At 46.6% G+C, this 55,000-nt stretch overlaps 2 protein-coding genes across 4 annotated transcripts in view; one reads left to right on the top strand and one right to left on the bottom strand.

The window, feature by feature from the left end:
* The first annotated feature begins 6,838 nt into the window (after positions 1-6,838).
* LOC118210523 (protein phosphatase 1 regulatory subunit 1A-like) lies at positions 6,839-35,131 on the top strand. 2 transcript variants are annotated; one of them, XM_035386761.1, is made up of 7 exons: positions 6,839-7,352; positions 17,369-17,429; positions 27,647-27,684; positions 27,863-27,926; positions 30,191-30,403; positions 32,585-32,719; positions 34,507-35,131. In XM_035386761.1, the coding sequence occupies exons 1-7, from the start codon at positions 7,272-7,274 to the stop codon at positions 34,575-34,577; spliced, it is 663 nt and encodes a 220-aa protein (XP_035242652.1). In that variant the 5' UTR covers positions 6,839-7,271; the 3' UTR covers positions 34,578-35,131. The 2 variants fall into 2 exon arrangements, with proteins under 2 accessions (XP_035242652.1, XP_035242651.1); XM_035386760.1 differs by having other exon boundaries at positions 6,840-7,352; positions 34,504-35,131.
* Positions 35,132-43,183: 8,052 nt separating this feature from the next.
* The window catches only part of LOC118211950 (calcium/calmodulin-dependent 3',5'-cyclic nucleotide phosphodiesterase 1B-like), a 33,803-nt gene continuing 21,986 nt past the window's right edge, over positions 43,184-55,000 (bottom strand). For both annotated transcript variants that reach the window (XM_035389539.1, XM_035389540.1), the window contains exons 8-14: positions 52,251-52,376; positions 49,701-49,802; positions 48,497-48,617; positions 47,753-47,834; positions 46,912-47,029; positions 46,336-46,472; positions 43,184-43,341 (exon numbers count right to left, since the gene is read on the bottom strand). In XM_035389539.1, the coding sequence (XP_035245430.1) occupies positions 43,238-43,341; positions 46,336-46,472; positions 46,912-47,029; positions 47,753-47,834; positions 48,497-48,617; positions 49,701-49,802; positions 52,251-52,376 (790 nt within the window). In that variant the 3' untranslated portion in view covers positions 43,184-43,237. The remainder of the gene's footprint in view (positions 43,342-46,335; positions 46,473-46,911; positions 47,030-47,752; positions 47,835-48,496; positions 48,618-49,700; positions 49,803-52,250; positions 52,377-55,000) is intronic.

Genomic DNA, 55,000 nt, shown 5'->3' with positions numbered 1-55,000 from the left:
TGGATACATTTATTTTGGAGGTCTTTCTGACTTAGCGACGAAACGTTGTAAAGTGTTTTCGTCCATCACCGTAAACGATATGATTTATGCTTCTCGGGCCCTATCAGGCCAGATGGTTTGCTTCGTCCACCGGCTCGGTGAACTCTGACCCCCGCCCTCAAAGAGCATCCGTCCCTGGAAAACGCGTTCTGACCCGGAGGGTGGAAACTGGAGCTGAGTGTAGCCTGGGAGGTACTGTGCTTACCTCACTCTAAACCCCAGGGGGCAGGGGGGGAGAAGGAGAGGGAGAGGGGGGGGGGGAGGGAGGGCTACTATCGGAATCTAATTCACACACAGTCAGGATCATTTCCCATATTTCCTGCTCCCTGTAAATGATCCAGTTCAATTTACAAGCAGTCAGCTTTAATTAGCGCTCGCGAGGGGGGTTGTGAACTCTCCGAAGAGCCCGCTGTGTGCGCCAGATGGGGACAGCGCGCTAAAGTTGGGTACGTGTTAGGATTCAGTTTGTCTTTGTCTCTAGCCGTTTTTTGTGTGATATAACTGACTGCCGTTCTCTAGGGTTCTCCTCATTCGCGGTCCTGGAGGATTGCAGCCGGCCAAACGTCAGGTCTCGCTGATACGCTGTGAATCAGGAGCCGATCGTGACCTTTGACACGGACGCTCCACTGCAGGCTGGTCCGTCTCTGATGAATTATAGATTAACACATTTCTGCCCTTCTCCGCGTGCGGGCAGAGCTCGCTCCTGCAGTAACAGTTTGGCCGTTTCACAGGGTTAGCGGAAGCTCTGTCCTGAGCCAGGTGCACCGCCAACGGGCCTTACCCTCCCAAGACCTGGTAATTCATTTTTGTCCCCTGTAGGGGACATGATCCTCTGGTCTTAACCTCAAGAGCCATACATTCCACTATCTTAAAAATTTTTTGGGATTCAAGACACTTGTACTTGCACTTGTATGTCAAAAAATAAACCTTTCTGCTTCTGCTGGGACTCAGGAGTATATATATACATACACCAGAAGATCTCACTGGGGCAATTTGGATTAAGCGTCTTGGTGCAAAGGTGCAGTGCTATGTCTCTCCTGGGATTTGAACCTGCAACCTCTGAGTTACGCTACACTGCCACCCTTTGAACACCCATTAGGCAATGGCCACAAAACAACAAGAGCAACACATTCTTTGAAGGTAACATTGAAAAATGATTGAATTATAGGTACTTAACCGGAAAAATGTCCTGACATCAACTTCATAAGGTACAAAGGGGGCAGGACACTCTAATGGAACGAGAAACTCACCCCACGCCAAGCCCAACAATAGCAAATAAGAGTAACAGCATGCTGAAAATGCAGCGTATTACAAAGCAGCAAAGCCAGCATTCTGCTGATCTGCCTGTGTGTGTGTGTGTGGGGGGGGGGAAACAAAGCAGAGAGTCTGCTGTGGGTAATAGCAGCTCCTAAATAAATACACTCAGGAGCAGGACAGGACAACGGCCCCACAAACGACAGTCCCACAGACAACAGTCCCACTGACGACAGTCCCACAGACAACAGTCCCACTGACGACAGTCCCACAGACAACAGTCCCACTGACGACAGTCCCACAGATAACAGTCCCACTGATGACAGTCCCACAGACAACAGTCCCACTGACTACAGTCCCACAGACAACAGTCCCACAGACAACAGTCCCACTGAGGACAGTCCCACAGACAACAGTCCCACTGACGACAGGTAATTATGGCATTCGGTCAGTTTTAGTTAATTGCTTTTGCCTGGAACCCGTGAGGGGGAAGGGTGAAGATTGTGTTTGTTTTATTTTGTGTGTGTGTGGGTGCGCTCTCTCTCTCCATAAAACAGACAACACTGCCGCATCTCCCTCCCAGGGGTGTCACACTGGCATGTGACAGCAAGGCTCGCAGACACGCAGAGCTGGCTCCTGGCACAAATGCACTATGCAGTTATTTTAAGTACAACATTTTAACTGCTTTACATTTTTTTGAAAGGCATTTTGATTGTGCAGCATTCCGAAGGCGCCTATAGGGTTGTTATTACTATTGTTTCCACCCACCACACCCCCACCACCACCGCTCGTGATCCGTTGCCCCCGGTTACTCCTTCTTTTTTAGGGCCACCAAAATCCTAGAGCTGGCTCTGTGGACACGTTCCTGTCTTGCCAAGTGGGAAAAAAATAGCGCCACCTAAGGGTCATCAAACTGCAGACTGACCTTCGCCAAATGTGCTGGAGGCAAAAAGTGCTGTGGACTCTTAATCCAGACTAAAGATTTAGGTTCTCAGCCTCTCATTGAACACCTTTCCCCTATAATCCAAATGTCCTACTTGATCTGTTCTGTTCTGCAGTCGAAAGCTTGTTTGTGCCGAACGAGAAATTAGCTTCTGTTCCTTCGACGGCCAGAGACGTTGTCATGGAGAGGGGAAAGCACAGCTCACACACTCCTGACCTCCTCACGAAGGGAACCACAGCGTGTAGGTCACCGTGCTCTCTTCACACAACACACGTGTAATCACCCAATACACAACTGGGAGGGACGGGAGGTGGGGTGGGGTGGGATGGTGGGGGGGCACCTTGGATAAAATGAGAGCCTGCTGAACAGGTTGCCTCGATACTCTTTCTTGCTGGAATGTTCTAGAAGGGAGCTAAATCTTTTTACCTTAGTCCTAGTGGGCACCCATTCAGATGCCAGCACCGAAGATCACCTGACTAGTGTTGAGACCCTGCACATTTGAGAGTTTCACATGCCTTTACGGTGTTGTAATGAGCTGGTTGTTTCCTTTTCCTCACACTTGTCTGGTTTTCTGTCTCTTTCTCTTCCTTCCCCATTTTTGCTTTCTCCATTTCTCAGACCTTTTTCAGAGCTAAAGCACAACCACCCTCATACAAGGACACTCTTCCCTTATTTATATTGACTTTCTCAATCCTGCCGCCTAATCACCCCCCAGTTTAATTGGCTGAAATGGTCCTCTCCGTCTCCACCTCAGCCGATGTGTGGCCACTGTTCTGGCACAAAATGGCTGCCGTGCGTCACCCAGGAGGGTGCTACACACTGCTGTTGGCTGAGGAGTTTCCCCCTTCATCACTGCAAAGAGATCTGAGTTTGAGAAAAAGTGCTATATAAACGCATGCCATTTTTATTTTTATTTCTATTTATGAAAAATGTCTTCTGGGTGATAGTGGGGTATAATGGGTGGGAACTGGCCTTGTGACCTGGATTTTTCAGGATTGATTCCCAGGTAGGACACTGCCACTGCACCCCAGAGCAATGTGCTGAACCTGAATAGTTTCAGTAAATATCCTGCTGTATGGATGGATACAAAGTTGCGTAAGTCACTCTGGATAAAAGCAACTGTTAAGTACCTTGTAACGGTACGGGTAGAGGGGACCCAAACGCAGAGGGGAAAAAAAAAAAAAACACGAACTCAAAAGGGAAAATTAACAAAGATTTTACTCACAAAAAGGGCAAACAACCAGGGAACAGACAAGGGCACGAAGGCCAAAACAAACTCAAAAAATATCGAAATAAAACAGAAAACAAGTCGAACTCACAAACACGGGCAGGGCAGAACACAGACAGGGCAGAACACGGGAAGGCAGAGCACAAGAAAAGGTCAAACAAAACACAGGCAGGTAGATATGGTGAAACAAACAGATGTCGGGAACAAACACAAACAATATCTAATGAAACAACAGGAACTCAAACACAGGCAGGACAGAGTACAAGTAAGTGGAACAAACACAAACAGGTCACAAACACAGGCAGGTACAAAGGGTCTAAAACATACGCAAGTTGGGAACAAACACAAGCAGGCAGGTACATGTACGTCAGGTAACAAACACAGGCAGGTACATACGGTTTTCAAACAGATTTCAGGAACAAACACAAGAAGGCAGGTACATGAAAGTCAGGAGACAAACACAAGGAACCAGCACCCGAGTCAAGGGAACAGAGAACTTAAATAGACAGGGGTAACAAGACACAGGTGAACTCAAAAAACAATCAAACCAGAAGGAGGGGATAAGACAGGTGGGAACAATGATGGGATAACGAGACAATGAAACAATCATACAATTAACAGGGGGGGAGCAGGACACAAAACAGAAGTGCCGCCATCTGGCGGCCCAACAGGGGAAACACAGACAGGAAAACAGGACCATGACATACCTGCAATGTAAGCTAACGCAAAGTAACGTAATGTAGCTGCTCTGTGTTAAAGCACAGTGAACTGCAGCATTGGCAGAAAGGACAGTGATGGTGCAGAAAGCTGTGATTAGCTTTTCCAGCATATGAATGCGTAATATTTCAACTAATAACGTTCCGTTATGACTACATGACATTTCGCACGGTCTTTCATCCGTCAGTTTTATTGATGGTTTTACCCACAAGTCACAGCGTGAATGATATTGGCCATTTCAAAAGAGGCTGGTGCACGCTGCCGCAGAGCCGCAAAGGGCATGAACGAGGCTCCGCTATCGTCATGGAGATGGCGGGTCCTGAGACACAACGCCAGCAATTCAGCCTGGAATATTTAGGAATACAAAAAAAGCTATTTTCGCTTCGAATGGGAAGTTTGCGTAAAATTGTAGTATTTGCGTGAAAAGAGAGAGTTGTAGTGAGGAAACTGTGAGCGAATGGAATAAATGGACCAATAGGTTCATGAATACAGTGATTTAATGTTTAACATTTACGATACTTTTGGATTATATACAATGCTTTTCAAAAAAAGAACACGTGAGTAGGGAACATCAATACCTCTCAGTGACACGAAAAGTCTTTTTGGAAACAGAAATGGAATTGAATGTGTTTTCTGTTACAAAACATAAAACGTAACATAGAAAAATCCTGTCTATGAACTACAATGCAATACAATACTGCAGGTGACACTGTGTGAAGAAAGTAGAAGCCAAAGCACATTACATATGAAAGCCATTCCAAACTGGAGACAAGCCTGTCCAAAAACAAGACTCTGAGATCATTTATATCCTTCTAATTTGTTCTTGTACTTCCTGTAGCACTTCTGTTACATGTACCTCCATCCAGCACTTATATTACATTACATTACATTACATTACAGGCATTTGGCAGACGCTCTTATCCAGAGCAACGTACAACAAAGTGTATAACCATAACCAGGAACAAGTATGACGAAACCCCTAGAGAGAAGTACCGGTCCAAGTACAGGGAACAACCGCATAGTTCAACTTGGACCCTGATGGTTAAACTGATTAACACTAACAACGAGAACGGCAACAACGCAATCTATGGAAAAATAAAAATCAATAAAAATACAAGTAGTCGTTAAGACAGTTGATGCGCCCAAGTCACCTATGAAACAGCTGCCTAGTTACAACCCTAAGTTTAGTCATTTACAGGGGGGAAGGGAGGGATGGGGAGAGGTGCAGCCTGAAGAGGTGGGTCTTCAGTCGTCGTTTGAAATGGGTCACAGTCTCAGCTGTTCTGACCTCCACAGGGAGGTCATTCCACCATCATGGGGCCAGAACAGACAGGAGACGTGTTCTGGAATATATTGCACTTATTGTATTGTTATCTTGAAGTTGTAGATTGTCGTCATGCCTGCTAGTTTTACTTAGCATAGCTTTCTGACCGAGCCTATGCTTACTATGTGCACTGGACTTAATGTGTTCGTGGCTATGGATAACTGTTACTTAATGAGTATTGTACCTTATCAGACCTGTGTTTTGTAGTTGCTCCAATGACCTTCAGTATGCACTTATTGTACGTTGCTTTGGGTAAAAGCATCTGCCAATTAAATGTAATGTCTAGCGGAAATAATTTATCGTTCAACTCATGTGCAAATAGTGCTCAAATAAATGAGTGAAAAAGAGCAGCCAAGCCAGAGGCAAATCTTTCAGCCTCCAGTTCCCCTCACTGCCATCTCCACAACAGCAGAAATGCACAATCCTGCAGTCTCCTTTGTGAAATCAGTGACAGTGAATAGATAAATAGCAGCATACTCCTCTAGTACATAATTAATGCAAGCATTAGCATTAGCTTGCGGTAATTACTCGATTCTATGCAGATGATAATCTCCCCTGTCTTGTCTTCTGTTCACACAGGAGGCAGTCCTTCGCTGCTAGCCACTGTGGCTAAAAGGGCCTTTCCGGACCGAGCTGTTCGGGCTGGCAGCTCCCTCTTTAAACACACTGACTGGCTGTAAGAATTGTGCTGTTTTTCTCTGTTGGTTTTTTTTTTTTGTATGTTGTGAACTATAATGAACAGAAAGTGTTAAATGGAGTTAAACTAATTTCTCACACCTCATTTCGCACCAAAGAAAAACACGAGAAGGATGTATAAAATTACCAGCTGACCTTAAACTAGGGCTCAAGGCATCAGGTAGCTAAGCAGCAGTATACTTAAGAAATCATGTAATAAAAATAGAAAATTAGATTTTTAATTTGAAGCTTTTAAATTAAACCATTCAAATAATTAAACCACCTCACTTTCTTAGATTTTTTTCAGCATACGTGTTCTAATTTTCTATTAGCTTTAGCAGTGCAGCAGCTGTGTGAATAGTTTAGAATCATAATTTATAAGCATCTGTATTTTGTTATATAGCCAGTAAGCAGTCTCTCAATATCACACGCAGGTTTTTGATAAAGATTATTCTCCAGCCCGGCGTGTGTGCTTGTGCTACCGCTTCACTTGAATCTCATTACGTTGCGAATGCGTTGCGAATGCGTTGCGAATGCGTTTGTTTAAGAACGATCCGCGCTGCTGCCTTTAAGCTCACTGATATTCCTGCTCAGAGAGAGGCACTGGGGAGGGGGGGGGTGGAGAGAAGGGGGGGCGGGTGGGGAGAGAGAGCGAGAGAGAGAGAGAGAGAGAGGGAGGGAGGGAGAGAGAAACACGAGACAGAGAGAGAGGTGTTGAGAGCAAGAGTGTCCTTGCATCAAGCTGTGAGAGCAGACACAGGGACAGAGGAAAAGAGAGAGGGAATAAGAGAGAGAGAGAGAGAGAGAGAGACGGAGGACCAGAACAGAGGGCACGCGAGGGAGAGTGAGAAGGATACAGAAAGACAGAGAAACAGGCGGAGAAACCGAGAGGGAGAAGGAGAAAAGGCGACGTTGAGGAGACCGGAGGAGTAGAGGATTTTCAGGACGACTGTGACTGTGCTGTATTCCGACCCCCGCCCCCTACCTGCCCCACCCCCCCCTAAGAACACCCCTTCCTTAAACGGCCCCTCCGTCCATCTCCCCCCACACCCCCCTCTCTCTCCCGCGCTCTCATCCCCGGTGGCATCGTCATGGACACCGGCAGCCCCCGCAAGATCCAGTTCACTGTGCCGCTGTTGGACTCTCACCTGGATCCAGAGGCAGCAGAGCAGGTGAGCCATGGGATGGGGGGGATGGGGGGGGGGGGCAGGGGGCTGTTGTGAATGTAGCATCCCTACTAGAGTGCGGTACATCACCGCGTGAAATCCAGCTGTTGTGTGTTAGCCCCTGATACCGCACGCACTGTCATTTTCATTTACGCTGCTGTTGAATGTGACTGAAGAGGTGTCCGCTATCGGCAGCTGCTGAAGGATCCAAAAACATTCTCGTGATCATGTGCAGCCGGTATTGTTCGAGGAGTGTAGCTGCCTGGGGCTGGACCTATTTTGTTGTGAAGATGCTGAGAGATCCTGTACAAATTGAAGATTTCTCTAAAAATTTGCAAGTCGGATTTGGGTGTTATAGAAAATGAATAAGGACAAAGACATATCTGGCCGTTAAAGATGCGCAGTTTCAGTTATTCTGAGGTGATGCACAGTTGTATTGGGGCAGCACAGCCATTTAGGGCAGAAAAACCTCTTTTTTTATCTTCTCACTCATTCTCTCTTTCTCCCTTTGTCTGGTGGGAGAAACACTCACACAGAAACACACACATGCACAAACAGACTCACACGCACACACATACACAGACTCACACACACATGCACACACAGAAACACACACACGCACACACAGAAATACACGCACACAATCACACACAAACACACACACACACAGACTCACACATCTACACAAAAACACACACACAGAGACTCACACACACACATGCACGCACATGCATAGACACAAACACGCACGCACACACAGCACACACACACACACATGCGCACATACACACACACACGCACATACACACATGCACACACACACGCACACATGCACACACACGCACGCACAGATTCACACACACTCACACACACATGCACACACAGACTCACACACACACGCACATACACATGCACACACACTCACACACACACACACACACACACACATGCACATACACAAGCACACACACATGCACATGCACACACACATGCACACACAAACACACATAAGCACACACACGCGCACACACAGACTCACTCACACACACACACACACACATGCACACACACACGCACACACACACACGGAAATGCACACACACAGGCATGTACACACACACACACACACACATGCATGTACACACACACACACACACACACACACCTACACACACACACACACACTCTCAGGGCTTGGTTACCCTTAGTTAAGTTAGTCTCTCAGTGTAGAGATGTCCCTGGGGGACCAGGTGTTGTTACCGATATGCATCCGCAGGGCACTCACATCCAGAGCAGACTCTGAGGCTTTCTCTTACACCCAATGAAGGACGGGATGCTGGGATGGTACCTCTCACATCCTGATGGGATGATGGGACGGCATCTGTCACATCCTGACGAGATGCTGGGATTATAGAGACCACATCCTAACGGGATGCTGGGACAGTACCTCTCACATCCTGACGGGATGCTGGGACAGTAGCCCTCACATCCTGACGGGATGCTGGAGCAGTACCTCTCACATCCTAACGGGATGCTGGGACAGTAGCCCTCACATCCTGATGGGATGCTGGGACAGTAGCCCTCACATCCTGACGGGATGCTGGGACAGTACCTCTCACATCCTGACGGGATGCTGGGACAGTACCTCTCACATCCTGACGGGATGCTGGGACAGTACCTCTCACATCCAGAGCAGACTTTGAGGCTCTCTTAGACTCGACTACGGACGGGATGCTGGAACAGTACCTTTCACATCCTGACAGGATGCTGGAACAGTACCTCTCACATCCTGACAGGATGCTTGGACGGTTCGGTTCTATGAATTTATCTCAGGATCTAGATTAGGTGCAGCCACTGGTCGGAGAGAGAGGACACAGAAACATCCCGTTTTTCTGCATTTGATGGAACTGAAAGGACGAGGCACATTCATGATGGAGAATCGAGGGAGACGGGGGAAAGGGCTGTGATTTTAAGCTTTCTCGCTGTGGCCTGGATCCTTCTGTCATCTCCAAAATGTGTGATTTCAGCTCGCAACAGCAGTAGCGTGTTTTAAGGAAGTCATTAAGGAGCAGGTGTACATACAACTGCACAGAATTCTGAATTAATTAAAGCTAATTTCTGCACTGTCTATTTGCCATGATCAGAATTATTTGTTCTGAGGCACTCAAAAGCTATTGAACGCAGAAAGAGCTATCACTCACAGAAACACCTATCACACACACAGAAACACCTATCACACACACAGAAACACCTATCACACACACAGAAACAGCTAACACACACAGAAAGAGCTATCACTCACAGAAACAGCTATCACTCACAGAAACAGCTATCACACACAGAAACAGCTATCACTCACAGAAACAGCTATCACACACAGAAACAGCTATCACTCACAGAAACAGCTATCACTCACAGAAACAACTATCACTCACAGAGACAGCTATCACTCACAGAGACAGCTAACACACACAGAAACACCTATCACACACACAGAATGAGCTAACACACACAGAAACAGCTATCACTCACAGAAACAGCTATCACTCACAGAAACAGCTATCACACACAGAAACAGCTATCACTCACAGAAACAGCTATCACTCACAGAAGCAACTATCACTCACAGAGACAGCTATCACTCACAGAGACAGCTAACACACACAGAAACACCTATCACACACAGAAACTGCTATCACTCACAGAAACAGCTAACACACACAGAAACAGCTATCACTCACAGAAACAGCTATCACACACAGAAACAGCTATCACTCACAGAAACTGCTATCACTCACAGAAACAGCTAACACACACAGAAACAGCTATCACACACAGAAACAGCTATCACACACAGAAACAGCTATCACTCACAGAAACACCTATCACACACACAGAAACAGCTATCACTCACAGAAACAGCTCACTCACAGAAACAGCTATCACACACAGAAACAGCTATCACACACAGAGACAGCTATCACACACAGAGACAGCTATCACACACAGAAACAGCTATCACACACAGAAACAGCTATCACACACACAGAAACAGCTAACACACACAGAAACACCTATCACACACACAGAAACAGCTCACTCACAGAAACACCTATCACACACAGAAACAGCTATCACACACAGAAACACCTATCACACACAGAAACAGCTATCACACACACAGAAACAGCTAACACACACAGAAACACCTATCACACACACAGAAACAGCTCACTCACAGAAACACCTATCACACACACAGAAACAGCTATCACACACAGAAACAGCTAACACACACAGAAACAGCTATCACACACACAGAAACAGCTATCACACACACAGAAACAGCTATCACACACAGAACATTTTGCTGACACCAAACAGAGCTCTTCGACATCGTCCTCAGACCCCTGCCAGTATTTTGGTCAGAGCAGGTCCACAGCTCTGATTGGACCCCTGTGATTCTGACACCTACAGGGACAGGACAGAATTTGGGCTTGACAGATGTGAGCCGGGTGATGGGGGAGGGGGAGGGGCTATTTTAAGCCTAACGGGTGAATTAAATAGACCTGTAATGAGTCCAGCTTTCGGGTTTAATTAAGAAAGATTAATTAAGATATGAGGGCCTGTCTCATAGTGTGTGTGTGTGTGTGTGTGTATGTGTGTGTGTGCATGCGAGTGTGGGTGTGTTACAAGCTGTGCTTGTGCATGCATGTGTTTGTATGTTTGTGTATAAACCTTAGATCAGCTGATTGAATCTCTGACATTGGATGGGTCGACCAATCAGGCTGCTCCATTGTCTCGGTCCACCAATCAGGCTGCTCCATTGGCTCAGGCCACCAATCAGGATACTACATTGGCTGCCTCCACCAATCAGGCAGCTCCACTGGTTAGGTCCACCAATCAGGCTACTCCATTGTCAAGGTCCACCAATTAGACTGTTTGATGGATCTGTGAAGCCCCAGAGCGGCCAGCTCTTCTCTACTCTCTCTCTCTGAACGAATCCTGAGACGCATGTGACGACCTCCCCGTGTGGAGATACTGACCACCGCCCCGTGTGGAGGTACTGACCTCCGCCTTGTGTGGAGGTACTGACCACCACCCCGTGTGGAGGTACTGACCACCGCCCCGTGTGGAGGTACTGACCTCCGCCTTGTGTGGAGGTACTGACCACCACCCCGTGTGGAGGTACTGAAGTTATCCCCGTGTGGAGGTACTGACTATCGCCCCGTGTGGAGGTACTGACCATCGGCCCACGTGGAGGTACTGACCATCGCCCTGTGTGGAGGTACTGACGGCGAAACTGCGGTTCAGACTGCAGTGGAACCCGTCACAGGAGTGTCTTCCGTCACACTCAGGCAGGATCACCCCATGCTGTCCTTCAACTGTCACCACGTCTCTGGAGAGCTGAACTTTCACAAAATTACCTTCCCAGCATGCTCCTCGAACACAATCGCAAACATCGCCATGGAAATATCCGTCTCAATTATGCAAAATATCTGTGCAGGAGACCGAATTTTACATATGTAGGCAGCAATGTTGGGCTCAATTCATTTCAATTTAGCCTGTTCAGGAACTGAATTGATATTCAGTTCATTAACTGAAGACTTCTATGGGCAATATTCAGCGAGGGAACTGAATTTTAATTATTTTTTCTGGACTGGCTGAAGGGAAATGGATCTGACCTCCAGCTCTGCTAAGCTATATGCCTTCTAGTACTTGGAAATCTTGAAAGATATTCATCTTATCTGAGATTGCGGGGTCTACAGTCTTTGCCAGAACACAGGCAGTGACAAACACATCGCCTTGTGAAAGCAATCCTGCTCACGGTTTTTTTCCCCCGTATTGTGGATCTTTTTTTTTCTTTCTCTCTGGCTCCGATTAACAGCCAATGGCACGGGACCGCAGAAACGACCAGCTGTCAGAGCACGCTCGACAAGTCCTCCCACTCTCTTCATTACCACGCCCGGGCTATCTTCATGGACTAGAGAGCTAGGACTCCAGAACAAACAATTTTCTAATGGCTGAACAGATAACCCTGTCTGTCAAAAACACATTATATTCATTATACAGTATATAACAATTGTATTCATAGTTGCAAAGGAGAACAGGAAAAGAGCATTTTCACAGTCAGCACAGTTTGTACATCCTGTTCGGTGAAGGGCATCGTATTTTTTCCCTGCTTTCTCATCTTATTTTTTTTTTACCTGACACTGCGTCTCTGTCCTGCCGAATTCTGGTTTTCTGTTTCAAACGCACAACGGAGCAGGGCATGCTCACGCTCTGGAGCGCACGGGCCATTTGTGGAACGGACGAGGCGGTGCTGAAGCCTCTCCTTCGTCAGTTAAGACAGCCTCACGTTTCGGAGGGAAAATGAGAGGAAAGGGGGCGGAGCCTGTACCTCTGCCGGTGAAGCTCAAAGCTGATTCCTGTTCCACTGAAAACACGAGAAAAAAATGAATACATGCTTAAATACAGCATTGATTTTGTCTGCTGACCAAGGCCACAGCCCAAAGAGGAACCCTGAATAACCCCAAAACCCAACATTAATATGTCTGCATACAACTATGACATTTTTTTTTCATTTTAATGAAAAAAAGAAAAATACCCCTAAAGTTCCCCCTTGGAAAAAAATTAGTTATTCTTTTATATTTAACCTAGTGATGTGAATTTGTATTTTGGAAACTGAAGTATCAATGCACTTTATCAATTCAATATTTTAATAAAGCGCACAAACAGGCAAAGATGTTAAGGGGGGGAGGTCAGAGATTCAGGTTTGACCCCCCCCCCCCCCCCCCCAAAAAAAAAAAACTGTGATTGAATGACCTTTAATCGTACTGGCTGAGAGGTGTGAGTGAGAAGGGCATACGTGAATATCTGCATATCTGCGACATGCACGGTTACTTTAAAAACAGCTCATTTATTCCCCAGTTTTATAGGACAGGCTTGGGAGAAATGGGGATTAGCAGTGAGGGAACACAAATGTGGACGAGCCTAATCCTGATTATCATTACTGGCATTTAGCAGGCAGTCTTATCCGGAAGGACTTGCAGCAAACTTCTAGCATTTTTACACAGCATCCATTTATAGGGCTGCGTATGTACCAAAGCAACTAAGAGCAGCATACAAGCCCAGTTCCCTAACCGTTACGCTCCTCTGTGGTCCGAGAGCAGGTCAGGAGGTCTGATCACATGACTAAGAATGGATTTGCTGGTAGGGTTGCCAGATTTACAACCAGTCAAAACCAGACATCATCATCACGCACGCAGGAGCACGCTCGCTGTCAGAACCAATCGAGGACTGGGGGGTGGGAGGCTGACGGAACCGATCATGGACCAGGGGGTTTGGGGGGTTTGGGGGGTTTGGGGGGGGTTTGAGGGGTGAGGGCGGGGCTGTCAAGTGTGAGGACAGGGGGAGTAAAACTGTGGACACAGAAGAAATTCACAAACTAACGGTCAAATTCCAATCAATTATTCAGACTTGACATTTATCTAGTTGAGCACACAAACCAGACCTGTACAAATTATTTGGAAACTGGACATTCCAGTCCAAAGCCAAACATCTGGCAACCCTATTTAGAGGATTGTCACGGATCTGAACCATCACATATTCCCAGTTTCTGAGTGCTGATGGATTCAGAGGGATGTTTAAAGCGTTTTAAACCACAGATATCTCACCTTATCAGGTGTTTTTCAGTGGGAGGAGCTAAAGCTGGATCATATAAAGACCTGGGTCAGTTATATGTTTGAAATGCTTGTCACCCTCCTGCAAAACTCTGAACAAAAACAATATTCCAATAATATGAAAGAATCATATAGATATGTTTGCTTTAAAACAGTAAGTAATCCACAGGAATTTGGCCACTGCCTACAGGTCTAAATGATTTGACTCAGGTCTGTGTTGTGGTGCTCGTATGACTGCACTGCCTGGCATTGGTAGAGTGAGCCATTTAAAACGTCCCTGCGGTGTTTCTGTGAGAACACCAAACCCAGAGAGACCCCCCCAGCCCAGACAGACCGGCGCACCGTGCCGCGCATTTACAAATCGGCTTTTGGGGGCCGGCGTCCACTGTAATTATGCTCGTCACGGCACGCCCGGCTAAACATTCGCCCCTAGATTACTCTCCAAACACTTACTGGCGTTTTTTTTTTTCCACTTCAAGCTCACAAACAGATCTACACGGGGTATGAAAAGGCTCATTATCAGGGCACATTCCCTCAGCAAATCTGGACTTCGCTTAGCAACGCCACGTCCAAAATGACTTTCCCCTACGCTCATGGTTAAGGATGGGCAAAACAAACAAAAAAAAAAGTACTCCGAAAAGTACTTCGTTACAAAATTTAAGAATCCTCCCAGATGAACTATAAGGTAAAATCATGTGGTGGAGGTGCAGGTTGTTTGCAGGAGGTACAGCCTACAGCAGAGCCACGCTCAGGTAAACACACTTCACACTCAGGTATGCTGTGAGGAAGGTGAACACATAGATGCTCCTGTCCACCTCCGGATTGCTTGTGTGTATTATCCTGTATTGTATGTGTTCCTTTATATCGGACCCCAACTTTCTGGGTTTAACTCAATTAAAATGCAATTAAAAGGGATTAAAATATATTAATTTAAATGCTGTCTGACCTTGTTCTTGGGATTCTCCCATTTCTTACTGTGGAATATGCAGGGTCCAGAGGGTGGGTGGGGGTGTTGGTATAACAGTGCTGTGTATGTGTGTGTGTGTCTGTAAGAGAGAGAGAGAGAGAGAGAGAGTCCAGGGGCTTGGCTGGCGTTTATGAAATTATAATTACCCCTCTAAGCTGTTCCCATTGTCTTCATGACGGCTATGCCCCTGCCTCCCCTACCCCCCACCCCCACCCCACGGGCACTGTGGAAAATCTTGAAAGGATCTGAAACTCCTGTCCTTTGGGGGTATTTCATGAAACAGGATTACTGAGTTAGCTGGATGACTGCACTGAATAAAACCTGGAACAGCTCTTTTTACTTCAATTCATGTTCCTGATTTGGGAGGGTTGTGGGTTTTACTCAGAGCTGTTATCCAGCTAACTCAGTAACCCTGCTTTGTGATACCCTGAAGGGCCACATAATCTGCTGTGTATCAGCACTTAAGTGCTCAATTGAAGTCGCTGAAGCCACAAACCTGGTTTCCATCATCTAAATTAGCAGCTTAATGTAAAATAAACCTGCAGACACTGTGCCCCTCCAGGACTGGAGTTAAACCTGCAGGCACTGTGGCCCTCCAGGACTGGAGTTAAACCTGCAGACATTGTGGCCCTCTAGGACTGGAGTTAAACCAGCAGACACTGTGGCCCTCCAGGACTGGAGTTTAACCTGCAGGCACTGCAGCCCTGCAGGACTGGAGTTAAACCTGCAGACACAGCGCCCCCTCCAGGACTGGAGTTAAACCTGCAGACACAGCGCCCCCTTCAGGACTGGAGTTAAACCTGCAGACACAGCGCCCCCTCCAGGACTGGAGTTAAACCTGCAGACACAGCGCCCCCTCCAGGACTGGAGTTAAACCTGCAGACACAGCGCCCCCTTCAGGACTGGAGTTAAACCTGTAGACTTTACGGCCGCTCCAGGATTGGAGTTAAATTTTGAGACGTCTGCTGTATTGCTGAATGAGTGCAGTGCTGTTTTTCTCGCTCTGCTTGCTGCTCCTACTTCCTGTTTTTCTTGTACTTTTTAGAAGAAAAACAGCCAGCCTGTCACCCACCCTGGAGCAGTGTACTCCAGTACCCATAATGCATCTGATAAGAGCAAGCAGAGCTACTCACATGGAGACTGAAGCAGACTGTTTGAGATTCCCAGCCCCCGCTCTCCACAGTCATGATCTGGCAACAAATGAGACGCCCTTAACTCTGAATACTCAATTAGCCTCATTAAGGGGCCTATGTGAACGAATACCCACACAAACAGTGAGGTTCTCAGAGAGAGAGGGAAGGAGGGAGGGAGTGAAGGAGGGAGAGAAAGGGCAGAATTTGAATTAGAATAACAATTTGTTAAGTTCGTGCAGTCATTACTTTAGAACTGGAATTTTGTACAAGAATCACCCATATGATTTTATTAGCTCAATACATGCTCTCTATGGAGGAATGTGTGTGTGCGTGTGTGTATGTATGTTTGTGTGCATGAGATTGTGTGTGCACACATGTGTGCTTGTGTGTGTGTTTGTGTTGTTGTGTTAAATCTTTTACACTGCATGCTGTGTTTTATCTGTGTGTGTGTGTGTGTGTGTGTGTTGCTGTGTTAGATCTTTTAGACTGCATGCAGTGTTTTACGTGTGTGTGTGCATGTGTGTTGCTCTCTTAGATCTTTTAGACTGCATTCATGTGCAAGTGGGCACAGAACACAGGGTTGTTTGCAGTGAGTTAATGGCCATTCATGAAAAGACCCAGTGCAGTGATTCTCTCTATCGTATTTCCCAGGGAGAGAGAACGTTTCAATTGGCTATATTGTTGCCCAGAGTGAGAGTTATGATTGGCTAATGTGTTGCCCAGAGTGAGAGTTATGATTGGCTATTGTGACTGAAAGCACCTGACCTGCAGTTTGCTTTGCAGAAAAAAGCAGAGATGTAGCAAAGGGAGAAGGGTTTGTGGGCCCCCCTCCCCAAAATACTGGAGATGTATGTCAATTATGTAAAAGTGGTTGCAATGAACCTGAACCCCCCCCCGCCCCCCACCCAACTACACATATAAGATTACATTTCATTTGTTCCAGACCTTGTCAGTTTGGTATGAAATTTCAACCCCCTTCCCCACTCGTCCTGACATAACCCCCCCTGTCCCCCCACCCCGACCCTCACCCCACCCCACCCTACCCATACACCCCCACCGAAAGGAATTCTGGCTACACCACTGGTGGTCCGTTCACAGCTGATATTTAAAGAAACGGCAAGCAATGGATCCGCAGTCATGGCGGATTGCACATGGGATCCTTATGGAGTTCAGTATTAGTCATGTCGGTATTAGTCATCAGTCAGTGACGGAGCTGTTTCTGCGTTTCCTTCCCCGCAGATCAGAAGACGACGGCCCACTCCCGCCACGCTCGTGGCGTCCAGCGATCAGTCCTCACCAGGTACCTCTCACCTGTCTGTCCCTTTCTGTTCCACGCACCCTCGGGTTATGATTGGTTATGGTGAATGGTGCGTCTGAAAAAACAGAAATAACGCACTCGGTAGGGCACGTGCGTGTTGGATTTATGAACAGGAGTCATGCAAATTCGAAAAAGAACGCCGTCATTGTGAGGGAAACCGCCGTTTGGGGGCACGCACAGTGCGTGTCTCTCTTACGGCCTCCCTGGAATGTTCCAGAACCCTGCCCAGCAGGCAACCAATCATGCGGCAGCTTTTTATGTCACACGGTATTTAAAGCATCCATATGTGCGTGACTCACACGGATCCATAACCATAGTTTTCATTCAGCTTCCATGTGCCTCAGCAACTCTAGCGTTTAATTTTATTGAAAGTCTTCAGTATTATTATTATTATTATTATTATTATTATTATTATTATTATTATTATTATTATTATTATTATTATTAATAATTACATTTATATTGCACTTTTCCAAATGCTCAAAGTGCTTTACAGTGAAGGGGAACTCACCTCACCCACCACCAATGTGTAGCACCCACCTGGGTGATGCACGGCAGCCAATTTGCGCCAGAACGCTCACCACACATTAGCGAAGGTGGAGAGGGAGAGAACATTTATTTAGCCAATTAAGTCTGGGGATGATTTTAGTGGCAAGTTTGCGAGAGCCAGATCTGGGATTTGGCCAGGACACCGGGGAACCCCCTACTCTTAGCGACAAGTGTAGCGATGGGTAATTTCTGATTTCACATGAGAGTATATGACAATGAGAACAGACCACTCATTCCTTCTAGGCTCGTCATTTATCTTCAGACCCCTCTGTCTCGACTGCATGACCTGACAAAATATACCTTGGATTGACCTGGCAACCTGTAACGCACAAGTCATATTTGTGCACCATTTCCATTTAACCCATTTACACCTAAGCCGCATATTCTTTTTGCAGAAGTCAACCCTAAAAATCTTTTGTAGTTCATGTTGTAAATCTCTTTAATAAATGTAAAAGCCTTCCCTTTCTCAGCTTGAAGAGTGTCTAACTGTAGTAAGTCTTTCCTTGTGACTTGCTCATAGCAGGATTCAGTTTAGTTGCCCATCTTTGCACTTTTTCCAGTACAAAACTTTGCATCACTGATAAATACAAAAAAATGACAGAACGACTTTACAATAAGTGTTCCATTAACTAAAGTGAGTTTACACATTAACTTACCTGAAAAAAGAGTTGTTCCCTTTGGGTAATCACAAGTAATGTTTCATATACTGACAGCGAATACTGAAGGAAGTAATCCCTAACATGGCCTAATTGTTAACACACTAAGGATTAACACACTGTAAGGCGTCATTCTGCGGGAATAGTGGTATTTGGAATTACCATATGAATTGAAATGCATTTTATTTTTGTCCCTCAAAATTCTGGGCGCAGTTATTAGGCGTTAAGGTTTGATATTTTTGTCTCATGATTTCATGCTTTTTTAAGCCCATAATGCTGTAACCACACACCTTGTAACCACACCCTAAAACGACACACCCAGTAACCACACACCCTGAAACCACACACCTTGTAACCACACACCCCGAAATCACACACCTTGTAACCACACCCTAAAACCACACACCCTGAAACCACACACCTTGTAACCACACCCTGAAACCACACACCCTGTAACCACACACCCCAAAATCACACACCTTGTAACCACACCCTTAAACCACACACCCTGAAACCACACACCTTGTAACCACACTCTGAAACCACACCCTGAAACCACACACCCTGTAACCACACACCCCGAAATCACACACCTTGTAACCACACCCTAAAACCACACACCCCGAAATCACACACCTTGTAACCACACCCTAAAACCACACACCCTGAAATCACACACCTTGTAACCACACCCTAAAACCACACACCCTGCAACCACACCCAGTAATCACACACCCAGTAACCACACTCTGAAACCACACACTCGGAAAACAATCCTAAAATCACACCCTCAAATATAATATCAACCTCGGATTATGCTGCTGTTGTTGTGTTGTGTATGTCATTAAAATATAAACTGGATGTTGGACTGTGTATTTTTACTGATACCCCACTGCGACAGCAAGAGATCCTGTACCAGTGCATTTCAAACTTAACGGGAACAGCAAATAACCCCACAGTCTTTCATAGTCACCTTTCAATAGGCAGGTCATCCTCAGAGGTTGTGGTATCGCTGGCCTTCCTATCCAACCTCATCGTTACCATCCAAATAGATAGAGGCTGGATTTGTGCGGAGCCGAGGGTCCTAACCAAAAGGTTTTTTACATTTGTATTGAAGGATTTTTGTTTGTTTTCATTTTCTAAGGCATTTTTAGTTTGTTTAGTTTTGGTTCCAAGGTTTAGCTTTGGTTTTGTTATTGGACAAGGATCTTTGGTTCATTTTGGTTTTATAACTCCTAGAAATGTATTTTAGTTTTGTAGGTTTTACGTACGACCGAGGTCTGAATATACACCCTCCCCCGAGGCGGCCAGCTGGGGGTGATCAAGTCTAGACTTGTGTCCCATGTCCAACTGAGCTAGGGTCCTTACGAGAAATCTGAGTTTCGCTATTACATCTTGCTAGTCCCCTGGAGGTTTTTAAAAAAAAAAATTTGTTTCCCCTCTGGGATGATCAATTTTTAGGTTAAAATTAAGAATTTAAAGTAATTTTCTTTCATTATTTTAAGTCTAATTGGGGTTTAAACATCTAAGTTGTAAGGCTAATAAGATTTAATTTGGGTCAAGTTAAAAAATGTTTACAGGGTATTAGATCATTTTAATCAGTCTAATCCAAGTTTAGATATTTTTCTTGATTAATCATTTTATTAAAGTATATTTTTAATAATAATTATTTTCAAAAACGCAACAATTTTGGGGGGTGATGAATTTCAAAGTTTTTTTGGGTGGTCAGAATGGTCTGGTGTGTGAGTGGTGCTAGTCACCATTTAAGGCCTGTAGCCCCAGTCCACCACACCCTCCGTGCTGTCCAAGTGGACCCAGGGGGGCTGGATACTTTACCACCCGAGCCGAGTCTGAGAAGGGTCTACATCTTGGGGCCTACTCCTGTTTCCCCCAGATCAGTTACGAGCGATACGTGAGAGGCCAGGTTAACCTAAGGATGGGAGTCAGAGCCAAAGGGACAGAACTTGTCCCAGGAGGCCAAGACCAAGACCCAAATTGATCGGAGCGCTCCAGGGTCACAAGGACTCCAATATGAACCCCATACAAATGCCACCTTAATGCATTTTAATTATTTTTAAGGATTCACTCAAAGAATGCTTGCACCATCCTTTTTGGTCTCTGGTGTTACTTGTACCTTGTAACAACATAAAAGAGTTTTCATAATTTTTTTTTCTCACTTCAATCTGAACATATAGGTAATAACAGTGTAGGTTAATGATAATACAGCAGAATCTATGCAATAGCATAATGGATTATTGCATAATTCTGATATTTGCATAGAATTACCAAATATCAAACCATTTCCCATTCATTCCATCCTAATCAGATCACAAATTAGCATAAACCATTATCGCATATTTCACATACTTTAATGGAATTATGTGCAATTACATCACATTATGATCAATGAAAATACATTAAAAGTCGACAGATGCCTCAGACATGAGCAGCCAATTGGCCTATAAAGACAAAAAAAAAAACGCGCAGAATTAGGAAGGTGGGCGGTTCCTGAGTGGCAAGCAGAGGCTCCACTCTCTATCTACCGTCGCATTCTTTTATAAAATTTAGCAGATTCTCTATCCTTTTCCTGTAACTTTAGGCGAATGCATGCCTGAAAACTGGAATCCCACCAAATTTCTCACCGGTCATCCTCCTCTCACGTGCACACACAATTCGCTTTATTTACAAATCGGTGTGCTTGAATCAATGGAATGTGAAAGTTAAACTAACCGGACTAAATTGAAATTATGCAGTGTAACAATTTGCCAAACTTTGATGTGGACTTTAGCAAACCGACTTGGCATAGAAAGATTGCCAACGATTGCATGTAAAATCAAAAACGGTCAAAACTTTAAAAAACTTGAAATGTGGAATCATTCATGACCAGATTGTACCAACAAATACACGGACCGTTTGTAATTGTTTCCTGGGTGTTTTTGTAAAGGCTTTTTGTGCTATTTCACCGATAGGCTGCTTAGGCAGCCTGTCTAAGACATTTCAGCGCAGGAAAATGCCTAAAATCCGAAAGAAAGCCTGTTGTACTCAACTTCCAGCTCTTCCACCTTTGCTAATGGCTTAGTTAACATGAGTAAATGATTAGCCAATTATTTGTTCAGGTTAGTTAATGTATTAACTTGTGCTAGTTAATGTTAGCTTGTGTTGGTTAATGTATTAACTTGTGCTAGTTCATGTATTAACCCATGTAAGTGAATGTTTATCATGTTGGTTAATGTATTAACTCTTGTTAGTTAATGTATTAACTTGTGTTAGTCAATATATTAACTCATGTTAGTTGATGTAGTAATTCGTGCTAGTTAGTGTATTAACTTATGTTAGTGAATGTATTAACTCATGTATTAACTAATGTTAGTGAGTGTATTAACTCATGCTAGTTAATGTATTAACTAATGTTAGTGAATGTATTAACTCATGCTAGTTAGTGTTTTAACTCGTGTTGGTTAATGTTTTAACTCGTGTTAGTTAATGTATTAGCTCTTGTTAGTTAATGTTTTAACTCGTGTTGGTTAATGTTTTAACTCGTGTTAGCGAATGTATTAGGTTGAGGTAGGTTAAGGTTAGAACCTTATTGTGAAGTGTTAATGCCACTCTTCAGTCAGTGTGGGTACCAGCCCATAAGAGTCTGTGGGCCCTTTAATAATCAGCAACATGCAGAGCTCTGCGTGGCTGAATGAGGCTTTCTGTCTGTACTGCTGCAGCAGGACAGAATGTCTGAGCCAGTTTGCTGCCACAGAAACTAAACGTCAGAGTCCGTGTGTGAACTGCACAAGGGCGTTCACAGTACGCGCAGGACCGCGAACGCGATTAACTAGAAAACTGTGCACAAAGGACTATAAATATGAATGAATACAAGCAAAGTTTGTTCCTAACTCCCACTGGCAAAAAACCGCAAATGTGTGTTTTTTTCCTTCACGGGCCGGTGAGCTAATTTTAGTGATTGCAGGACTCAGCAGACGGCGTTTGCCAAGAAGAAAGAACAACACCTGCTTTTGAATCTGAGTGGAAGGACAGATGATGATTGCGTTCAGGCAGCAGAACTCGTGTGGGTTTAAAAGCCCAATGGAGCCCGTGCGAACGGGGTCTGTTATTTTACTCTCCCGTCTGGGCGTGCTCATTAGGCGCCTCTGACCTGGTGGCCCCGCCCCTTGTGTGTCTGAGATTAGAGAAACCATGTGAGCGGGAGACTGTGTGGCGCGGTCCGTAGGGTGGGGTGGATTTTTACCCAAAAATAGGCTTTGATTCCCTGCTTTAGAGCCCTCTGTACCCTGTCTCAGTACCCATTTCTGAACCAGGAGAAAAAATATATACTGTACAGCAGGCAGAAGGCCTGTGTTCCTTTAAAAGAACAGCGTAAGAAGAGTGAGAATCACTCACTTTCCTCCTCCTCCTCGTCCTCCTCTTCCTCACTGCTGTCTTCCCAGTCGTGGTCAGCGGTGAGTCACTGGGGAGCTTCCGCTCGCTCTTGGCAGTGCCGTAATTGTGATGGTATCACGATAGGTGGTGATATCTGAGGCCCACGAGTGGGGCTGCTGACTCACTCTGGGTAGGTGACTGGGTTATTTATAACTGCGTTATTTATGGGGACGTGTTTTTCTCCTGTTCCGTGCTCTTTCTTTTTCTACCGATCAGTGAAACAGATGAAATTTCCGGTCGGACCCTTCCTGCTGTGTCACGAAGGATGATCGAAAAGGCTAGCAGTTTGTAAAAAAAAAAAATAGAAGTAAAACAGTATGAAATGCATTATTTGAATAAGCACAGCGCATCATGTAGAAAACCTGACGTGGTTTAGCAGTAAGACAGGCTTGTGCCGTTCGTAGTGTGTGGGCGTACATGTGTGTACATGTTTGTGAGTTTGTATTTACATTTGCATCTGAGTGTGTGTGCGCCTGTGTGCGCACATCAATGTGTGAGTGTTTTTGTGTGTGCACACCAGTGTGTGTGTGTGTGAGTGTGAGTGTGTATGTGTGTGTGTGTGTGCGTGCACCAGTGTGTATGTGTGTGTTTGATACCGAGGTACAGAGTCCCCTGCCTAAGGCTGGTACAGGCCTTCATATCAGCCCCCTCAATCCCTACTGAATCTGGCACAGAAGATCAGAGGAACAGAGGGGTGGAATAAAATGGTGAAATAATGAGAGAGAGAGAGAGAGAGAGAGAGAGAGGAACCTGACACAGGGGGGGAAAGGAAGTAAAGGGTGGGGGGGGGGTGTGGAAGGGGAGGGGGAGGGGGGGTTGGGAGATGTTTCCGCAGAGCAGCCCAGGAAGACAGGCACTACATTATTCAACACTGCGGATCACACAGCCCCGCCTCTCTCTCTCCTAGGCACCAAGGCCCACACAGCCTGACCCTCACCCCCATCACCACCCCCCACCCCCCACCCTCATCCCCACCCACCACCACCCCCCAGCTGGCTCCTACATCAGGGGCAGAAATCTTACCTTTGAACTCGTCAGTTTTTGCTTGATTAACAAGCTTAACACATGTCTGAATGGTCCGCAGGGCAGTACTCCCAAATCTTCCTCTTAATTTTAAATGAGGATGTCGTCTTTCTTCTTCTAACTTCAGAGAATGTTAATTAAAAAGATGTAATCAAGTTACATTTTATTTTAACGATACAAGTAAACCCCTGCGCTAACTGTGTGTCATATAAGCCCCAAGCACAATAGACAATAATGGCCTTCAAACAAAAATTGATCCCTATTCATGAACATGAATTTGAGCAGATGTTTAAAATGATCTGTGAATTTAAATAACTGCCTGCACAATGCATGATAATAAAAAAAAGTGTTATCACAAAACCAAATTTGGAATAACTGCTGGTATTGGCTGTTCAGCCTATTAACTGCATCATTGAATGTTGGCTTTGGAAAAGAACCAGAAACAGGGAGTGAGTCATGATTGGTTAAAGTTCTCATCTTCCTCCTTCCCCCTCCTCTCTCCTCCCTCCCTCCACTAGCATGTGCTGAGTTTAATGTGTGGTAGGCTATTTCAGTACAGCCTCTATGTGTTATTACCTCTCCATATTGACTGATGGATGAGCTGTCGGCCTTGTCCTCCACAGTTTAAGTGAAGAGGGATCAATATTGACAGCATCTCTTTCACGGTCCGCTGCCCTGAAGACGAAGCTGTGCTGCTTCATAACTGACCCCTTTAAGCAGAGAATAAATATTTTACCTGAAAAGCAAAGGATGCCCTTGGCATGCTTGGATAACTATCGCTCCAAGCCCGTTTCTACTTCCATGCCAAGAATCAGAGCCTCCTCATTCATTTACACCAGCTCCTGAAATTCAAGGTCGATTTAGAGGGGAATTTAAGGTTCTGTTGCCTTAAATGAGGCATCTGCTCTGCAGCAATGCGACAGCTTGGAAAGAAAAGGCTTCCAGGTGGAATTAACATTTTGTTAAATGTACAGTCTAATTGTACATCTACAGCTGCAAACACAGTGACCTGTGATCAGCTATGCATCCACTCAACCGAATGATGTCTATTAAGCGGCCACAGTGTCTGGCACAGAATCAGAAACAGAGCCATTTTAAGGGCTCTAAGGACAGCGCACTGAGTTCACCTAAACAGCGTTGAGTTCACCTGAACAGTGCGTTGAGTTTACCTGAACAGTGTTGAGTTTACCTGAAAAGCGCTTTGAGTTTACCTGAAAAGCGCTTTGAGTTTACCTGATCAGCGCGTTCAGTTTACCTGAACAGTGCGTTGAATTCACCGGAACAGTGCGTTGAGTTGACCTGAATAGCACTTTGAGTTTACCTGAACAGTGTTTTGAGTTCACCTGAACAACGTTTCCTCTTGAGATGGCCGGTGTTTCAGAACATTTGCGGTCTGACCACAAGGAGAGGTCAGGGGTACCGTAGCAAAGGTGTTTACTGATAAACGAAGCGCAATCGCTTCTCGGCAGAGACGTATCCAAGGGGGCTTTCAGGTTTGAATCCCCCCCCCCCCCTCCCCAAAAAAAAACAAAATTCCAAAAAATTAGCCCCTCACCCCAATCAACAATTTGCACAATTTCAGGCTTTTGAGGTCAGAACTCCGCGGCCCCCCGAAGGTAGCGTTCCGGGGCCATGGGTGACCTCACTGGCGTAGCGGAAAGGCCTGCGTCACTCTCCGGAACATTCCGGAACATTCCTGGCCTGAGATAAGCTTTCTGGGAAACAAAGCACAAATGTGCTCCATGGCAAATTGTGCGTGAAGAAGTCCAGTATACGTCAGATGATGAAGGAGAGCGAATAGCCCTTGGCTTTCTATAATAGCGGTTAATTAGGAAATAATAAACCATGCCTCATACGCCCTGCAATGCCTTCATGTAGTCCTTAATGAATTTGAATTGTCAATGTGATGTATTGTACAGTGGTTTAAAATATACACATCCTCTTTTTTATTCTTTTTTTTTTTGCTACTTGCAAGTAATGCTCTCATTTGCAACGTGTAAAACTTGCAATCTGGCTGGATGGATTGTTATTGATTAAGAATAATGCAGAATCACTTTCTGCACAGACAATATAGTGGTAAAATAAGGCTCATGTGGGATGATTGCCCTGTATGTGGACTAATGCGAACCCTGCTCCTGCAGATCTACCGTCCTGTAGGTTTCACTCCAACCCTAACAAAGCACACCTCATTCAACTGATAGAGCAGGGCTACCCAACCCTGTTCCTGGAGATTTACCATCCTGTAGGTTTTCACTCCAAACCTAACAAAGAACACCTCATTCAACAGCCAGAGCAGGGCTGGCCAACTTTTATTCTTTTTTATTTAATCCCTAGTTCCTAGTTTTCACACAATGGACTCTGTAATTTGAGGGAGTGTGACACTATTAATATGGAATTTAGTTTTATAAATGTATGAAATGCCTGTCAGTTTTGATTCAGCAAACCAGGGTAAATGTTTGTTGTCAGACTAGGTAGTATGTAAAATATAGTCATGCTGGATTTTGGTATGAAGGTTAGCATATGGCAGAGCTTTAATATGTATGAAAATGGTAAAGAAAACAAGGAGGTATTCTAAATGCAGAATTTGTGAAAAGGTGCTGGGTTAATGTTCAAGGCAGGATTTGTGAAAAGGTGCTGGGTCAATGTTAAATGCAGGATTTGTGAAAAGGTGCTGGGTTAATGTTAAATGCAGGATTTGTGAAAGGGTGCTGGGTTAATGTTAAATGCAGGATTTGTGAAAAGGTGCTGGGTTAATGTTAAATTCAGGATTTGTGAAAAGGTGCTGGGTTAATGTTAAATTCAGGATTTGTGTAAAGGGGCTGGGTTAATGTTAAATGTGTACTCATGCGTGCGAATGCACAACTGATGTTTTTTTTTTTTTTTTGCTGCATGTGGTGCAGCGGAGAGATGGAAGAGACACACACTCATCAAACACGCCTGGCACGGCACACACACACACACACACACACAGCCCTCCGTGTCTGGGGATGTTTAGGTTGCCAGGCAACGAGGTGGTGCCCTAGAAAAAGTTTAAAGGACCAGAGAGGGACGTGAAGTGAGCGCACTTAGAATTGATCGGGGTTCCACGGTTTCACTGCGGTCTGATTGATCGCTGCCTTCCTCCCTCGCTCTCCTCTCTTTCTCTGTCGATTCTGGTGGCTCGGGTTCCGATGGGGGCTGACCGAGGGCCTTTTTCGGGTCCGAGGTGCGTGTCCGTTTTCCGGCGAGTCCCGGTTCTGTTTTAGCCGCCGCGCCGCGTCACCGATGCTGCTGACTGTGGCGGTTGTCTGAATTATACATTCTCCCATTTCTATCTCTCTGCAGCTAAGCAGGACAGTGCATAACTCCCCAAAATGTGTGTGTGTGTGTGTGTGTGTGTGTGTGTGTGTGTGTGTGTGTGTTTGTGTGTGTCCTTTTGTGCAAGCGTGAGCATGCATTTATGCACACAAGCCCTTCAATTTGTGTCTATATGTCATTGGTAAATATGGATTGTGCTCTTAAATGCTGTGAATAAAATCTTACATCTCTGCTCTGTTGCAGAAATTGATGAAGACCGACTGCCAAACCAGTTATACAAGGTGATCGACTGCGTTTCCGTATCGCCGTCGCCATTTTTAAAAGAATAAAAATTGACTCTCCATTAGAATGGATAGCGTTACTATATTAATGTGTGTGACAGAGCTTTATAATTATAATTACATTTTCACTGACTGATTGTGCTCATCTGTTCTCTTAAATCCTGCTTTATGTTGCCAGGCAGCATTGCTGAACTCTCCCCGGCAACGACGGAAGGGCGCACGAGGCACGCCCACAATGAAAGGTACAGTGACATGAGAGACCATTGTGATGTCACAATGTTGCAAGCCCCGGACCAATCAGATTCTTACATGATGCCAACCTTCCACGGCAGCAGACTTGCTTATTTTTAAATTCTCCATCAAATTCCACCATTTTCTTCCGGGCTTTCTGCTGCTAGCTGTCTCAGCATGGAACCGTACCGCCACTGAGTCCCCGTAACTGCCTGCTTAATTTAACCGCACATTACAAACAAGGGCCAGAGAGAAGTAATGAATATGAACAGGTGTTTGGGAACATCTATGACTATGTTTGTGATGAGTTTTGAAAATGTGTCCCTCTGCGAGCGCATTAGGCAGCTGTGGTGCTTGTACTGGGTGCAGTGGCGCCCCCTATGTTTCAGAATGAATCCGAAAAATGAAATCCGGTGCCTAGCACAACCGGGAGCCCGGAAAGCAAATTGCATACAGAAAGAAGTGAAATGGTCGACTGGGTGCACATATTTTGCAGGAGGAACATACTAGCAGAGTCAGGGGTAAACCCTGTTTCAGTTCAATGAATTCAGAAGATGAGCTTTAATTTAGATGTCTACAAATGCCCGTAGTGTACGAGAACGGATCCCAGCCCTCAGCTGGCCTGGGGGCACCTGTGGGCAGGTGGACAATGTTAAATCCCAGGGTGGGAAAATAAATGCCTTTACTTCGACTTCCCTCTCTGAGTCCTGACCTTGGTTCAGTCTGCTTCTGTACTTTCTCATTTAAAAGAGCTTGCCTCGCCAAAATAACAGCATGTAAACTAGCAGACGAGCACCATAACTCTTATGTGCAGCATACAGTGAGAAGAGGCTACAGGACAGCTTGGGTTGTTCGCTCGAGGCCAAGGTCAAGGTTTATTGTTTATTATTGTGTTAAAAACACAGGTGCGTAAATTAGCGAAATGCTTTACTCACAAGCATCCTTCTTTGCTACAAACAAAAACGAAAAAACCGCGAACAAATCATAGACAGTATAGTAGCATAAAAAGACAAACTGTAATACAAAAAATAATAATGCATGTAAAAGTCAAAGTTAATAAAATTCTGTGGATTTAAAGTGCAAATAATAGTGCAAACAGTGGGAGTCCAGAGTCCATTGCGCTTTTAGCATTTGGTTGACCTGCAGAAAGAAACTGTCCTTAAAATATGTGGTTCTGGTGCCGATGCTGTGGTTCTGGTCCGGATGCTGTGTTTCTGGACCGGATGCTGTGGCTCTGGTCCGGATTCTGTGTTTCTGGACCGGATGCTGTGTTTCTGGTCTGGATGCTGTGGTTCTGGACCGGATGCTGTGTTTCTGGTCTGGATGCTGTGTTTCTGGACCGGATACTGTGGTTCTGGACTGGATGCTGTGTTTCTGGTCTGTATGCTGTGTTTCTGGACCGGATGCTGTGGTTCTGGTCCGGATTCTGTGTTTCTGGACCGGATGCTGTGTTTCTGGACCGGATGCTGTGTTTCTGGACCGGATGCTGTGTTTCTGGACCGGATGCTGTGTTTCTGGACCGGATGCTGTAAAATCATCCCTGAAGGGGAGTCTTTAGGTGGAACAGTACAGTGCTAAATACTGCCAAAGCTATTATGAAGTTTGTAGTTGCACATACAGTAAAACACTCGCTCTGATTCTCAATGGAAACAGCCAGGAGATGACTCTGTTTCGCGTACTCCCTTTGTAAACTGAATCGATGGATTTCTTTATCAGAAAAGCACATGTCAGCTAGGTCCTGTATAAATGATACATCATGTAAAACAAGACCAGGTCAAAACCTAGTATATGGTTGGACCTAACACACGTGATCCGGCCGACCAATGGTGTAACTTCATCACTCACTCAGTCACTCTGTCACTCAGTCACAGACATTCGCGTTTGTAGGGCTGGCCCCGCTGTTGCGGTCAAGCCAAAAACTAAACGAATTGATTTATTGACGAGATTTGACAAAAGGAGAAGCCATACTGAAGGTGGCCCCGGGCAGAAGCGGTTCTATTTGTTCGATTCGTACCTCAGATCATGAATTTAAAACAATTAAAAACAAGTAATTCACTCGATTAAGTACATTTATTTAAATTCGATCAATGATTTGAAGAATGGCCAAATGCCCTTTTCAGCTTTAAGCTCAGGTCATTTCTTAAAGTGACTGAGCTGAACTGGATTTGTCCCCCAGCAGTGTTGGGTCCTCTTGTTCTGTGGTGGTTGTGCAAGTCTATTTCTAATTCTCCCATCCCTACCCCCACCCCACCCCCACCCCCACCCCCTTCTGAAGAGCTGCAGTTCCTGGTGGAGCACCACCTGTACTGTCAGCAGCAGGGCGGGGGCGGCGGGGGGGACGACTGCTCCTCGGAGAGCTGCCTGTCGGACCGGCCCAGCCCAGACTCCGCCCCGGCCGGGGACGAGCTCCCGGAGGATGAGGAGGGCTGGAACGCCGAAGCTCAGGCCACCGCCGAGGCCTTCGAGAAACTCCGCTGCCAGATGGAGGGTGAGGAAGAGGGGCGGGGCTCTGGGAGGGGGTCAGAGAGCCGATTGGGCCGCTTACCACGTGGAGGCGGGGCACTGGGAGGGGGTCAGAGAGCCGATTGGGCCGTTTACCACGTGGAGGCGGGGCACTGGGAGGGGGTCAGAGAGCCGATTGGGCCGCTTACCACGTGGAGGCGGGGCACTGGGAGGGGGTCAGAGAGCCGATTGGGCCGTTTACCACGTGGAGGCGGGGCACTGGGAGGGGGTCAGAGAGCCGATTGGGCCGTTTACCACGTGGAGGCGGGGCACTGGGAGGGGGTCAGAGAGCCGATTGGGCCGTTTACCACGTGGAGGCGGGGCACTGGGAGGGGGTCAGAGAGCCGATTGGGCCGTTTACCACGTGGAGGCGGGGCACTGGGAGGGGGTCAGAGAGCCGATTGGGCCGTTTACCACGTGGAGGCGGGGCACTGGGAGGGGGTCAGAGAGCCGATTGGGCCGTTTACCACACGGCTGTCTACCAGTCAGCCAACGGCCACAATCTTAACCACGCAAACCAGGGAACAGAGTGCCAACTGGTGAACAAAGAATCTGAGAGCTGATAGTATCACTAACCGTGCAACATCACAGGACTAGTGAACGAGGAATGTGAGAGCTCATAGTATCACTAACCGTGCAACATCACAGGACTAGTGAACGAGGAATGTGAGAGCTCATAGTATCACTAACCGTGCAAAATCACCCGACTGGTGAACAAAGAATCTGAGAGCTCATAGTATCACTAACCGTGCAAAATCACAGGACTAGTGAACGAGGAATGTGAGAGCTCATAGTATCACTAACAGTGCAAAATCACAGGACTAGTGAACGAGGAATGTGAGAGCTCATAGTATCACTAACCGTGCAAAATCACCCGACTAGTGAACGAGGAATGTGAGAGCTCATAGTATCACTAACCGTGCAAAATCACCCGACTGGTGAACAAAGAATCTGAGAGCTCATAGTATCACTCACCGTGCAACATCACAGGACTAGTGAACGAGGAATGTGAGAGCTCATAGTATCACTAACCGTGCAAAATCACAGGACTAGTGAACGAGGAATGTGAGAGCTCATAGTATCACTAACAGTGCAAAATCACAGGACTAGTGAACGAGGAATGTGAGAGCTCATAGTATCACTAACCGTGCAAAATCACCCGACTAGTGAACGAGGAATGTCAGAGCTGATAGCATCACTAACCGTGCAAAATCACACAACTGGTGAACAAAGATTCTGAGAGCTCATAGTATCACTAACTGTGCAAAATCACATGACTGCCTGACTGTCTGCCAAGGCCGATATTCAAATCCATGCAAATGAGGGGCCTGGCAGGAAGAGTGCCATGGGGAGATGCGGTGAGCAGGATGGCAGGATGAAAGGACTGCTCGGTGTGATTATACAGCGTAGATCTAGGCCACAGCAGGCTTATTATCCGTCTACTGTTTCCTGCTTTCTTATTTACGCTCCTGGAGATCTTCTGGAGAATCGCTAAGCATCCCCGGAGAATTTCACTGCAGAACAGGGATTAAATCTTCCTGTTTCAGGGCGAGAGAAAAAACAACCGAACAAAACACAACAACAAAAAAACTCGAGCGAACCCAGTCATCGGCAGATCGGTCCAGCTCTATTCAGTCATTGTCTCATTTAAAGTTCAGCTTCTGTTTGCCAATGATTTGTCTCGTGGACAATGGTTCAGCCTACACACAAATCACAGGCAATTAAATGCCAAAATTCAGTGATTGACAGCTGAGGGACAAGCCCCCCCCCCCCCCTTTCTCCGATTCAATGGAAACAGAATAAAGAAGTATTGAGTGTCATTTGAATGGGATGCCGTCTGTTCATTGAATAGAGACCTGCGACAATGCCCCGGTTCCCGTCACTGCCATTTCATACAACGTTTTACATTTTTAAATAGTCTCCATTTACACAGCCGGATATATTTGGAATCAATTGAGGTTAAGTACGTTGCACAAGCATAAAGCAAACAACACTCTCTTTCTTAGAAATTGGCCCTTTGGGTCAGAAGCCCCGCCCCCTAACCCGGCTCCCTGTACTGCAGCGGCCCGTTCCCTGGGAGCCCAGAGCCTCCAGCAGGCAGGAAGCGGGGGGGTGTGCACGCAGTGTCGGCATGGTGACGGATGCTTGTCTCTGTTGCTCTTTGAAGAGTTTTCCAGGGAGAGCTTATTAGAGGCCACTGGCGGGACGGAGTGCCAATCGCCCAAGGAGGAAGTGAGTTCTGCCGCCGTAACCAAGGAAACGCCGACACAACACACCGACGCAGGTAGAGAAGACTCAGCAGGTAAGAACACTGTCCTCATTACACTATTAATTGAACTGTACTGAAATTAACCTAATTCAATTTACTGCAATTAATCTGCAGCGGCAATTTGCTGTACACATGCATATTCTATAGAATCTGAGTATAATTCTTTCCAATTAAATAAATATAATGGGCTTAATGACAGCAGTAATGCTTAGCGCTGCAGTTTTCAGGTGCTGAAAGCTTTATTTTCAAAGATGAATGCCCAGATGAATTTTGTGTTTTGGCCACTGGGATATGTAGTGCAGTGGCCATTTTGCAGGGAGTACAAAGCACTGTGATATAAACTCCATGGGCTCATTCCAATGGCTTATTTTACCTCCATGCATCTCCTCCTTGCGTCCTTTCCTAGCTCCACCCAACTGAGGATGCAAGGAAAGGACGCAAGGAAAGAATATGAGGACGGAGGAATCGAGGGAAAGTGTGTTAGGCAAATGGAAATTCATCGTTCAGTCAGCGGTCTGCTTGGAGCCACATCAGTTACTGCAGTGGCAGATGTGGAGAGATGGATCCACATGTCAATCATTTAAACTGTACATCCTGTCCCGTTCCAAAAAAAGACTTCCGCAAAGGATGTGTTTCCTCACTGAAGCGTCATCCAGCAGCCTCCTCACTCCTCGCTCTTCCGAGGAGCATTTAACAAATCGGAATGTCCTTAAAGATGGTGGACCTCAGTCGATTTCCATGTCAGGCAAAGACCAAGAAGACAAGGACAGATAAGAGAGTGGAATGATCGCTCTCCTGAACTTAATATTTATATGCACGTCTTTGCTAATTTTCTGGGCTATAATCTCCCGGCAACTGTTATTAGTCTCCCTTTTATCAGTTAGCTCAGCTCCAGCGTGTGACAGTAGGCCAGGCTGCCCCTCTGCAGCCTGCAGCTCAGCTCCAGTGCCTGACAGTAGGCCAGGCTGCTCCTCTGCAGCCTGCAGCTCAGCTCCAGTGTGTGACAGTAGGCCAGGCTGCTCCTCTGCAGCTCAGCTCCAGTGTCTGGCAGTAGGCCAGGCTGCCCCTCTGCAGCTCAGCTCCAGTGTCTGGCAGTAGGCCAGGCTGCCCCCCTGCAGCTCAGCTCCAGTGTGTGACAGTAGGCCAGGCTGCCCCCCTGCAGCTCAGTACCCCCTGAGATCTATTCCTCCTGTGGAGTTTTTCCACTGCTGTTTCAGTGCTTTTTCCATCCAACCAGGAGTTTTTTTTACTTTGCTGGTTTATTGGCGGTTCAGGCTTAGTCTGTTCCAATTTTTCTATTTCTTGTTTTCTCTGTAAAGCGCCTTGTGGCAGCATCTCTGAAAAAAGGCCATACAGATAAAGTTTAATTGACCGTTAGAGAGAGCGAAGAACAAGAGCAAAGTTTTATTGTGCCCAACGGGCAATGCGGTCTTCAGCATGTCACATAAAAATGAACACAGTCCAATGGACAATGAGCGTACCAATTCTGTAATGCCAGGAAGCGCTAATAAATAAATCAAGATTTTAAATGACTCCGTCTGTCAGGTCAGGTGCGGCACCCGTCTTGATATCTGCAATTATCAATGCGCTACAAATCCTCATTGGCAGTGAAGTGTTGTTAAACTGTGCATGATGCCAGATGAGAAAATGTAATTGGTTGAAAGGACACAGCAAAGGAGGCACACGCTGTTTCAGTTTTTTAAGTGTCCTCAAACAGAGCCGCTTCTGTTCCCAGCGCCCCATCATGGTTGGGCACAAGCAGAGGGAAACAGGGGGCCCCCTTTTACTGACCCCCCCCCCCCCTTGTTTTTCCTCAGCAGCATCCAGAGCAGAGTCTAGCGTGAGCCCGTTAGCCGAGGAGGAGAAGGACCAGCAGAGGGAGGAGAAATGAGGACCGTCTGCAGGAACACCTCGCTGCTTTCTCTCTTTTACATTTCCCGTTGATGACAGTGATGTTTTCCGGACTGAAGCCAATGTTGATTCTCTGGCTCCCCCACAGTCTCGAACCCCAGGCCCTCCACCTCTCTCTAACCCCACGGGCAAGCGGCCCTGGTCCTGGAGCCCCAGAGATGTCCGTTTTTTTTGTTGCATCTGCACTTCACCATCAGAGTTTGATGGCTCATTACGAGCCTGAGCCTCAGTGTTCAGCACCTGAATGATAGCCCTCCAGCACAGGGTCACCTGTGCTCATTAACTCTGATAATTAACATGTCGTTATGGGTTTGGATGGAGCAAAATCTAATCCAGGAACATCTCAGGCGCTCCACGACCAGTGTTGCCTGGCAACCCCTATTAAATGAAAAGGCCACGACCCCTCCCTTCACCCCTGAGTTTATCCCAGATAAAGCAGGACCTTCTATGTGTTTCAGGACTGCATTTTCACATTAACTGTCATTTTCAAACCTTGTACAGAAACACCATTAAAGTGCAGTGTTTCCACGTGAAGGTTCAGTCGTTTTGTTTTTTTATCCGTTTTGGTTTTTACGTGCTCAGCGCCTCACGGTTAAACGGTGCACGGATTCAGGATCCGAATCAGAGCCGTCTCTAGGGTCTGGCGGTCCGAATCAGAGCCATCTCTAGGGTCTGGCGATCCAAATCAGAGCCGTCTCTAGGGTCTGGTGGTCCGAATCAGAGCCGTCTCTATGGTCTGGTGATCCGAATCAGAGACGTCTCTAGGGTCTGGTGACCCTAAACCAGAACGCTGTACCCAGAATTGTGTGGCCTGAACGGCTGAGTGTTTACGTCTGCGGCTGGTATTGATCCAAACGGAGTGCTGGTAAGGCTCATTGAAAGGTTTCCACCTTCTAGAGAATTCTGCCCTAAAGCAATATCAGGTGAATCCTGCTTTGCCTGTGTTTCCACAAGCTGCCCTACCCACCTCAGGATGCCCTGCCTACTCAAACTGTCCTACCTACTAAAACTGCCCTACCTACTCAAACTGCCCTGCTTACTCAATCTACCCTGCCGAATCATACTGCCCTACTTACAGAATTACCCTACCTGCCCTAGCCCTCAGGATTACCTACCTACTCAGATTGCCCTGCCTAATCAAACTGCCCTGCCTAATACAACTGCCCTACCTACAAAATTACCCTACCTGCCCTAGCCCTCACGATTACCTACATACAGTACTCAAACTGCCCTGCCTACTCAAACTGCCCTACTGGGTCAATCTACCCTGCCTAATCATACTGCCCTACTTACAGAATTAACCTACCTGCCCTAGACCTCAGGATTACCCACCTACTCAGATTGCCCTGCCTATTCAAACTGCCCTGTCAAATCAAACTGCCCTGCATAATCAAACTGCCCTGCCTATTCAAACTGCGCTGTCAAATCAAACTGCCCTGCCCAATCAAACTGCCCTTCCTACTGAAACTGCATGCGTATTGTAGAGTTTCACACTGCGCTGTCAGTTAGTTATGCTCATGATTGTGTGTTACTTTGAGCATAATGAAGCAGAAGTTATGGCACATTGCTCTGGCAAGCAATTACCTTTCTGTTAGTAACGCAGCAGGGCTACGTAATTTCTCATTAGTCTCGAAAATGGACAAAAAAAAAAACTGGATATGTGAAATAGCCCAATATAACACCAAACACGTTATCTGATGTATTATTGTGTTTGGGTAAAGACATCATGCAGGGTCATTTCATCTTGAGTTATTTCAGTTCGGCTTGTTTTTAAATCAATGTCAGTGTGACCTGTCACATCCTGCGTTTTCTCCGCCGTGGAACAATCTGAGGGGCAGTGCCGTTTTTCTGGCTCGTTGAACGGCTTGAGCGGGGACTAGGACGTCCTGACCGCGTGGCTCGGTTTGTCAGAACACCAGGCTAGGCGATGACTCCGTCAGCAGAGGGAACGAGCTTCAATGAAGCAGACGGCCAAGACAGGGCGGCACCACCGCCCGCGGCTCCTGCTCTCTCTTACTTATTTTCGACGTTGTTGTTGTTGCTGTTGTGTTATATACGAGCGGGGCCAGCATTTATTACAACGCTTTGAGTGTCATTTCAAAGTGTCAGTGTCTTTGAATAAGAACTGTAGCTCAGTTTCAGAAGGGAAGAAGTCTTTCCTTTTCCCCCATCTCCGCTGTGCTGTAAATGCTGCCGACCGCACTGTACAGAAGACCACCGTCAGATCTTCTCTTTTACGAGCGTCGTAAAAAGGAAGAAGAAGTCGGCTCCTTTTTCTATTGGAAAAACAGAACTCACAGGTCTCATTTTGTATCACGTATCTTTTGTAGTAGCTTAGCTGCATTTTAGTTGAAAAGAGACGGGTCCTTTGAATAGAGGATTTCATAGCACATCGTACAGGCGGATTGTCGTCTGATTTAGCTAGCGAACCATGATTGCATGATGCTGTTGGGAAAAGACAAGTGAACGTCACCCCAGTGCTAAGCCCCGCCCGCTCCTCACCCCAGTGCTAAGCCCCGCCGCTACCCCAGTGCTAAGCCCCGCCCCCACCCCAGTGCTAAGCCTCACCCCCACCCCAGTGCTAAGCCCCACCCCCACCCCAGTGCTAAGCCCCGCTCCTCACCCCAGCACTAAGCCCCGCCCCCACCTCTGTGTTAAGCCCTGCCCCCACCCCAGTGCTAAGCCCCGCTCCCTACCCCAGCACTAAGCCCCGCCCCCTACCCCAGCACTAAGCCCCGCCCCTACCCCAGTGCTAAGCCCCACCCCTACCCCAGTGCTAAGCCCCACCCCTCACCCCAGTGCTAAGCCCCGCCTCCACCCTAGTGCTAAGCCCCACCTCCACCCTAATGCTAAGCCCCGCCCCACTCCCCACCCCAGTGCTAAGCCCCGCCCCCTACCCCAGTGCTAAGCCCCGCCCCACCCCAGTGCTAAGCCCCACTCCCCACCCCAGTGCTAAGCCCCACCCCACTCCCCACCCCAGTGCTAAGGCCCAACCCCTCACCCCAGCGCTAAGCCCTGAACCCCGGGTATGAGTGTTGGGTTCTCCTGCCGTAGAGCTCGTTAAGAAGACTGAACGCTGCGTTCAGTCGGCAAAGCGCTGGTCCCCTGGCTGTTCCCTCCTCTAGTTCTCACACCTCCGCTTCACTTTTTAAAAAAGTATTCTACGATCTTTCCCGGTCAGGGTTGGCTGCCCACCATGAGGGAAACCCCACAGCAGATGAACCGCATGCAACGCTGTCTGTGTGGGCAGCGCACCCGCCGCTGATCTCTGCTATTTCTGCCATTCCCATAGGCTGAGCAGCATCCATACGTTTCAATGGAGCAGGTCATCTGTATGTGTGTAGTGTTAGAGGAACGAGGAGACTGATACCTCTCCTGATGGAGCTGTGTCTGGTAGTGATTTGTGAAATACACATTTGTATACACTGCTGTAAATGTATGATTGGAGAATGTATAGAATAATGTTTATATGACATCGCTTCAATTAAAAAAAAGAAATAAAATGTGTCATCTGAGCTTTTCAATTTGCAGCCCATGCAATCTTAAGTTAATTTTATGGGAAACCGCATCTGGTCTCTTTGACCGGGTTTGACTGAGGTGCTAAAAGCACAGTAAATCCATTTAGGGGTCATGCATGAAGTGGGGGTACCACCCCCCTGGCGTACATACAGTTGGGCTGGAAAACAAGCGCCAATCAAACCACTGTCTCTGCCATTGGCTGTTTAATCTGCTGACCAGTACCACAGTCGTCCACTAGGGGCACAACCATTTACCAGCCATTCTGCCTTCTCTTAACGGCTGGTCTTCATTCCCTCATACGTTGTTATATTACATTACGGGCATTTAGAAGACACTGTTATGCTGTTATGTTAGTCACTTTTGTTTTACATAGCATCATATATAGCTGAAGGAATTCAGGTTAAGCAGCTTGCTCAAGGGTCCATCGGCAGTGTCCTACCTGAGTATCGAAACCACAGCCTTCAGGTTACAAGCAGAGGCCCCTGCCCTTTATACAGCATCACCTGAGCTTGCGCGAAACGCTGGTGAGCGGACAGCTGTGGCAACGCCGGGCCAAGATTTGGTGGATAATAATAATAATAATTGTGATGAATTTGACACAAAGATGTCAGTTTCTGCTAACTTTGGACAGGAACATTTTAGAAATATGTTAGATTTAACCCCGAGCTATTAGCAGAGTTTACTGTGTAATTTTGCATCCACACACATTCATATTTGTGGAATACTGACAGTTTCTTTCTCGGTCTTTCTATCGCTTTTTTACATTTATGCACAGCTGTTGGGGTGGTGTTGATAACCAACGTAAATATTTATAGATTCTCCTGGTTAAAATTTGCATTGGTTTATTCTACAGGAAAAAAATTGGCCGTGCCATTCCGACAGAGTCTCCTCCTCCCCAGCTCTGGAGCGTATGTGTGGCATCTCTGGTGGTGTGCAATACCAGGCCTACTTGCAGGTCCCCTAAAAATAGAAAAGTGGGATATTAATTATGTAACAGACAATGAGAAGCGAGCGTATAACATCATCCACATCCAATATTTAAAAACCCTGTGGGCCGACAGTCTTGGTTTGAGCTCACACTCAGGGCTTAAGGGCATCATGAAAGAGATTATTGTTTGTGTTCCTGTGAGTGATAGTCAGGTAAATTCAGTGGGCCTGACACAGAAGCAGCAAAAGACTTTACGAGAGGCCCCTGGACACTGGAGAGGAACGGGAATTTATTCAAGATGGCGGCACACTTCACGTTTTCAGGTTTCCAAATCACGTCTACTCAAGCTTCTGTCTAGAACCAAGGTGGCTATGATTGTTCCTAACGTATGCCCGATTTGCTGTCCCATAATCAGCCGTGTTTCCTGGTACCTGTGCAAAACTAGAGCGGGGGTCTCAAACCCCTGGTCCTGGAGGCCGCAGTGTACGCAGGTTTTTGGGGTTTTCTTCTGAGCAGCAACCAATTTTGGTCGTGGAGACGAGGTAGCGTGTGCTCTTCAGCCAGTCAGGGACCCTCAGCCAATCAACACTGAGAAACACGGTGCATGTCACCAGTGTGGCCCCCAGGTGTGGCCCCCTAGGAGTGGAGACTGACCTCGTCGGACGAGAGGAAGACGGGAGCAGTCTGTGATGAAGCCAAAGCTTCCAGTGGTTAAGCAGTGTAAAGACCATGACTCATCATGAAAGCTTGCAGAGAGAAGCTTCCAGTGGTTAAGCAGTGTAAAGACCATGACTCATCATGAATGCTTGCAGAGAGGAGCTTCCAGTGGTTAAGCAGTGTAAAGACCATGACTCATCATGAATGCTTGCAGAGATGAGCTTCCAGTGGTAAAGCAGTGTAAAGACCATGACTCACCATAAATTCTTGCAGGGATCATCTTCCAGTGGTTAAAGAGTGTAAAGACCATGACTCACCATTAATGCTTGGAGAGTTCAGCACCTTCTACTGTAGTTCCCGCTGTTCATTAAATCATTCCACGGCACCTTCCTTAGCCATGGCAGATTGATGGACTCAGGAAAGCCAGGCCATCATTCATTGATTTATAGGAAGGGAGGCTGGGGTAGTGAGATATCAGCTAACTGGGATTAGGACAGAAATGCTGCTATAACAGAAACATCTGCTCGCTATAGATTTACACTCATACTTTAGTCGGAATAAGACGTTTCTGGGTTTTATTTTGTGCTAGCACTGTGCATTTAATTGACAAACCGCATTAGTCAAACCGCACGTGTGGCTAACATCTAGAATGTGTTCAGCAAACCTTGTGAAAAAAGGTAAATCTACATGATATGTTCTTAATGTTGCAGTAGTGTTCTGTGGTAATTTTTTTAAAATTGCATTTTGATTAATCCACACATGCTGCTTGTTGAAACCATCAAACTGGACATCGCAGTGATGTTAACAAAGTGCATTTTTAAACTTTTGGGCACAAGCAGATGAACTGCCGGCTTTGTTTGCAGGCAAATATGTTTATTCAGATGCCAAGATCAGAATAAAATGGCGTATACTGTAGCATATTGCAAGTGCCATGCATAAACATTGTACCTGCAAGAAAGGTAATTCTGAGAAACAGAAATGACTGTGTTTATTCTCCATTTACCAACTAGCATTATGATTTTTTCATTTCTAACTTTATTAGTTATGAGCTATGAAACTCAAACAGAAACAGAATAGAAATTAAGCCAGATGCGGACTTTCAATATTGTGTTAAAAAACAAACAAAGAAAACAAAAACATTATCAATGAAGTACTGACTCATAATATCAGAATACATAATACTTGTGACCCATAAATAGTTCCTAGTCATCACTACAGTACAGATTCAAAATATTTTACACCAAAAACACAAGGACAAAGGTGGGAAACAACTGCATCTATTAATAACTTTATTCTTGTAGTACTACATAACAAGATACAAAAAAACATTTTTCAATTAATTCAATTATTTGCACTTTAAGCTTTATTAAATATTATTAGTAAGTATATTACAGTAAAAAGATTAAACAGAAAAGGATTCAAAGTTGAAGACAGTCAAGCTAAAAAATAAAAAAATATAAAAAACTACCACCATGTTACTAGTTGCTGTTTGCAAGATTTTTAGCCCTTTCAAGCATAAGGCCAATTTTTCTGTGTTAAATTGTTATTTTTCTTAAGGCCTGGTTGTGTTTCTTAAGGCATGACTGTATAAAGGCTTGAAAAGGCTATCACTTGTGATGTATATCAATTTTTATATACAGTAATGTGCATAGAAACCACAAGTCAAAACAATCATGATGCACTGACCAACGGGTAGTCCTCAGTGAGGTGTCTGTCATTCATATGACATAGCAGTTTGTATTTACCAATCTGGCACAAACAGCTGGCTCTACGTTTTCCTGCTAAACCATGGCTGCTCTTTCCTAGTTACTGCACCCTGTGCAGAATATCAATTTGGAAGCACTTAAAACACAATCTTAAAATAGCAAGGGATCAAGTCTACTGAGAGTGAATTTAATCAGGATGTCTCATCTTTCTACCCTAAATGTGATGGAAAACAGCACAGTTCCACGGAGGATGAAGTGCATTTTCTTTGAGGTTCTCCTAACTGGAGCAAAAATTCATTCAGCAGACCACTACACTATTATCTCACATTAGACTGAATCTGAATTAGAATATTGGGATTGTCATTATATTATGGTGTATTCACAAATTAAACAATTTGTCTACGATTTAACCTGCAGCAAAAATGAATAAATGAACAAATGAATAAAGCTGGAAAAATATAAACAGATTCTGTGCAGTCTAAAATAGGGTGCCTATCCATAAAATGTGTAGGCACATGGTGGATTACTTTTGTCGCTCGTTAATAAACCTCATTAATAAATTCAACATCTGACTGATCAGAAGTGGATCCAACCCAGAAGCTGCAATAAACATGCAGTATAACATGACCAGCATGTTCGGTCTCCTCAAATATTATTCGCCATTAAGACTCGGCTTAAAGCTAAATCAGTAACCTACATTAGTGCTCGTGCTCTATCAAAGACCTGTCAGAGAAATGACTCCACATCAAAGCTTTTGATCTCAACGCGCAGTCCCCCCCCCCCCGCCCCCCCCCACCCCCCCCCCCCCCCGCCCCCCCCCCGCCCCCCCCCCACCCCCCCCCCCCCGCCCCCCCCCCACCCCCCCCCCCCCCCCCCAGCCTGGTTAAATCGAAGCCGGCCCCACTCAGCGCAGAGACTGTTTGAGATGCGTGCTCTTTGAGGAGGAAGTGCAGGAGGCCAGAGCTGTTGGCCCAGGGGAAGCTGGGAAGGGAGCGCAGGTTTGGCGTTGCGCTGCGGGGTCGCACGCCGCCCACGGCAGGGACGTCGCGGTGGATCCGCGGTCTGCTTTAGCCGGGCTCTGGCCGAGGCGTTCCGAGGGCTTCGGTAATTTTAACGTGTTATTTAGGTGTTCTAGCCAGGAGATGGCCGTCACACTCTCTCTCTAAACGGGGCCGCTGTTAAGGCCCTGGTCAGTTTGCCCCTGGGGTAGGACCCCGTCCACCCCCTGCAGGGTGGGGTATAATACGGGTCACCCATTGAGGGGGGGGTTTGGTGACTGGGAGGACACTCATCGCTCTCTGGCGACCCCTGCTGGAGCCAGCAGCCTGTGCACCGAAGCCACACGCGAAGCAACTGCTCCGACTAGCCACAGTGTGTGCTCAGTGTGTGCTCAGCATGTGCTCAGCATGTGCTCAGAGTGTGCTCAGCGTGTGCTCAGCATGTGCTCAGAGTGTGCTCAGAGTGTGCTCAGAGTGTGCTCAGCATGTGCTTAGAGTGTGCTCAGCGTGTGCTCAGCATGTGCTCAGCATGTGCTCAGAGTGTGCTCAGCATGTGCTTAGAGTGTGCTCAGTGTGCGGACGGCGGCTGCAAGGGAAGCAGTGGCCTGGCGTTTGCCGCCTTTCTGCGCTCCCCCGAATTGACGGTGGGGGTGCAGCAGCGGGGGCGGCCGGAGAGCAGGACTGGGCCGGCTAAAATTGGGAGAAGAGCAGGACGAAGCATAAAGAAGGAGAGGGCCGGTGAGGCGTGGAGGTGGCAGAAGTTACGCGTGTTCGTTCGGCGGCTGCGGCGCGGAGCGGGGGCGGAGTCTAGCCACCGCCCCGGCGGCAGCCTTCACTGCGGCGTAGCGTTCTCTTCCGGGCTTTTCCGCGAACCCTCCTCGGAGTCGGAGTCAGCGCTGGGCGAGAGCTCTGCCGTAGAGCTCTGATCCAGGGAACCTGTCAGGGGGAAACAGAAAAGGCGGAAGGTTCACTTTTACTTTACTATCAATAAAGGTTAAAGGTGACAAAGAGGGCAGGTCCCTGAAATGGCTGGACCACCATGTGCATTAGGGAGGTTCAGCATGAAGGGCTAAATTAGGGGCAGGTATTCAGGCGAGGTTCTGGATGAAGAGCTAAATTAGAGGCAGGTACTGAAGTGAGGTTCTGTATGAAGGGCTAAATTAGAGGCAGGTACTCAGGTGAGGTTCTGGATGAAGAGCTAAATTAGAGGCAGGTACTGAAGTGAGGTTCTGCATGAAGAGCTAAATTAGAGGCAGGTACTCAGGTGAGGTTCTGCATGAAGAGCCAAATTAGAGGCAGGTACTCAGGTGAGGTTCTGCATGAAGAGCCAAATTAGAGGCAGGTATTCAGGTGAGGTTCTGCATGAAGAGCTAAATTAGAGGCAGGTACTCAGGTGAGGTTCTGCATGAAGAGCTAAATTAGAGGCAGGTACTCAGGTGAGGTTCTGCACGAAGGGCTAAATTAGAGGCAGGTACTCAGGTGAGGTTCTGCATGAAGAGCTAAATTAGAGGCAGGTACTCAGGTGAGGTTCTGCATGAAGAGCTAAATTAGAGGCAGGTACTCAGGTGAGGCTCTGCATGAAGAGTTAAATTAGAGGCAGGTACTCAGACTCTGTGCTTGCCCTGGTGAAAGAGCTGCAGTAAACACTGTTTCACTCAGAATCCTTGTCCTCGACCTTCTTTCTGTGCGTTACTTATATATAATACTTAAGGATAATACAGTTAAGATTTCGTGTTTAAAATGAGTTTTCCTCAGTTTCCATTGAAGACAGAATTAGAACATATCACCTCTGGAAGTAGGTTATAATCTGCTTTCCATTATTAATGACTCGCTGTTTGCTTTGTAGCTTATTTATTTGTTTTGCAGTTTCTCGCTGGAGTGCCACCCGCCGAAGTTTATTTTAATTTGTCCCTGCCAAGTTGGCGATGTCCTGCCATGATCAAAGCTTTCTACAACCAAAGTGTGCTGTTTAAAAATAATTATTCATCTATGCCCTTCATTGTTTTTAAACGATTTCCTTATTTCTGCATGCAGTAAGCCATCTGGAGTGTAAATACATCTAGCATGCACAACAGTGTTTAAACAATACTCAAAAAATAAATAATAATGACAAAGCACATTACAAACTAAATGCCAGTTTTCCCACATGCTTGGTGACATAATAAAAGGCATTTCCTACAGCAAGCATAGTCACAATGATCCTCATTTATCAATATTTTCGTAAAAATGTATATACATTTACGTGTAATTGGAAACTAACTAACGGTTAATTCAGTTGGATTTATCAAACACGCATAGACACAGCTTTTTTTAATATTCGTGCGCGTATGCTGATAAATACCAATTCATTGTAAATGAAAAGCAAGTTCACAGAACTTGCAATTAGCGTAAATTGACCTGCTAAAATACCATATAAGGAGCTTGGAATTCCATTGCAGACAATTTAAAGAGATATGGCCAAGTAACGACAAAGGGGGGGAAAAAAGTCTTGAGGGGAGATTGAAGAGCTGTTAATGGAAGTACAAGCCAAAAAAAAACGTATTTATTCAGTGTAAGCAGTGGAGTGTCAGGGCCGGGTAAACTAACGCCTGGAAAAATCAAGTTCCGCGTACTATGCAACCGGTAAAATGGAAATGGTTTGACATGAAACTGGAGGCAAAGAAGAAAAACCTAGCCCTCAAACTAAGCACATCAGTCACATGTGCTTGGGGAGGTCAGAGTTCGGCCCAGTTGTCTGTGCTGGATGAACGCATTAGCCAATATGTAGGAGAGATGTCGCTGTCCGAAATTACCCCGGAGGATCACAGCGATGTGTTTTCCCTGTCCTTGGATCTATTGTCGTTCAACTCCGAAGGTAGGTTTTTGAATACAAGCCTTGTAGTACGCTTCATACCAGCAAATAGTATTGTTTAAACTGACGCCAGCATGGCTAATAACAAATCGTATCAAATGGATTGTACGAACTGATTGTTTTTATTAAGAGGAACTAGGCCAGTGGTAAGCAACCCTGCTGCTGGAGATGTCCTGCCCTGTAGGTTTTCCTTTCAAAATGAAATATTTCATTTGAAAGATCGATTGGAATTATAAAAGCACAAACATACAAAACAAGCTTTACAACTGTGTTTTTGTTGCCCACACAAAATGAACAGCTTAGAGCAGTTTGTACATTGAATCAATCAAAAATCAAAAATCCTTCGGCTCACATTGGATAAACGTGGCCAAATGCATGTGTGTTATATTGCAAAACATTAGACTGTATATATTTCCAGCCACTTCAGTAGGCCACTTTAGGGCTAACATTGTTAATGGAAAAACTCAAAATTCTGCTACATTTGTTCTGTGTATGTTGAAAGATAAACAGTTCACTGAAGAATGGATTATTGTGTAAATTAAGCTCTCAAAGGGGGAGGGCTGTTGACCGGGGTCATACCCACCCTTGGCCGGGGTCATACCCACCCTTGGCCGGGGTCATACCCGCCCTTGACCGGGGTCATACCCACCCTTGGCCGTTCATACCCACCCTTGGCCGGGGTCATACCCACCCTTGGCCGGGGTCATACCCACCCATGTCCGGTCATACCCACCCTTGGCCGTTCATACCCACCCTTGGCCGGGGTCATACCCACCCTTGGCCGTTCATACCCACCCTTGGCCGGGGTCATACCCACCCTTGGCCGGTCATACCCACCCTTGGCAGGGGTCATACCCACCCTTGGCCGGGGTCACACCCACCCTCGGCAGGGGTCATACCCACCCTTGGCAGGGGTCATACCCACCCTTGGCAGGGGTGATACCCACCCTCGGCAGGGGTGATACCCACCCTTGGCAGGGGTGATACCCACCCTTGGCAGGGGTGATACGCACCCTTGGCAGGGGTGATACCCACCCTTGGCCGGGGTCATACCCACCCTTGGCAGGGGTCATACACACCGTTTACCGCTCTCTCCTTCCATTTGAACTTGTTCTCCTCGGTGTGCCGGGTCCAGGTGGAGCGGAAGCTGACGAGCTCGGCCGTGATGTGAGCCAGACTCCACTGCAGGCCCCTGGAGCTCTCCTTCCACAGCAGACTGAAAGGCAAAAATAATAATAATTAGCCACCAAAATACAAAAATAAAAACTATTTTATATGGAATATGTTTCTGTTACTATTCAGAGTTTCAATATTTAATTTGAAAATGTAGTAACTGAAAGCTTATGCGTCAGTATATGGTCCAATGTCACACAAGACGTGCACAAAACATTAATTAAATCCATTTAGCTGCTCTTACTGCATACATGTGAAAGAATGAACGCAAGTGTATTTGCCTTATTTAACTATGGGAGCAGTAATGCCAGTCCAGGAGAACAACAGTCACAGGCCAGTGACTCTCACTACAGTACTAATGCAAATGCATTCTGTACACAAGAACCAGGGATACTAATCCTAAATACATAGCCTACAGATTACATCCACAGCAAGCGCACAGGAGAAGATTTTAAAAGCCTAAAATGGAGTCCACAGAACACCTGTTTCGATTGCAGGGGTCGGGCGGTTCGGGGTTCTCCTGGACCAGCGGGATGACGATCCGCTCGGCCATGTCCGTCAGCAGGGAGAAGGTGGGGTCCACGATGAAATCGATAAAGCCTGCGGGCGCAAAATGGCCACCGGTCATTCAGTGGTGGGAGAGTGAGCTTTCTGAAATGGGTGGAGCTACAGCTAGCTGTCAGTCATTCAGTCATGTGTCAATACATTTAGAAACTTTGCTCTCCACAGCAGAGTACAATGATAGATCAGTCCCTGATGGCATATGGAAGCTCTGCCTATTTTTCACTCTGTGAAGTATTGGCTTCCCGTCAGTACTGTTTCTCAGTAACATGTTCTCATGTGCTTTCATGGAATGGTGATTTGGTCATGCCAAACCTATATGCATACATAACTCCAAAATGCCATTACTGTTAATTTTGCCGCTCAAAACATTGGTAACCTTTTTTAAGGTAGTTATTCATTTTTCATGTATACTCCTTTTCCACACAAAAAGCATAATCTATTTACATTGAGAAAGTACAAATGAAGCAATCTTAAACAATATCTGTGGCAGTATTTCTGTTGGACAGAGTTAATCTACACAGCCTTAAATGCTTCTTCAGTAAACATTGTGTTTGGAATGTCCTTGAGAGCCAGCTGCTGATGAACTGCATGTCTTAGTTAGTTATTGTCCTTGTCATTAGTGCGTCATACGGAACAATTACAGTAGATTACTGTAGTGATGTGGTGCGTTGTACAGGACATTTACAGTAGATTACCGTAGTGATGTGGTGTGTTGTACAGAGCATTTACAGTAGATTACTGTACTGTGTGGTACATTACCTATCTGGGATTGGGCCACTAAGGTGCTCTTACGATCACACAAGGGAGAGAATGGGAGTCCCATCTCTGCCTCTCTATCCCCCTAAAAAAAACAAGAGAATCTGTTTTACTGCACATTGCGGGGACCCCAGCCCTGCTTCTGTAGAGCAACAAGTTCTGCTGGGGTCCCCAGCCCCGGTCCTGGAGAGCCGCAGGGTCTGCTAGGGTCCCCAGCCCTGGTCCTGTAGAGCTGCAGGGTCTGCTGGGGTCCCCAGCCCTGGTCCTGTAGAGCTGCAGGGTCTGCTGGGGTCCCCAGCCCTGGTCCTGGAGAGCCGCATGGTCTGCTGGGGTCCCCAGCCCTGGTCCTGGAGAGCTGCAGGGTCTGCTGTGTTTTCCTGTTACTCCACTTTTTATTGATCGATTAAAGCAATGGATTACACAGACATATCTGTAGGTGGGCAGACACCTGCTCATAGGTCCATAGGTGAGCATTGACCTGCTCATATGTTCATAGGTGAATGTGTACCTGCTTATTAGTCCATAGATGAGCATTTACCTGCTCATTGGTCCACGGATAAGCGTTTACCTGCTCATTGGTCCATAGATGAGCGTGTACTTGCTCATTCGTTCATAGGTGTGTGGTTACCTGCTCATAGGTCAATAGATGAATGTTTACAGGCTCATAGGACCATAGGTGACTGTAACCTGCTCATAAGTCCATAGGTAAATGTATACCTGCTCTTAGGTCCATAGGTGAGTGTGTACCTGTCTGAAGAACTCCTCCATCAGGGCCTTGGTCCAGCGAGAGTGCAGAGTCCAGGGTTTGGTGGGGTGGCTGATGTCAGCAGTGTGGAGCAGCAGGGACAAAGCTTTGGGTTTATCTACCCTGCAAAGGCACACACAGAGCCCAGTTTCCCCTCTGTCTCTACCTGTGTCCCTGCACAGGCACACACAGAGCCCAGTTTCCCCTCTGCCTCTACCTGTATCCCAGCACAGACACACACAGAGCCCAGTTTCCCCTCTGTCTCTACCTGTATCCCAGCACAGACACACACAGACCCCAGTTTCCCCTCTGTCTCTACCTGTGTCCCAGCACAGACACACAGAGCTGAACTGATAAAGAGACAGAGTCCATACAGAAAACAGACTGGAGTAAACTAATCTCTGTACTGATGGAGAGACAGACCCCATGACCATAACTGGGAACATTTATGCCTAATTATACTGCCATTCCCAGGAACAAAACTGTGGTACCAAGTGCTCAACAAACACAGAAACTATACTTCTCTTTCATACAAATCACAAGGTACATTTACATCTTCTCTGGGGGTGAGTCATTGGCCCCCTGTCTGATTGGTTACGAGACATGTCTGTTATAAGATCTCGGGCTCTGCCAGACATTAGGGTGTTGTCCATGCAATTTCCAACACTCAAAAACACAACCTCACCTGTGCATCCGCAGGACAAATTTCAAAATATGTTTCATACACACTAAAAATGACATTTTCATGCACACGTAATGCATAGGCTTTTCCTGACCATGGGAACCTGGGAAGAATTTGGCCTGCACTTCAGTCCTTATCCTCAAGGTGTCACTGTAGGTGCTGTTGCATTAATCAATAATTATGCAGTTAAGGACCAACTGGAGGGCTGCCGGCCTCTGAAGCAGGGGTGTCTGTGAAGGAGTCTGGTGCCGGTACAGTGTTTTGCTGTATCTCAGCACTGACAGATCTGATTCAACCAATCAAGGGCCGTGTCCAGAACAGCGTACTTGCTTACTATTGAATACAATACAACTTGAATACTCGATAGTAGGCAAGTAAGCGGTTTTGAGCATGGCCTTGTTTGAATAACATAAGGTACCAAATGTGTTATTTGCTCAAAGTAAATCTCGGTGTTGGAGGGTGTAACCACAGGTTAGAACTGAGGTGGAACAGAAAACAGGAAACCGGAATCATGGGTACTTTACCGTTCCTGCTGCTGCAAACAGGCCCTCATGCCTTTGACCTGGAGGAGGTGGGAGGACATGTCTGTGCCCAGAACCATCTCTATGACCAACGAGCGCAGCTCCCTACCACACAGCAGAGAGAACATGAGTCACTCACACGCAAAAACACACACACACTCTCTCTCTCTCACACACACACAGACACTCTCTCACTCACACACACACACACACACACTCTCAGACACTCTCTCACTCACACACAAAAACACACACACTCTCTCTCTCTCACACACACACAGACACACACTCTCAGACACTCTCTCACTCACACACACACACAATCTCAGACACTCTCTCACTCACACACACACACACACACACTCTCAGACACTCTCTCACTCACACACACACACACACACACACACAATCTCACACAGACACTCTCTCACTCACACACACACACACTCACTCTCACACACATACACTCACACTACACACACACACACTCACTCTCACACACTCACACTCACATGCACACACACGCACACATTCATACACACACACACACACTATACACACACGCACTCTCACACACATACACTCACACCACACACACACTCACTCTCACACACTCACACTCATACACGCACACAATATGCACACACACACTCACATACTCACACTACACACACACACTCTCTCACACACTCACACACACACTCTCACACGCACACACACACACACACACACACACGCACACACCAGAGACTACACACACTGTGGGATTCACACACAGACCACAGCTAATACAGGTGTCACAGTACAGCTCTGCAGAAGAGTAGAGGTACTAACTGAGCAGTCAGTCATACAAGCTTGAACCTGGAAGTAGCACACACAACCGGGCCTTATGGCAGGGCTTCCCAACCGCGGGCCATGAGAGGGGTTGAGCAGGGTCACAACATCGGTGTTAAAAAACAACTGTCAGCAAATTCATCTGTAGTAGATATACGCACGATACCAATGGCAGTGTGCATGCAGATGCTTTGACATTTTAAAAAAAATGTATTTAACCTTTATTTACCCAGGGTAGGTTCACTGAGCACGGATGCTCTTTTGCAGCAATGCCCTGCTTCACACTCATACACATTCACACCTGGGAGCTGCCCAGTACAACCACAATCCTCTATTGTTGGCCACTGAGCAGCTCCACTGGAGTGAGAGAACTTTTTTTAGCCAATTAAATCAGGGGATGATTAGGTGGCAAGTTTTTGACATATGTTATCAACGTGCATATTTATATGTTAGGCTACAGTTTCAGAAGAGATGGGTCCCAGGAAATGTATTTACTCATAAAGCCAGTTGTGGGCTCAAAGAAATTCTAGAGGCACTGCAGTATCAGACTCCCTATCGCAGATGCAGAAATACGAGCATCAGCCTAAAGAGAAATGAGTCACACTTTCCACTGATTAAAAAAGTTAGCAATGCTGGCGAAATTATACAGACATGTTTCTTAGCGATAGGAAATACAACATGGGAAATGAAGCTGTGTTTGATAAATGAAGGCTGGAAAAATGAAACCATTGGCAAGAAGTCAAAGATAGTGGACCACTGAAAAGGACATGTTGAAAAGGACTAATAAATAAATGTGATAATGAGAGTCAAATTACCTCAGGTTTGGTTATTGATTAGTAAGATTTATAGCAACAAAACTAGAGTAACACGTTTAAAAAAAAACAAGATGACAGTAATCTATGTAATGATTCCAATCAGACACTGAAAATGAAAAAAAAAAAAGTTCACCAAAACCTCTCGCGTCGTGATGACCTTCTTTACAGAGCACATGACGTGTTATCAATCGCAATCAGAATGACGCTGAGTGCTAGAGGCAGTGGTCGTTTCGAGACGGTTTGCTGATCTGACAAAACGTGAAGCCAGAAACGCAGAGATGGAAGCCTAACTGAAGTGCTTTCCGGCGGCGTAGGTTTTGTTGAATTAATTTCCACAAAAGCAAACGAGACTTTCTAAGTTGGCCGAGTGCTTTCAGGCCTGCCTCTGCTGTCCTTCGCACATTTCAAAGTCCTCACAGCTCATGCAGGAATTAGGGGACACAGCATCGGTTCAGACTTAAAGCCTTTGAAAGTGTGATAATGAACACGATCCGTTTCATACGGCACTTCGGCTGTAACTGTCTCAGTGTGTGACCTCGCACCATGAGTGTGTGACTTAGCCTGTCATGTCTGAATCCTTTTAAAAAGCAAGTGGTACCCAAAATGCACTGCAGTGCTGGTCAGAGTATTTGGTAGGCCCAGAGTCGAAAGGGGCGAACAGAGTATAATCCACAACCAGCCTGAGCTGTTGCTGCTGGAACACGAAACAGGAGAGGGCGCTATATCAGACAGGGAAGAGGATAAGGAGGAGAACAGTAAGAGGATAAGGAAGGGAACAGGAAACAGAAGAGAGAGCTCTATATCGGACAGGGAAGAGGATAAGGAAGAGAACAGGAAACAGGAGAAGGTTCTAGACCTCACGGTGAAGTGGGGAAGGACAGAACCAGGCGAGGGTAGCTCTTACGTCCACTCCTCGCGGGAGAGGTTGATGAAGATGTTCATCTCTTCGTCCTGCATCAGGCGGTACGTGGCACTGACGTGGTGACTCTCCAGAACCGACCGGTCGTTGTAGATCAGGGCAAAGTCGGACCTTTCAGAGGGCAGGGAGCACACAAACGCACGTTAGCCTACTGCTACACCCTGTCTTTGGCCTGCCTTCAACTGACCTTTATTCTGCTCACTGTATCAAAGCGAAATTGAAAGACAGAACGTGGGAAGAAGGTGTAAATTGAAAGACAGAACGTGGGAAGAAGGTGGAAATGGCTTTGTTTAGTGCATCTGCAGCAGTGGGGGGGGGGGGGGGGGCTGCAGTACAATAAACTCTGGAGGAGACATTTGCAGTTACTACACATTACCTGAGAGGCGCACATTTTGAGAAGAATAGTAAAGTTCAAAGAAAATGCTTTAAATCAGTAACAAGGGGTTAGAGTTATGTATGGTTCTGTATAACACACACACACACACACACACACACACACACACACACACACTGGCACCTCCAACAGCACATGAATGTCCCTCACCAACCCCAAAACGTATGTGGATTCAACTCTAACAGGAATAAATTGATCTCAGATTTCTTTCTCTTGATTATTCTTCCAGTAGTCTGTTGTTTTTCCACTGTTTAAAAAAAAAATCTGTTTCTGTTGCACTGAAATATTGTGTTCTGTGTAATGACCAGAAAAGGAATCATAATTATAGGTGGGAGACATTACAGTCAATTGCAGTGGATGTTTTATATCTATTCCTGTTTATTTGCATTAGTGGAAAGTGCATTTTTCCAATGTATGTAAGTAGAACAGATGTGGCTGATGCTTTTGGCCTGAAAAGCCTTTTTGTGTCCTTTTTAAGGACTCAAAGCTCAAGAGAGATTGGTTGTTTTTTGAAGCAATAGACGCCATTGAAGTAGAAGCTAAATATAATGAGGCTACTTGGAGTGGGAGTGGAACTGCGGTCCACAGTGGAGCACGTCAGAGAAGCACGACCTTCGTGCGCAGCAAAGCCAAGGCCCTCGTGACCCCACATAAATTAACCTGCGCGGCTTTTCCAGGACCTGCACGAACGTACTGAAACGAGGAGCCCTCCTCCCCCTGAGCGCCTCACAGAGCTGACCTCTCTGCTTCCCAAAATTAACCCTGAGAACGAACGCCCAGAGACGATGCTCCAGCAGTCCAGCAGGGGGCACAATGGGCTGTTCTCTCAGGCTCGGGGGCAGAGGGCTGTTCTCTCAGTCTGTGGGGGTATTAGGGCTGTTCACTCGGGCTGTGGGGGTATTAGGGCAGTAAATGTATCCGGGTAGAGGGCTTTTCCCTCAGGCTGTGGGGGTAGAAGGGCTGTTCGCTCAGGCTGTGGGGGTATTAGGGCTGTTCTCTCAGGCTGTGGGGGTATTAGGGCAGTAAATGTGCCCAGGGCAGAGGGCTGTGGGGGTATTAGGGCAGTAAATGTATCCGGGTAGAGGGCTTTTCCCTCAGGCTGTGGGGGTAGAAGGGCTGTTCGCTCAGGCTGTGGGGGTATTAGGGCTGTTCTCTCAGGCTGTGGGGGTATTAGGGCAGTAAATGTGCTCAGGGCAGAGGGCTGTGGGGGTATTAGGGCAGTAAATGTGCCTGGGGCAGAGGGCTGTTCCCTCAGGCTGTGAGGGTATTAGGGCTGTTCTCTCAGGCTGTGGGGGTATTAGGGCAGTAAATGTGCCCGGGGCAGAGGGCTGTGGGGGTATTAGGGCAGTGAATGTGCCAGGGGCAGAGGGCCGTGGGGGTATTAGGGCAGTAAATGTGCCCGGGGCAGAGGGCCGTGGGGGTATTAGGGCCGTGGGGGACTCTCAGGCGTTTGCGCTTGCTAAGGTGCAGGCTGAGCTCGAGCGGCGCTGCAGGAGCGGCAGGTCTCCGCGGGCCGCAGATGGAGGTGTTTTTCTGGGGCAGTCTGCAGACGGCTGCGGGGAGCGTGCGGTGTTTCTGTGGCCGGGCTGCAGCGGCGCATGCATGCAAACGCTTCCTTTTCCCCTCCTTCCTCTTAAGAGGGCCGTCGAAGCTGCGCCTCGCACAAAATGCTAATCGGTTGTGTCGACGCCGCTCCGCGAGGCCCAGGAAGCGTAACTCTGAGACGCGCCGGTCCCTAACGCCCCCGGCGGCGGCGCGGGAGGGCTGACTGCCGGCAGGCAGGAACCCGCCAGCTTTATTTACGAGCGCTAAACCGGCTGGCAGTCTGCTGCAGGGAAGGGGATTTGTGTGCACTGCACTGTACCGCTGACTGCAGCAATATTTCACCATTTTCAGGACATGAGAGGATCACAGTGTGTGTGTGTCTTACCTGGTGTGTATGTGGAAGTTGTGTGTCGTACCTGGTGTGTATGTGGAGGTTGTGTGTCTTACCTGGTGTGTATGTGGAAGGTGTGTGTCCTACCTGGTGTGTATGTGGAAGGTGTGTGTCCTACCTGGTGTGTATGTGGAAGGTGTGTGTGTCCTACCTGGTGTGTATGTGGAGGTTTTGTGTGTCCTACCTGGTGTGTATGTGGAAGTTGTGTGTCCTACCTGGTGTGTATGTGGAGCTTGTGTGTCGTACCTGGTGTGTATGTAGAGGTTGTGTGTCCTACCTGGTGTGTATGTGGAGGTTTTGTGTGTCCTACCTGGTGTGTATGTGGAAGTTGTGTGTCCTACCTGGTGTGTATGTGGAGCTTGTGTGTCGTACCTGGTGTGTATGTAGAGGTTGTGTGTTGTACCT

Source organism: Anguilla anguilla, chromosome 13, assembly GCF_013347855.1.
Source record: "Anguilla anguilla isolate fAngAng1 chromosome 13, fAngAng1.pri, whole genome shotgun sequence".
Classification (NCBI taxonomy): domain Eukaryota; kingdom Metazoa; phylum Chordata; class Actinopteri; order Anguilliformes; family Anguillidae; genus Anguilla; species Anguilla anguilla.
This window is presented reverse-complemented; position numbering and strand designations above follow the sequence as displayed.

Bases quoted from the DNA above. Each gene is read 5' to 3' on its own strand.
- LOC118210523 (XM_035386760.1), top strand. From the start codon at position 7,272: ATGGACACCGGCAGCCCCCGCAAGATCCAGTTCACTGTGCCGCTGTTG. The intron at 17,430-27,646 runs GTACCTCTCACC...GCTCTGTTGCAG, and splicing joins CAGCGATCAGTCCTCACCAG to AAATTGATGAAGACCGACTG. The intron at 27,685-27,862 runs GTGATCGACTGC...TTATGTTGCCAG, and splicing joins TGCCAAACCAGTTATACAAG to GCAGCATTGCTGAACTCTCC.